The following is a 72,089-nucleotide window of genomic DNA, read 5'->3' as shown; positions in this document are numbered from 1 at the left end:
TTTTTACCGTTGGACTACTATCGATGAGATCTTCGATTCTCGTTTAGATTGTTTTGGCTAGAAATCACTCGATCTCATATTCGAACTTCGGGCTGCATAGTGCTAATGCTGAAACTTCGAAAAATCATAACTTCCTCATACGAAGTCAGATTTAGACGTTCTTTTTATGCACGCTCTCGGTTTAACGTATTCTACAACTTTCATTTAGATCGCTAAATCCAAATATCGCTCTATCGTAAATTCACTATTTACGTCGCGCTGTGTCGTGCCGGTTCTGTCGCGAAACTTCGACATGTCATAACTTCTTCGTTATAACTCGGATTTCGGCGTTCTTTATATTTTCGAAAACCTTGAGACATATACTACAACATCGTTAAGATTAATACTTCTAAATAATCTTCCATCAAAAAGTCATTTTTGATGTTTATCGTCTCTAAATTGACTAGCCCTGATCTACGGGCGTTACACTATCTGTTTCTCTTTATAGTATGTTTAAACTGACTCATGTATGAACTGACTCTTGTATGTTTCATTGTTCTAGTATAGTATTAGTGACTTCCTAAACTATACCTATTATAGTTTACTATCAATGTTGTCTGTATAAATGAACATGTTTGTATACCTTTGCTACCCAAAGGTATTGAACTGAACGAAGAACTTTTATATCTATACACATATACATAATATATAACTAAGATTCAAACGACCTTCGGACAAACAACCTATACCCTAAGTCCACAACCAAACAATGAACAGGAAATAAGGCGAGTTATCAGTCCTAAGCCCTTTCAATCCTACTTATATAACTATATCCATATAGACATGATTTGATAAAATATAAGTTTAAATGAGTTTAATAGCAAGAATTTAACATGTAAAAGAGTTTATAAAACGATTTGAAACAGTTTGTTTGATAATACAGTTTTAAATGTAAGAAAATCCACGGGTTTGATAGTTATTAATCACATGTGATTGATATAATAACTATAATAGTTCTACTTGTATTCCCCCCATAAAAGCATTTAAAACCATTTAAAAGATAAGTTAAAGGGGTATGATCTCACCTGTAGTGAGTGATACGAATGTAAGATCGATTGTAAGATGCTAAGTGTCAAGTGAAGACTCGAGCACAACGGATCCTAATAAGCATATAATGACACATATATGTATATAATTAGTGTTTATACAACTAATAATGTAGGGAAAACACCCTAGGACTTAGGAAAAACTTAGATTGAAGTGTTAGAATCACAAAGGATTGCATCTATGGGGTGTATGGCCACATAATGGTGTTTACGGCCAAGGTGTTCACGGCCCAATGAGTTTACAGCCAAAGGGTTTACGGCCCTATGAGTTTACGGCCGTAGACTCATGAAGTCTTGTGCCAAAGAGGTGATTTAAGGTCTTACAAGAATCAAGGAAGTGTTCTAGACCCAATCCAAGCCTTAATGAAGAGTTTATGTCCAACTAGGAACCTTAACAAGGGTTTACGGCCAAGGGAGATGCTCATGGCCGTAAACTCTCATTGTTCTTGGGATTTGGTTGATTTCAAGGATGAAAATAAAGAGCTTCTACTAGATAACAAGTATAGGGAAAGGATACTTACGATATGGAAGCAAGAAGAGTTGATTTCGGCCCAAAGTACTTGTGTGTGTTCTTGGTGTTCTTGGAGATCAAACCCAAAAGATGAAGTTAATGGATGAAATAAAAGGGTGATACTAGTTAATGAGATGTATAAACTAATCAAAGGATGAAACACTTACATTTTTGAAGATCAAAATGAAGATCCTTATGATACTTGAGAGAGAATTTGGGTTTCTTGACTTGAAATGGTGAATAATGAGGAAAAGTGAAGGAATCACATGTTTAAGGCCATGAGTTTACGGCCACCTTGAGTTTACGGCCGTAAAATCTTATGATGTGGTCGTAAATTCCTCATGAAGGAGTTTATGGCTTGCTTGGTGGTGTTGAACTTCAGCAGACACTTCCTAACACTCATTCCCTGGATGTACTAGGCTTAGGACGCTCAAACAGACCCTAAACAATGCTAAAAGATAGCAGAAATAAGTCTGACTTTGATTTAATTGAAATGTTGTACTAGATAGAAATTTCGGGTTGTCACATCATCCCCCCGTTAGAGAGAATTTCGTCCCGAAATTAGAGTTTAAGCAATTACAAATAATTAACCGAAAAGATGAGGATATTTCAGTTTCATTTGATCCTCGCGCTCCCAAGTGAATTCAGGTCCTCGCTTGGCATTCCAGCGAACCTTCACTATCGGGATAAGGCTTTGCTTCGTCTGCTTGACCTCTCGGTCCATGATCTCTACAGGTTCTTCCATGAAGTTGAGGCTCTCGTTGATCTCGATCTCGTCGAGTGGGATTACAAGAGTCTCGTTGGACAGACACTTTTTCAAGTTCGAGACGTGGAAAGCAGAATGTACGATACTGAGTTCGCGAGGCAGTATGAGTTTGTAAGCTACAGGTCCGATTCTAACAAGAATCTCGAAAGGCCCTACGTATCTTGGATTTAGCTTTCCACGCTTTCCGAAGCGTATCAAGCCCTTCCAGGGTGAGACCTTCAATAGAACACGGTCGCCCACCTGGAATTCCAACGGGTTCCTTCTCTTGTCTGCGTAGCTTTTCTGTCGGTCTCTAGAGGCTTTCAATCGTTCACAAATCTGAACGATCCTCTCTGTGGTTTCCCGAATGATTTCCGGACCTGTGAGAGTGCTGTCAGGAACTCGTCCTTTAGGTAACTGAGTGTCGCCCACCTCAGCCCAGCACAGAGGGGATCTGCACTTACAGCCGTAGAGGGATTCAAATGGAGCAGCCTTTATGCTCGTGTGATAACTATTGTTGTAGGAAAACTCGACAAGGGGTAAATGAGTATCCCATGCCTTCCCAAAGTCTATCACGCAGGCTCGCAGCATATCTTCTAAAGTTTGAATAGTCCTCTCACTTTGTTCGTCAGTTTGCGGATGGTAGGCTGTACTCATGTCGAGCCTAGTTCCTAGGGAGCTTTGTAGCGACTGCTAGAACCGTGAAGTGAATCTACTATCTCTATCAGAGATAATGGATATGGGAAAACCATGCAACCGTACGATTTCCCTAATGTATGTTCTTGTTAGTTTCTCCAACTTGTCAGTCTCTTTGATAGGCAGGAAATGTGTGGACTTTGTTAGCCTGTCTACGATCACCCAAATGGTATCGAGACCACCCGTTGTCTTGGGCAACTTGGTTATGAAGTCCATTGTGATCCGCTCCCACTTCCATTCAGGTATCTCTGGTTTTTGAAGTAAACCTGATGGTTTCTGGTATTCGACCTTAACCTTGGCGCAAGTAAGGCATTTACTCACGAAGGTAGCAATCTCTGCTTTAATTTTAGGCCACCAGTATAACTTTTTAAGATCCAGATACATCTTATCTGAACCTGGGTGGACGGAATATCGAGTGTTATGCGCTTCTGTCATGACCAAGTCTCTGAAACCACTGTGTTTCGGTGTCCAGATCCGATCCACGAGATATAAGGCTCCGCCACCCTTGACCACCAAGTTCTTATCCATCCCTCTCAGGAATTCACCCGCCACATTTTCAGGTTTCAAAGCTTCGAGTTAAGCCTCCTTAATTTGTGTGGACAAGTGTGAATGGATAGTCATAGTCAAAGATTTGACTCTACGACCAGAGTATTCTTTCCGACTCAGGGCTTCAGCTACTATGTTGGCTTTACCAGGATGATAACGAATTTCACATTCGTAATCACTTAGTAGCTCGACCCACCGTCGTTGTCTCATGTTGAGCTCCTTCTGGTCGAATATGTGTTGTAGGATTTTGTGGTCTGTAAAGATAGTGCTTTTCGTATCATACAGGTAGTGTCTCCAGATCTTCAGAGCAAACACTACTGCTCCTAACTCAAGATCATGTGTGGTGTAGTTGACCTCGTGCATCTTCAGATGTCTTGAGGCATAGGCGTTGACCTTACCTCGTTGCATCAGAGCACAACCGACCCCTTGATTGGATGCATCGCAATAGACCACAAAGTCTTCTATCCCTTCGGGGAGGGACAATATCGGTGCGGTGCGTAAGGCTCGCTTTAGAGTTTGGAACGCTTTCTCTTGTTTCTCTTCCCAGTCAAAGGCCACGCCCTTCTGGGTCAGTGTTGTAAGCGGTTTCACAAACCGAGAGAAGTTCTGAATGAACCTGCGATAGTAGCCAGCGAGGCCTAGAAATTGACGAATTTCTGTAGGCGTCTTCGGTGCTGACCAGTTCTCAATGGCTTTGATTTTGGAAGGGTCCACGTGTATTCCCTCTTCGCTAACCACGTGACCCAAGAATTCGACTCTTCGAATCCAAAATTCGCATTTCGATAACTTCGCATAAAGATTCTCTGATCGCAGTGTTTCCAAGACCTGACGCAGATGTTGACTATGCTCCTCCTTACTACGAGAGTAGATAAGTATGTCATCGATGAATACAAGGACGAACTGATCCAAGTAAGGATGACACACCCTATTTATTAAGTCCATGAATATTGCGGGTGCATTGGTCAATCCGAACGACATCACTACAAACTTGTAGTGCCCATAACGAGTTCGGAAGGCTGTCTTCAGAACATCCTCCCCTAACACTCGTAATTGGTGATACCCGGATCTCAGATCTATCTTTGAAAAGAAGTTCGCCCCTTGAAGTTGGTCGAACAAATCGTCTATGTGAGGCAGAGGGTAACGATTTTTGACGGTTAGTTTGTTAAGTTCCCTGTAGTCGATGCATATACGGAACGATCCGTCTTTCTTCTTGACGAACAAGACCGGTGCTCCCCAAGGTGAGAAGCTTGGCCTAATAAAGCCCTTGCTGAGCAGTTTTCGTTAAGTTGACTAGATAGTTCCTGCATCTCGGCTGGTGCTAAACGATAGGGCGATTTGGCTACTGGGGTAGCTCCTGGAATTAAGTCGATTCTGAACTCGACTTGACGTTGCGGAGGTAATCCTGGGAGTTCTTCTGGAAAGATGTCAGGAAAGTCGCGTACCACTGGAACATTCTTTATGTCTTTCGTCTCTTGGCTCACATCAACAACATGAGAAAGGAATACGCGACATTCCTTTCGTAAGTACTTATGGGCTTGAATGCTCGAGATGATACGAAGGTTCGTGTCGGTTTTGTCGCCGTAGATAACTAGAGTTTCGCTAGATGGCAAATTAAGGCGAACAGCTTTTTCGTAACACATAATGTCGGCACGATGAGAACTCAACCAATCCATGCCGATTATGACGTCGAAACTTTTAATTGAGACTGGCATGAGGTCAATTGGAAATGAATGGCTATCTAGTGTTAGTGTACATCCTATGTATATGCAGCTAGTGCTCTTTGTCTTTCCGTTAGCCATTTCTACGGTGAACGGTTCTTTAAGTGCATGAGATTTATGTTTAAGTAAGTGAGCAAATTTCTGTTCACGAAACTCCTCTCTGCTCCACTATCAAACAGAATGAATGCATAAGAGTTATCGAGGAGAAACGTACCAGTGACCACTGTGGGGTCGGCAACTGCTTCCTCGTGGCCTATAGCCAAAACTCTTCCCACTCCGTCGGCATTCCCTGCCTTCGGGCAGTTCCTTTTGTAGTGGCCCACTTCGCCACAACCGTAGCAAGCCTGACCCACACCAGCACCAGGGACCTGGGTGATTGGCCTTGCCGGAGCTTTGCAGAAACGGGCAGTGTGCCCCTTCCTGTTGTAGTTTGAGCACTGCATTTCCCGGTAGGGTCCATTGTGGTGGAAGTTGCATTTATTGCACTTCGGCAAACTCCCCGCGTACTGCTTCACCGGCGCAGCAGCGGCAGGTGCTATCGCAGCATGAACCGCTACGACCTGCTGCTTTTTGGCAGCTTTCTGCGCAGCGTTCTTCTTCTTGTCATCCCAGAATTTCCGCTTGTTATCAGCGGCTTTGGAGGGTTCTGAGATGGCTAGGGTTATTGTTGTTGACGGGGTACGGACCCCATGGTCAATGATCTGTTGTGCCCATCGATTGGCACTATCGAAGGTAGCGGGGTTTGAAGCTAGTACATTCCCCTGAAATGGAGGCACCAGCCCCCAGATATACCTTTCCACCTTCTTTGTTTCAGAAGGGACTATTCCCGGACATAGCGCTACCAGATCGCTGAATCTGGCAGTGTAGGAGACTATGTCGGAGCCCTTCATGGTTAGGCTCTAGAGTTCCTGCTCAAGCTTTTGAACTTCCCCCCTCGGGCAGTACTCTTCGATCACAAGCTCCTTAAGAGCTTCCCAGCCGATAGCATTTGCCACTATTAGAGATAGTGACTTGACATGGCTATTCCACCACGTCAGGGCTCGGTCAGCGAAGGTGCAGGCGGCAAATTTTACCTTGCTCCCTTCCGGACAGGAGCAGATCTCAAAGATCGACTCCGTTTTCTCGAACCATTGCGAGATGGCAATGATTCTGCCAGTTCCATTGAAGGCCCTGGGTTTGCAGCTGGTGAAGTCCTTATACGAGAACTCCCTAGAGCGCACTGGAGTTTCAAAAATAGTGGGAGGCACATTAGTACCACTTCCACTAGTACCGGTCGAGGTGAATTGTGCTAGAGCTGCCTTAACAGCCGCATTCACAGCAACTTGAATAGCTGCTGGGTTGTATTGAGGAGGAGGAGGTGGAGTTTGATTTGGAGTTATTGGAGTAGTGTGCCTCGTTGATCGACGTGGAGGCATCTCGTTTATATAAGATCACAACGATGAAGATATTGATAAGAATTTAATAGAGAGAATGATGAGAGTGACTCATGGACTAACTCTCCATAGCCCAACAACACAAATGAAAGTATGATTGAGTAGAAATCTAGTACTAGAAAGATGAAAGCATTTGGATAATAATCTCCATGAAATTTGATATCTGTCAATAATATTGGTATTACAGATGTAACAATTTCGGGAAAAATGACCTAGGAGTAGGTCTTACATCAAACCAAGATAAGAAAATTTTGACAGAATAAAGACCTATCTACCGAAAGTTCAAGGTCTTAAAATAACAGGAAATTACAGGGAGAAGTGTTACTTAGAGCATAGATAAGAAGGCTAATCCTTAGACAAAAGGAAATTTGAGTAGAGCATTCCCTACTGGCGACGGGAACCCCTTGGGCGAACTCTTAAATCAGCCAGCTGTCGCTCCATGTCAAGAAGGCGTCGCTCGTACACTCTCTGGCGCACACGATGTTCTATGACTTCAACCCTAGTCTCAGCTAGTGCTTGTAGTAGAGACTCATTGTCTCTTTCAGCTCTCTCACTAGCATCTTCCAGCCGACGAATGCGGACAATATTGACTCCTGAATTGGCGTCAACTTCCGCGATTCGGTTGAGGGTTGTCCTACCCTGAATCTCATTACGAGAAACTCTGCGGACCAGAATAGGCAGGATTCTGTCCGCTGAGTCTCCCTCGCTCAGGTTATAGAAGCTTCGATCTCCATTGTATGGAATGGGTTGACCTTGCTCCTGACTCCATGTCTCCAAACTTTCCACCCACAGAGGCGTCGGGCCTTGAAAGGCCGGACGAGGGTTAGGATTCAGGTTTGGAGCTACCAGAGGTAGGTCATTGACTTCTGGCTCGGAGTCAGAATCTTCTGGGAAGTTCTCTGCGAAGTCATCATCCAAAGGGATTGGATGATTCTCTTCTGGCTCATCATCGAGCCATCCTCCGTTATTTTGGTTGGGGAAATATGGGTCGCCGTGGGTATGGAATCCATCCATGTTATCTGTGCGAGAATGGGGGTAAAGAAATAATTAATAGACGTACTAATTAAGATAATAATAAGATGATCCTTACTAGTTACTCCAACATTTGCGTAGCGCATACCAGTCATATGTAACTAAAATAGGATAGACCCTCGAATATGTGACCCTAACTGTAAGCCCACAACCAAACAAGGAACAGGAAGTAAAGCAAAGATCACAAATTCTAAGTCTATAACACCCTAGTCACATATAACCTTAGTGTATCCACTCAGCAACTATTGACATACTAATAAAAACCTTTTTAGTTTGCACATAAGTAATTATAGTAACAAAAAATACTCCTATAGTATTTTAAGTCTATGTTATGTTCTAATATTTTCATTGTAGTAGTGTTGGTAAGTTTTTAGACTTGTTGCAACATCACAACCATTCCTAGGCACATGCTAATCACTTCTAGGAAAGATATAGTTGATCAGGCTATATTACTCCCAGATCTGATTATATGTCCCCAAGCCTACTCGTGCTGTCCAACAATCGTAATACTTTTGTTCTGTCCTAGTGAAACTGATTTTAGTATGAATGCAGGTATGTATACTTTGGTTAAATATTTTATTATTTAAAAGTATAAACTCTTGGTCAGAGTATTTTAATCCCGATGTGTTTATAGTTGTATATCTTTTATGGGTTGATATACTCAATTCACTATAAACAATGCTCTGATACCAATCTGTCACACCCCCAGACCAGAACGGCGGAAACGTTCGTGGGCGGAGGACGTCATGTGCAGTATCACAACAATGCATAATAGTAAAACAAGCAACAACATCATCCATTGCATTAATAATATAATTTTAATACAAGTGTGTTCTGTAGTTTATAAGACACCAAAAATGAATAATCAAAATAATGACGATTCTTGAAAGCTCCGTCTTCTCAAAACCTGGTCATCGGTACCTGTCTACTGGTGACCAGAGAATACAAGTTATTTTGAAAGTGTAGATCAGCATTAAAGCTGGCGAGTTCATAAGTATTTTAGTGTCATTGTTTGTATAAGTTTGAAGAAAGTGTTTGTAAATGTTTGATGTAAAAGTTTGTAAGTGTTTGATGTAAAAGTTGTAAACTTCCTAGAAAATCCTATATTTTCTACTAAAGTAGTCTTCTACCAATACCCAACTGTTCTTTATGTTTGTTCTTTTGTAAAAGTTAGTATTTTCCCAAAGTATGACTATCATTACCAAAATATAGTTTTCATTACCGTTTATGTGAGAAGATCACAATGTGAATGAAATGGGAAAAATAAAGATGTACTATAGTTTATCTAAGTGACACCCAATGTACTAACTACCTTAAACTTGTTTGTTTAATTAAGGTAAAATGTGATATGATTGTAACCATACTTGATCGACTAGTATAACACGACGTTCGAGACGTCGAAATGATATGACATTCGTCACCCGTAGACCTGCAGGTCCCACTGTAGCTAGCAGCAAGGTGTAAGAGGGTCAGTCCCGTATAGATCTATACACAAATTCACGCTCTCCATCCAGGAGACTCTGGGTACAAAACGTGACGCATCAGTATATTGCCGAGCCATGAAGTAGTATCTCACATTAATGTTATAGTATTCTTGTATTTTTATAGTATGTTCTAGGGTAGTGTATGTTCTCTCTGTCTAGTATGTAGTATGTTCCCTAGTATATAGTGTGTAGTATGTATTGTTTCTCGTTATAGTATCTTCTATCTGTTTCTCTTTATAGTACGTTTGAACTGACTCATGTATGAACTGACTCTTGTATGTTTCATTGTTCTAGTAATAGTATTAGTGACTTCCTAAACTATACCTATTATAGTTTACTAGCAATGTTGTCTGTATGAATGAACATGTTTGTATACCTTTGCTACCCAAAGGTATTGAACTGAATGAAGAACTTGTATATCTATATACATATACATAATATATAACTAAGATTCAAACGACCTTCGGACAAACAACCTATACCCTAAGTCCACAACCAAACAAGGAACATGAAATAAGGCGAGTTATCAGTCCTAAGCCCTTTCAATCCTACTTATATAACTATATCCATATAGACATGATTTGATAAAATATAAGTTTAAAAGAGTTTAATAGCAAGAATTTAACATGTAAAAGAGTTTATAAAACGATTTGAAACAGTTTGTTTGATAATACAGTGTTAAATGTAAGAAAATCCACGGGTTTGATAGTTATTAATCACATGTGATTGATATAATAACTATAATAGTTCTACTTGTATTCCCCCCCATAAAAGCATTTAAAACCATTTAAAAGATAAGTTAAGGGGTATGATCTCACCTGTAGTGAGTGATACGAATGTAAGATCGATTGTAAGATGCTAAGTGTCAAGTGAAGACTCGAGCACAACGGATCCTAATAAGCATAAAATGACACATATATGTATATAATTAGTGTTTATACAACTAATAATGTAGGGAAAACACCCTAGGACTTAGGAAAAACTTAGATTGAAGTGTTAGAATCACAAAGGATTGCATCTAAGGGGTGTATGGCCACACAATGGTGTTTACGGCCAAGGTGTTCACGGCCCTATGAGTTTACGACCAAAGGGTTTACGGCCCTATGAGTTTACGGCCGTAAACTCATGAAGTCTTGTGCCAAAGAGGTGATTTAAGGTCTTACAAGAATCAAGGAAGTGTTCTAGACCCAATCCAAGCCTTAATGAAGAGTTTATGTCCAACTAGGAACCTTAACAAGGGTTTACGGCCAAGGGAGATGCTCATGGCCGTAAAATCTCATTGTTCTTGGGATTTGGTTGATTTCAAGGATGAAAATAAAGAGCTTCTACTAGATAACAAGTATAGGGAAAGGATACTTACGATATGGAAGCAAAAAGAGTTGATTTCGGCCCAAAGTTCTTGTGTGTGTTCTTGGTGTTCTTGGAGATCAAACCCAAAAGATGAAGTTAATGGATGAAATAAAAGGGTGATACTAGTTAATGAGATGTATCAACTAATCAAAGGATGAAACACTTACATTTTTGAAGATCAAAATGAAGATCCTTATGATACTTGAGAGAGAATTTGGGTTTCTTGACTTGAAATGGTGAATAATGAGGAAAAGTGAAGGAATCACATGTTTAAGGCCATGAGTTTACGGCCACCTTGAGTTTACGGCCGTAAAATCTTATGATGTGGTCGTAAATTCCTCATGAAGGAGTTTATGGCTTGCTTGGTGGTGTTGAACTTCAGCAGACACTTCCTAACACTCATTCCCTGGATGTACTAGGCTTAGAACGCTCAAACAGACCCTAAACAATGCTAAAAGATAGCAGAAATAAGTCTGACTTTGATTTAATTGAAATGTTGTACTAGATAGAAATTTCGGGTTGTCACATCATCCCCCCGTTAGAGAGAATTTCGTCCCGAAATTAGAGTTTAAGCAATTACAAATAATTAACCGAAAAGATGAGGATATTTCAGTTTCATTTGATCCTCGCGCTCCCAAGTGAATTCAGGTCCTCGCTTGGCATTCCAGCGAACCTTCACTATCGGGATAAGGCTTTGCTTCGTTTGCTTGACCTCTCGGTCCATGATCTCTACAGGTTCTTCCACGAAGTTGAGGCTCTCGTTGATCTCGATCTCGTCGAGTGGGATTACAAGAGTCTCGTCGGACAGACACTTTTTCAAGTTCGAGACGTGGAAAGCAGAATGTACGATACTGAGTTCGCGAGGCAGTATGAGTTTGTAAGCTACAGGTCCGATTCTAACAAGAATCTCGAAAGGCCCTACGTATCTTGGATTTAGCTTTCCATGCTTTCCGAAGCGTATCAAGCCCTTCCAGGGTGAGACCTTCAATAGAACACGGTCGCCCACCTGGAATTCCAACGGGTTCCTTCTCTTGTCTGCGTAGCTTTTCTGTCGGTCTCTAGAGGCTTTCAATTGTTCAAGAATCTGAACGATCCTCTCTGTCGTTTCCCGAATGATTTCCGGACCTGTGAGAGTGCTGTTAGGAACTCGTCCTTTAGCTAACTGAGTGTCGCCCACCTCAGCCCAGCACAGAGGGGATCTGCACTTACGGCCGTAGAGGGCTTCAAATGGAGCAGCCTTTATGCTCGTGTGATAACTATTGTTGTAGGAAAACTCGACAAGGGGTAAATGAGTATCCCATGCCTTCCCAAAGTCTATCACGCAGGCTCGCAGCATATCTTCTAAAGTTTGAATAGTCCTCTCACTTTGTCCGTCAGTTTGCGGATGGTAGGCTGTACTCATGTCCAGCCTAGTCCCTAGGGAGCTTTGTAGCGACTGCTAGAACCGCGAAGTGAATCTACTATATCTATCAGAGATAATGGATATGGGAACACCATGTAGCCATACGCTTTCCCTAATGTATGTTCTTGTTAGTTTCTCCATCTTGTCAGTCTCTTTGATAGGCAGGAAGTGTGCGGACTTTGTTAGCCTGTCTACGATCACCCAAATGGTATCGAGACCACCCGTTGTCTTGGGAAACTTGGTTATGAAGTCTATTGTGATCCGCTCCCACTTCCATTCAGGTATCTCTGGTTGTTGAAGTAAACCTGATGGTTTCTGGTATTCGACCTTAACCTTGGCGCAAGTAAGGCATTTACTCACGAAGGTAGCAATCTCTGCTTTCATGTTAGGCCACCAATATAACTTTTTAAGATCCAGATACATCTTATCTGAACCTGGGTGGACGGAATATCGAGTGTTGTGCGCTTCTGTCATGACCAAGTCTCTTAAACCACTATGTTTCGGTGTCCAGATCCGATCCATGAGATATAAGGCTCCGCCACCCTTGACCACCAAGTTCTTATCCACCCCTCTCAGGAATTCACCCGCCACATTTTCAGGTTTCAAAGCTTCAAGTTGAGCCTCCTTAATTTGTGTGGACAAGTGTGAATGGATATTTATAGTCAAAGATTTGACTCTACGACTAGAGTATTCTTTCCGACTCAGGGCGTCAGCTACTACGTTGGCTTTACCGGGATGATAACGAATTTCACATTCGTAATCACTGAGTAGCTCGACCCACCGTCGTTGTCTCATGTTGAGCTCCTTCTGGTCGAATATTTGTTGTAGGCTTTTGTGGTCTGTAAAGATAGTGCTTTTCGTACCATACAGGTAGTGTCTCCAGATCTTCAGAGCAAACACTACTGCTCCTAACTCAAGATCATGTGTGGTCTAGTTGATCTCGTGCGTCTTCAGCTGTCTTGAGGCATAGGCGATGACCTTACCTCGTTGCATCAGAACACAGCCGAGCCCTTGATTGGATGCATCGCAATAGACCACGAAGTCTTCTATCCCTTTGGGGAGGGACAGTATCGGTGCGGTGCATAAGGCTCGCTTTAGCGTTTGGAACGCTTTCTCTTGTTTCTCTTCCCAGTCAAAGGCCACGCCCTTCTGGGTCAGTGTTGTAAGCGGTTTCACAATCCGAGAGAAGTTCTGAATGAACCTGCGATAGTAGCCAGCGAGGCCTAGAAATTGACGAATTTCTGTAGGCGTCTTCGGTGCTGACCAGTTCTCAATGGCTTTGATTTTGGAAGGGTCCACGTGTATTCCCTCTTCGCTAACCACCTTACCCAAGAATTCTACTCTTCGGATCCAAAATTCGCATTTCGAGACCTTCGCATAAAGCTTATCTAATCGCAGTGTTTCCAAGACCTGACACAAATGTTGACTATGCTCCTCCTTACTATGAGAGTAGATAAGTATGTCATCGATGAAGACAATGACAAACTGATCCAAGTAAGGATGGCACACCCTATTCATTAAGTCCATGAATACTGCAGGCGCATTGGTCAATCCGAACGGCATCACTACAAACTCGTAGTGCCCATAACGATACCTTATGAATACTGCGGGCACATTGGTCAATCCGAACGGCATCACTACAAACTCGTAGTGCCCAATACCTTATGAATACTGCGGGCACATTGGTCAATCCGAACGACATCACTACAAACTCGTAGTTTCCGCCGTTCCGGTTTGGGGTTGTGACAGATTGTTATTAGAGCATTGTTTATAGTGAACTAAGTATATCAACCGATAAAAGATATACAACTATAAATACAATGGGGCCAAAGTGCTCTAGATAATATTATATTTGAAGGATATAACAATACCTTATAAAAGTAAACATACGTGCTTATACATATATACATACTAGAACAAGTATCACAAGAAGAACAGAACATAAGTATCTAAAGGTTGAACACTGCGGTCAAACCTGGGCAGTTATGTAATCATATCTAGGATCAATATAGCCTGATAAACTATATTCATTCGAGATGTGACCGACATGTGTTTGGGAGTGATGTGGTGTTGCAACAGTCTTAAAACTTACCAAATTCTATACAAGGGATTTCGAGATCAGTACATAAAGTTAGAATACTATGGGAGTATTTTATGATACTATAACACGATAACAAGTTTAAAACATACCAGGTTCATTATATTAAAATACTATAGGAGTATTTTAGGCACTATAAATAACTTATGTGATAACTTAAAAGACCCTTACGGATAGATCTATAATTTTGGAGTGTATACTTCCAAGGTTTTATATAATTGAGATTTTATAGAATTATAATTTGTGATCTATGCTTCACTACCTGTTCCTTGTTTGGTTGTGGTTTTGGAGTAAGATCACTTATTCGAAGGTCTATTTAATCTTAAATTATATACAACTTGTATACATTGTGCAAGTATAGGAGGACTCTATAAGGATCACCCCATAATGTTTCACTTAAATCTTATAGATTCTTTAGACACTTCCATTCTCGTACGACAACCCAGATAGATGCAACCACTTCCTCATAGCAGTCAACAGAAGAGTCAAGGAGGAACAAGAGCACGTCCAGGAGAAGTTTTCAGAGAATTGATCAGCCAGAGAAACTAAAACGTCTTATGCGTCACACTAATAAATAATTACCTTATTTGACTTAGTGAGCTACTGATTTCACTGCCCACATTATGTGTTAGAATCATTTCTTTTCATGCAACTGGTAACAATTATTCAATTCACAGATAGTCATTCGAGGATAGCCATTTCTAATTCATAAAGTTTATTTGGTATAGAATTTTTTAAGAATTGTTTCCAAAACCCTGTGAAAGTCAGGACCCGATACACTCAGAACTAGGATAACCTTGTCTTTCAGCTTTTGGCTTATAAACCACTGTTATAGACTTATTCCATCTCATATTTGATTTCTTTTAGCAAAGATGCCTCCTCACAGATCAAACAGACGCACTACTCCGATAACTCCAACTCAACCGCCACCACCTCCTCCACAGTTCGATCCTGCTGCTCTCCAAGCAGCGATATCAGCCGCAGTGGCAACTGCTCTATCTCACTTTAGCGAGAGTAGTACCTTCGGATCTGGTAGCGGTACCCACTTAACCAACCCCGGAGTTACTCACTGACACCCAAGGGAGTGTTCGTATAAGGACTTCATGAACTGTAAACCTAAATCCTTTAATGGAAATGGTGGAGTCATCGCTCTGATGCGATGGTTCGAGAAAACAGATTCAGTCTTTGCAATCTGTTCGTGATCAGAAGAGAGAAAAGTTAAGTTTGCTACCTGCACTTTCTCCGACAGAGCCCTGACATGGTGGAACAGCCATGTTAAGTCACTGACCCTACCAGTGGCTAAATCAATAGGTTGGGAGAACCTAAAAGAGTTGATGTTAGAAGAATACTGCCCGTTGGGCGAAGTTCAAAAGCTGGAACAAGAACTATGGGATCACACTATGGTCGGCTCAGACATAGTGATCTACACTGACAGGTTTAGCGACCTGGCAGCACTATGCCCCGGGATGGTTACCCCGGAGAGCAAGAAGATAGAAAGATACATTTAGGGTTTATCTGCCCTGATTCAAGGAGATGTACTGTCTTCTAACCCAACCACATTCGATGGAGCCAAACGCCTGGTGTAACATTCCAAATTTCGAGTCCAAAAATTTCATTTTAATTAACTGATTATAAAAGCATTCATAAGAAAACCACATAAAATATATCATTCCGTAAATCAATATATCATGTCTAAAAACCCAAATCATAAAATAGCAACATGTCAGAGTACAATCCCAGAAGATCTCAAGTGCGGGAAATCAATGTGTATGTGTATGATGTGCTGCTACCACGCCAGCTCCTTCCCCTTCGCTGAAGAGGTACCTGAAACCAAAACTATAAACTATAAGCACGAAGCTTAGTGAGTTCCCCCATCGTACCACATACCATACAATCATATAGCATACATACTGACGGGTAATTCTAGGGTGCCCGACCTACCCGGTATGGCCATTCTGGGGTGCCGACCTACTCGGTACAGCCATTCTGGGGTGCCGACCTACCCGTGTCAAGCCATTATGGGGTGCTGACCTACCCATGTCAAGCCATTCTGGGGTGCTGACCTACCCATGTCAAGCCATTCTGGGGTGCTGACCTACCCGTCGGTCCTAACAACCGAACTTGGGGACTATTCCCCTCCTACTACCACTATCACATATAACATATCATGCCATCATATAAACATATCATCACATACTTGTTGGATAAGGTGTCTAAGTCCATAACTATTTCTGGTATGTACTTGACCCGACCCGGCATGGTCCATTTGGGTTGCATGGCACCATGCAATTGGATAAACTAAAATGAGAGAAATAACACTTATGGTTTATTAATATATTATAAGTTCTAATATATTAATAATATTATTTAATTAGTTTGATCAAGAATTAATTTAGAATTAATTAAGTGATCAAAAGATAACTAATTAAATATATGGGTAGATTATGTAAATCTTCCATATCTTATATAGTGGGCTAAGAGGCTCCATGGATTATCAAGTTGGGTTCCACCCATAGGATGCTCCATGGATGCTCCATGGATGCTCCATGGGAGTTACAAACCCATGGGTCATGGAAATGAAGAGTCATGACACATTAGGGTTTACATGGTGTAACCCTAGATGTGTCAACACTATATAAGAAACCCATTCTCCACCAAAATCGGACACACATAAGAAACAAGAGGGCTAGAGCTGATTTTGCAAGTGTAAGATTCTCTCAAAGTTTACTCCTTTGCATTTGGTGTTGTGTGAAGCATTTGAGGCATCACACTTGGGGTGCTAGTATCACAAGGTTTCAAGGATCATAATAAAAAACAAGGTAAGTTATTCTATCTTTCATTCAAGTTAAAAATGTTCCCAATGTATGCTAGATAGGAATATAACCTTGGAATTCAACTTTGCATGATTATTAGACAAACATAGATCCAAGGTTATTAGGGTTGCATGTACACTTAGGAAGTGTTACAATGCTCAAAACCCATCAGTGGTATCAGAGACTAGGTTTGTTTGTTGTTTTTTTTTGTGTGCAAACAGCTTGAAAAAAAAATCGTTTTTCTGTTTTCTGCTCGTATGAAAGTTTGCACATTTGTTGCTGGAAATGGACTAGAAACATTACCCTAAACTGTTTTGATGTTTTAAAGCTTGTTTTAGATGGTGTAATGTTTATGCTAATCCATTTACAATGGCAATTATTAAAATTACAAATTTTTTTAAGTGTAATTTTTTGATTCTTGAAAGTGTTCATATTCATGTTCTTGAACTTATGAAGATTAGATGATCATAGGAATTGTTTGTAACCTTCATGGTAGTTTAATTCATGATCATAATGTGTTTTAATGGAGTCCATAACTTGTCTTCAAGTTATGGAAAACCAAAAGTCTCACTTTTATTAAAGCCATTAAAAGAACACAAGAGTTATAAAAATGAAGAGACTTCATTTTTATTACTCAATTAATTCATAAGTTATAAGAAATGAAAAGTTTTGGAAGTTTACAAAACTTGCCCTCAAGTTTTGGAACATGTAAAGTCTTGATTAAAACTTTAGTTCCAACCCTTAGAATTTTAAAAGTTAAAATTCAACCCTTATACTTTATAATATTATAAGTTACTAATATATATATGTATAACGTCAAGTCGTCTTACCGCTAGTACGCCTCATTCACGAAGCCGGTCTATAAGGGGGGTATAAGGTTGTTGCCTATAAAATGGCAACTTAATGGGTATCCACTCTCACCCACCGCTTCCTTGATCGGTGGAGGGTCGTTAGCCGAACGGGTAAGACAAGGACTTATAAATTCTCATTAAAAGTATGATGAATATTATAAAGTAACTAAATGCTTTTATTAAATTCCCAATCTTAGTTACTTTAGGAAAATGTGAATAAGGTGCTAATCCATGAAATTACACTTTACACTTTGTTTAAGTCATTGGTGGAGCGTGTGTGGTTAACCGGCACACTAACTTGGACTTAACAAGGTAGGTAAAGGGTGACTTAAGGTTTACCATAGCATCGGTGGAGCGTGTGTGGTTTACCGGCACATCGATTGAGTGATAAACCTTGAGGGTACCAAGTGATTTGCATGGTTACTTCACACCTCGTTTTGTGATCCTCGGTATCCCAGTCACAAAACTTGGAGGGCACACTCGAGATTGAAACATGCCTTTGAAAAGTTCATTGAATCTCAAAAGAATCTAGGAATGTCTAAGAACCAATTAAAAACCTAATATTTATATTTCCTTTTTCATGGTGGAAATTGGCGAATCGTCATTCACCTACCTTTCAAATATGTTATAGCTTGGATTACGGCATACCTCTTCTAAGTTATAATATATTGTGATTGGATCCTAGCCTTAATATTACATTTGGGTGTTTTATTAAGGACTCTCTTAATATCTAAACTAATCTTGTCCTCTTCTTTCAGATGTCTTCAAACAATGCTGGTTCTGGCTCTAATCCTAATGGCTCCTTTACCCTTATGAACTTGTGTGGGAAAGTCACTTTTGATGGATCCAACTTCAATGAATGGATCAGAAACATCAGGATGATTACCCGCTACGAGGAAAAAGAATATGTCCTTGACAAGGAGCTTAAGGAGATTGATGAGACCACTGCAACTCCCCAGGAGATCGCTGACTTCCGGGCACATGAAAGGGATGCTACAAAAGTGGCATGCATCATGTTGGCCACCATGACAGCGGAACTCCAAAAGTCCTATGAGGACTTCTACCCTTTTGAAATGCACCAAGATCTGATGGAAAGATAACATCAAAGTGCACGACAAGAGAGGTATGAAATCAAATGGTCTATCATAACAACCATGATGAAGGACAGGGAATCCGTCACGAGCTACATGCAGAAAATGCAAAGGTATGTGGATCGGTTGCTGAAGCTTAATGTGAACTTCCCTGAGGAGCTTGCAATATATATCATTTTGCACTCCTTACCATCGTGCTATGATCAATTCCGCATGACATATCACATGAATAAGGAAGAGGTCACACTCAGCAAACTTCAGGGACTCCTCAAGACCGCAGAAACAGGTCTTAAGGGTAAGTCGGTTGTTAACACTCCTACTCCAAACTCCGCCCCGGTTTTGGCATTCGGGAAACGTAGAGGGAAGAAGAGGAAGAGCTCTTCGAAGGGTACCAAGACTAGGACCCTTGATGGCTCTTCTTCAAGTGGAACCAAGAAAGGTTTTGTCACTCCTTCTTCTGACCCTAAAGAGGCTGAATGCTTCTATTGCCATGAAAAGTCACATTGGAAGCGAAACTGCCCAAAGTACCAGCAAGATGTGAAGGATGGGAAAGTTAAACCCAACCATGCAGGTATTTACACTATCTTATCTAATAACTCACCCCATTCTAACTCTTGGGTCCTTGATACCGGTTGTGGTATTCATATATGTTCTGATTTGCAGGGACTAAGAAGAAGTGAGAATGTGGAGCATGGAAGAATAAACTTAATCATGGGGAATAGGAAAGCTTTACCTGTCACCAAGATTGGAGTTTATACTTTATCGCTAAGTAGTGGGTTTAGTTTAGATTTGAATAAATGTTGTTATTCGCTAGAAATGGCAAGAAATATTATTTCCTTTCATGCATTGTATAAACAAGGTTTCACCTTTTCATTTGATAATGAAGTTGGTTCGATTAATGCTTTCTTTAATAATGTTCTTTATTTTAAAGCATTACCTTGTGATGGTGTGTATGAAACTGTATCTGTGGTTGATAACTTAGGAAATAATGTATTGTGTATTGATTCTGTTAATGATAATAACTTAGATAAAGCATCATTATGGCATTGTCGTCTTGGACATATAAGCAAGAAACGCATAGGCCAACTCCAAAAGGATGGAGTATTGGAGTCATTTGACCTAAAGTCAGATGATAGTTGCGAATCATGCTTACTTGGAAAAATGACAAAGTCACCCTTCAAAGGTTCTTGTGAGAGGGGTGAAGGTTTGTTGGATCTTATACACACGGATGTGTGTGGGCCCTTCAAACATGCCACAAGGGATGCTAATCGTTATTATTTGGCTTTTACTGATGATTACAGTAGATATGGATATGTCTACTTAATCAAGCATAAGTCAGAGACTTTTGAGAGGTTTAAAGAGTTTAAACAGGAAGTCGAGAATCAATTGGGCAGGAACATTAAGATGCTTCGATCCGATCGAGGTGGTGAGTATCTTAGTTCAGAGTTCCTCGACTATCTTAGGGAATGTGGGATTGTCTCACAATTGACACGTCCCAGGACACCGCAGTTGAATGGTGTAGCTGAGAGGCGTAATCGAACCTTGTTGGATATGGTTCGTTCCATGATGAGTCGAGCTTCGCTATCAATCTCATTTTGGGGGTATGCCTTAGAGACTGCCGCCCATATCCTTAATCCAGTTCCCACAAAGAAAGTTGCCAAAACTCCCATGAGATGTGGACTGGTAAAGTACCCAAACTAGACCACATTAAGATTTGGGGTTGCGAGGCTTTCGTGAGACGCGAGACTCATGATAAGCTCGAACCTCGAAGTGAGAGGTGTATTTTCATCGGCTACCCACATAAATCCTTTGGTTACCTCTTCTACAGACCTAGTGAGAATGTGGTCTTTGTAGCTAGGAGGGCTTTCTTTCGAGAGAGAGAGTTCATAAGCCAAGGAGACAGTGGGAGGCAAGTTGACCTTGAAGAAATTCAAGAGTCAAGTGGTGAAGGAACTTCAAACCCTAGCACTCAACTTGAGGAGGAAACTCCTGTTGAGCCAATTGACAAGTCTGTACCTCTGAGGCGTTTTACAAGGGTTAGGAATGCACCTGAGCATTACTATGGATTCCATATTACTGCGGAAGGTGATACACTTATCAGTGATGAGACACTGATAGGTCTGGATGAACCTAACAGTTACGCGGAAGCCATGGCAGGCCCTGAGTCAGCCTAGTGGAAAGAGGCAATGGACAGCGAGATACAGTCCATGTATGACAATCAAGTTTGGAACTTGGTTGAGAATGTACCAGGTCGTAAGACTATAGGGTGCAAATGGATCTTCAAGAAGAAGACCGACATGGATGGTAATGTACACACTTATAAGGCACGACTGGTTGCAAAGGGTTTCTCACAAACTCCGGGAGTTGATTATGATGAGACCTTTTCTCCAGTGGCCAAGATTAAGTCCATTAGGGTTCTGTTAGCCATAGCTGCATTTCATGACTATGAAATATGGCAAATGGATGTCAAAACCGCTTTCCTTAATGGAAAGTTGGCTGAGGATGTTTACATGAGTCAGCCAGAGGGTTTTGTCAATACAGAGTACCCTAATAAAGTGTGTAAGCTTGAGAAATCCATTTATGGGTTAAAGCAAGCACCTCGCAGATGGAATCTTTGCTTTGATGAGAAAGTCAAAGAATTTGGCTTTTCTAGGAGTGAAGATGAATCTTGTGTATATGTCAAGGCTAGTGGGAGTATAGTTAGCTTTTTGGTATTGTATGTGGATGACATACTACTCATAGGAAATGACATCCCAACTCTGCAGGAAGTTAAGTCTTGGCTTGGGAAGTGTTTATCTATGAAGGACCTAGGAGAAGCTGCCTATATTCTAGGGATAAGGATCTTGAGAGACCGGAGTAAAAGACTAATTGGACTTAGTCAGAGTACCTACTTGGATAAGGTGCTGAAGAGATTCGGCATGCAGGACTCCAAGAAAGGAGAGTTACCCATCCAGAGTAACGCCAGATTGAGTAAGACACAAAGCCCTAGTACTGAGGCTGAGATAGCAGAAATGAGTCGAATACCTTATGCTTCGGCTGTAGGATCGATCATGTATGCTATGACGTGTACTCGACCTGATGTAGCCTTTTCTTTGAGCATGGTTAGCAGGTATCAGGGGAACCCTGGCAAGGCACACTGGACTGCGGTAAAGAATATCCTCAAGTACCTACAGAGGACTAAGGACTGGGTCCTTACCCTCGGTGGGAGTGAAGACTTGAGAGTTGTAGGGTATAGTGATGCTAGCTTTCAGACTGATAGGGATAATTTCCGCTCTCAGTCAGGCTGGGTCTTTACCTTAAATGGAGGAGCAATTTCTTGGAAGAGTTCCAAGCAAGAGACAGTGGCTGATTCAACTTGCCAATCAGAGTATATAGCAGCTAGCGAGGCAGCAAAGGAGGCGATATGGATGAAGAACTTCATTGGAGACCTTGGAGTTGTACCAGCTATTAAAGAGCCAATGGAAATTTTCTATGATAGTGAAAGTGCAGTTGCCTTAGCCAAGGAACCAAGGGATCACGGGAGATCCAGACACATCGACAGAAAATACCATTTCATCAGACATCGAATAGAAGAAGGACTCCTCGTGGCAAAGAGGGTATCATCGGATGAGAATCCAGCAGATCCCCTCACGAAGGGACTGACTCGGGTTAAGCATCTCCAGCATGCTCGGAGCATAGGGCTGAAGGATGATATTAGATTTAGTAGTTAGATAACCTTGAAATTTGTAAAGTGTAATTGACATTAGATGATGAATAAAAGGTGTTTTATTTATGAGTAAAGTGTTGCTATCTCTTGTCGATCGTTTACTATATTTCTTTTGCATGTTTTGACTTCCAGAATAATTATGTTTGGTATACCATATTATTCGAACCTCCACAGTCGGTCATATGTCGGAAGTAGGTATGAATCAAGACAGTCATGATTGGTTGCAGAGGTCTAAGTTGTTGGACATGGCTACAACACTCATGAGTGCTCATAAGTTCTGAGCATTGGACTCAACCCACGCTCACTGGAATCACTTCATGGAATTTATCTCGAGTGATCGTGAGACGGTAATATCATATAAGTCTTCAAACCTAGAGATATGATTTGTTACTTATGAGTTAGTTATGCATTGATTGTACGTTAACGCATTGGTAACTCGATGTTATAAAACGTGCTTTTGTGTATAATTCAATGAGTGGTAGAACAAACATATGAGTCGAAGTTTATCTGTTCCTTCTTGGGTTAGAAGCTGATATCTGGGCCCCTCGATGATTTTGTTTTGACCTATGTACCGGGCCCGGTCAGAACTAAGTTGATGTGTTCAATTAAGTTCGTTGTCAAACAAATCGGAAATCGGGAAACAAACTGCTGGACAATAAGTAAGACATTGTTCCATGTATTTGTCCGGCTGATATCTAGAACAGAGGATTATATGATCACTTATCTTAAATGGCGTATCATCATCTTCTCAGTTCCGAGAGACCTTGAAAGAGCTACGATTGCCGATCGGTTCCTGAAGTATTGCAATTATAGTTATTAGACTTATCCAAGTGGGAGACTGTTGGATAAGGTGTCTAAGTCCATGACTATTTCTGGTATGTACTTGACCCGACCCGGCATGGTCCATTTGGGTTGCATGGCACCATGCAATTGGATAAACTAAAATGAGAGAAATAACACTTATGGTTTATTAATATATTATAAGTTCTAATATATTAATAATATTATTTAATTAGTTTGATCAAGAATTAATTTAGAATTAATTAAGTGATCAAAAGATAACTAATTAAATATATGGGTAGATTATGTAAATATTCCATATCTTATATAGTGGGCTAAGAGGCTCCATGGATTATCAAGTTGGGTTCCACCCATAGGATGCTCCATGGGAGTTACAAACCCATGGGTCATGGAAATGAAGAGTCATGACACATTAGGGTTTACATGGTGTAACCCTAGATGTATCAACACTATATAAGAAACCCATTCTCCACCAAAATCGGACACACATAAGAAACAAGAGGGCTAGAGCCGATTTTGCAAGTGTAAGATTCTCTCAAAGTTTACTCCTTTGCATTTGGTGTTGTGTGAAGCATTTGAGGCATCACACTTGGGGTGCTAGGCTCACAAGGTTTCAAGGATCATAATCAACAACAAGGTAAGTTATTTTATCTTTCATTCAAGTTAAAAATGTTCCCCATGTATGCTAGATAGGAATATAACCTTGGAATTCAACTTTGCATGATTATTAGACAAACATAGATTCAAGGTTATTAGGGTTGCATGTACACTTAGGAAGTGTTAGAATGCTCAAAACCCATCAATACTGTCAGACATATCTGGGGTGTCTGACCTACCCTTCGATCCTAACAACCGAACTCTACTACTATCACATAGAACATATTATGCCAGCATATATCAAATCAGGTAGTAGCAAACCTAGATGATATCACAAAGACAATCATCTAACATACACTCCTACTGGTGGGCCGACATTGTGGCCGTAGACCCACCGCTACTGGAAGGTAACTCACCTCGTACGAGTAGCTGCTGATAACCTGCGCGGGAAATCTCTGTCTGCGGCGGCTCCGGAAATCCTCCGGCTATAGTCCCCACGAAACACTCAGTCAGAACTTGATGTCTACTCTTAGGGTAAAATGACTACTTTACCCCTGACCAAGTCCAAGTCAAAGTCAAGGTCAACTTCCAGTTGACCTGACTCGCCGAGTTGGGCTGCCAACTCGTCGAGTCCCTATCCTTTAAACTGTCCTCATCTACGACTCTACGCGTCGAGTTTAGGAATGAATCGACGAGTTCTCCTTCTATACGAACATCTAATGAACCTTCATCCGACTCGTCGAGTTGTATGAACAACTCGTCGAGTTCATCCTCATCCTATGAACCAGTCCGTTCCTCGACTCGCCGTGTTATATGAACAACTCGTCGAGTTTATCTTTAGAGTTGGGAGATTGCCTTGGACTCGCCGAGTTGGTTCATCCACTCGCCGAGTCCTATGAACTCCAGGACTATGGCTTATCCCAATACGTCTGGGTCACTCCCATGGACCCTCTAAAACCTTTCTGATACTCAACTGGGTCTCTTTGAATCATAACAGAAAAGGGGAGCCTAACCTCGGACTCGCCGAGTCCCAAGAACGACTCGCGGAGTCGATATTGTCCAAGTCTATTTCTTCGATTTCTAGTGTACAACTCTTGTCCAAATGATAGATCTAGGTCCCTAAACTCGATCTAGCACATAAAGTTACGAACTTTACGTGCATGCATGGGACTTTGAGCCTAAAAGGCTCTAAAAGAGACTCTTAAGTTGCATGGGGGCTTCCATGGGTGCAAAAGCAGCCCTTTTCTGCCTTTTAACTCCTTCATGGACCTAGATCCGAAGCTTCAACCCCCAACCATGCTTGCAATCATGGTTGGTTACCAATAATTGCTTATAAATGCCCTAATTCTCCCTAAAAAGCGATCTAGCAAAAGAACAAGCAAGGTATCGACTTTATATCTTCTGGGGTCTGCAAATGATGCACAAATTTGAACTCCCTTAGTCTTCTCTTCATCCCTCAAGCCTTTCTCTTCCTTCTTATGCTCCAAAACCACCCAAAACCACCACAAAGGCCTTAGATCTTTACACAAACGATTAGGGTTTGATATGGAGAGTTCTGAGGGTAATAGGGACGAAGGGTGGCTGGATGAGATGCTTAAATAGGGTGCAAACCCTTAGATTAGGGTTTTGTCCAGTCAGAGTCTACTCGTCGAGTCTGGAATCCGACTGGGCGAGTCCGTCATTTAAATCCCGAACCAAATCCGCTTCTACTCAACGAGTTGGGCCTTCAACTCGCCGAGTCCCAAGACAAAAATGCAAAATACTTAAATAAAATACATACCAGGAACCAGGTGCTACAAATCTCCCCACTTATTTTAGACTTCGTCCTCGAAGTCTGCTGCTCGTTCCTGGAAAAGTTATGGGTAATGCTCCATCATCTCATCCACCGGCTCCCAAGTCCATTCTGAGCCCTTCCGGTGTTGCCATTGCACCTTCACCAGCTCAACCCTCTTGTTCCTCAGATCCTTAGACTTCCGGTCAAGGATCGCCACAGGCCGCTCAATGTAATTCAGGCTGTCATCGACTTGAATATCCTCTAAGGGCACCACTGCTGAGTCGTCCGCCAGGAACTTCCGCAGCTGGGAGACGTGGAAAGTGTTGTGCATCTGACTGAGTTCGGCTGGCAGATCTAGCCTGTACGCCACCTTGCCCACCCGGGCTAGAACCCTGAATGGTACAATGTACATGGGGCCCAATTTGCCCCGTTTCCTGAAATGAATGACGCCCTTCCATGGCGACACCTTCAGGAGAACCATATCTCCGACCTGGAACTCCAGGTCTGATCGGCGCTTGTCGGCAAAACTTTTATGTCGACTCTGAGCAGTCTGAAGCCTGCTCCGGACCTGTTGAATCTTCTCTGTCGTCTGGAGCACCACTTCGGTGCTCCCCATGACCCTCTGGCCAACCTCACCCCAACATATCGGGGTCCTGTACCTTCTCCCGTATAACATCTCAAAGGGAGGATGATCGATGCTCGCGTGGTAGCTGTTTTTGTAGGAGAATTCAGCTAATGGAAGGTAGGTGTCCCAACTACCACCGAAGTCCAACACGCATGCCCACAGCATATCCTCAAGTGTCTGGATGGTCCGCTCGGTCTGCCCATCCGTCTGCGGGTGAAAAGCGGTGCTAAACTGTAGACGAGTACCCAACTCGTCGTGGAATTTCTTACAAAATCTGGAAGTAAACCGCACATCCCTGTCAGAAATCACGGAGACTGGCACTCCATGCCAAGCCACCACCTCCCGAATGTAGATGTTGGCCACCTTCTCGGCCGATATACTCTCCTGGATCGGTATGAAATGAGCACTCTTGGTCAATCGATCCACGATGACCCATATAGAATCTACTCCCCGCACGGTCCTGGGAAGTTTGGTGATGAAATCCATGGTAATATCTTCCCACTTCCACATGGGAATATCTAACGGCTGCATCTTGCCGTGTGGTCTCTGATGCTCGGCCTTGACCTTCCTGCAGGTCAAGCACCACTCCATGTACCATGCCACATCCCGCTTCATGCAGGGCCACCAATAGTCGAGACGAAGATCCCTATACATCTTCGTCGCCCCGGGATGGATAGAAAACCTGGACTTATGCGCCTCCTCCATCAACGTCTGACGCACGCCTCCATGATAGGGGACCCACACCCTATGGTGAAGGGTCAACAATCCTCGGCTATCATAGTCGAAGGAGGAAACCTAACCCACAATACGCTCACTGTTCCGATGTTCCTCCTTCATAGCCTCCTGCTGGGCCTCTCGGATCTGCTCCAGCAGCGGAGTCACCACGGTCATCCACATGCAGATATCCCTGATCGGCGCTGCCTTGCGGCTAAGCGCGTATGCCACCACATTGGCCTTCCCCGGGTGGTAAAGGATCTCGCAATCATAATCCTTCACCACGTCCAACCACCGACGCTGCCTCATGTTCAGTTTCGGCTGATCCATGAGGTACCTCAAACTCTTGTGGTCCGTGTAAATGGTAAAACGGACCCCATATAGGTAATGACGCCAAATCTTGAGGGCGAACATAACAGCCCCCAACTCCAAATCATGTGTCGGATAGTTCACCTCGTGAGGCTTCAGCTGCCTCGAAGCGTAGGTGATGAAATGCCCTCTATGCATCAATACCGCGCCCAAACCCGAAATAGATGCATCGCAGTACACAACAAAATCCACTACGCCCTCTGGCAGGGCTAAGATCGGCGCCTCGCACAATCTCTGTCTCAGTGTCTCAAACGCTGCCTGCTGCTCAGGCCCCCAACGAAAGACTAGGGCCTTCTTCGTCAGCCGCGTCAAGGGTACGACTATCTTGGAGAAATCATGGATGAATCTTCGATAGTAGCCGGCTAATCCCAGGAAACTCCGAATCTCAGATGGAGACTTCAGAACCTCCCATCTCATCACGGCCTGCACCTTGGCCGGGTCAACCAGGATGTCGTTCTGGTTGATAAGGTGCCCAAGAAACTGCACCTCGCGCAACCAGAACTTACACTTGGAGAACTTGGCGTACAAGATCTCCCTCCTCAGGGTATCCAAAACCTCTCGCAGATTCTCCTCATGCTGCTCCTGCATTTTGGAATAAACCAAGATGTCATCGATGAAAACTATCACAGATCGATCCAACATCGGTCTGCATACGCGGTTCATGAGATCCATGAACACAGCAGGAGCATTGGTGAGCCCGAAAGGCATCACCACGAACTCATAGTGGCCATAGCGTGTCCGGAACGCAGTCTTCTGTACATCCTCCTCTCTGACCCTCATCTGATGAAATCTTGAATGCAGATCAATCTTGGAGAACGAAGATGCTCCCTGTAGCTGGTCAAAGAGGTCATCAATCCTCGGAAGTGGGTAACGGTTCTTCACCGTTACCTTGTTCAGCTCCCGGTAGTCTATGCACATGCGATGTGACCCGTCCTTCTTCTTGACAAACATCGGGGCTCCCCAAGGCGAGCTACTCGGCCTGATGAATCCCTTGTCTAGCAGCTCCTGCAGCTGTGTAGACAACTCCTGCATCTCGGGAGGAGCCAACCGATATTGTGCCTTGGCTATCGGAGCCGCACCAGGGACTAGGTCGATCCTGAACTCCACCTGTCTCTCCAGAGGTATCCCAGGCAACTCCTCAGGGAATACGTCCGCAAACTCTCATACTACGGGCACATCGCCCACCATCGCCTTACCCATTTCCCGGGTATCCATAACATACGCGACGTACCCAGCGCAGCCCTGCTGTAGGTAGCGCCTAGCCCTTGCTGCTGAACATAAAGCCGGTCCTTGTTGTGGCCTCTCACCCTGAATCACCAGCTCTCCCCCACTTGGGGTCCTGATCCGTACCAACTGCTGCGCGCAGTCAATCACTGCCCCATTAGGGCTCAACCAGTCCATGCCTATAATCACCTTGTTCCCACGCAATGGAATGGGAACCAAGTCTACCAGGTAACGCTCCTCAAATAACCTCAGCACACAATCTCGGAAAACTGCTGATGCTCGCACCGATCGATCATCAGCAATCTCTACCTCTAAAGGGTAATCCAACACGCCCGAAGACTCAGAAAACCTCTTGCTGAGCGCAAGAGAAACAAAAGATCGAGTGGCACCTGAATCAAACAACACCTGTACCGGAATACCGTTCACATGGAACGATCCTAACATGTATATATAGAGCATATATTAATATCATAAACATCATATAAATAGATCAAAGGGGAAGAATCATACCCGTCACCACATCGGGTGCGGCGCGTGCCTCCTCGGTAGTCAACTGGAAGGGCCGGGTCCTCACCACTGGAGCCTCTGGCTTGCCCTGTCGGCCATCCGTAATCCGCAGGGTCGCTGGAGCTGGCGCCTTCACTGGCGCTGCTGCTGTCAACTGGGGGCAATTGGCCTTCTTATGGCCCCTTCTGGTTGCAGTGGAAACACAACAACTCAGATGTCTGAATAGTGGGTGCAGGGACGGTACAATCCCTGCTGAAGTGCCCCGTCTTGCCGCACTTCTAGCAGCCCGACGATCCCAACCTACACGCCCCCTCGTGCGGCCTGCCGCATTTCCAGCAACGGCCCTGTCCTGACTGGCCTTTCGGCCTACCATCTGATCCCTTGGGCTTTTTCCCCGAAGCCCCAGTCGTCTGCCCCTCCTCTACCTTCCTCTTCCGGATATGCTCCAGATCAATCTCCATCTCCATTGCCCTTGCAATCATGGAATCCAGGGTAGGGCAAGCTGAAAAACTAATATGCTCCCGAATGTCAGCTCGTAGCATGTCATGGTAGCGGGTCCTCCTCATGTCCTCATCTCCCGCATACTGGGGCGCTAGTAACGCCCTCTCCCGGAACTTGGCGGTGATCTCCGCAACAGTCTCCGTAGTTTGTCTCATATCCAAAAACTCCCTGGCCAACTGCTGAAGCTCCACAGCTGGCGCGAACTTACTCCTGAATCGGGTCACAAAGTCAGGCCATGTCATAGCCTCAACAGCCGAGGCTCCCAGAGAGTCACCAACCGACTCCCACCAATCCCTGGCCCTGTCTCTCAAGCACCCGCCTGCATATCTCACCTTCGACCCCTCGGGGCAGAAGCTGGTCAACTGTGCAGACTCAATGTCTGCAATCCACCGTCTGGCTACGATGGGGTCCTTCGCCCCATGGAAATCCGGCGCACCACTACCCCTGAAGTCCTTAAAGGACAGTGTGCGTGATCCCGACTGGCTGGTCGCCATGTCGCTCCTGAACGCCCGGAGGCGATCCTCCATCAGCTCGACAATCCCTTCCTTCATCGACCCAAAGATGACCGGGGTCGCATCAAGGATGCCTCTGGTGATCTCGGACGCAATGAACTCGCGTAGCCTCTCATCCACTTTTTCGGAACCTGAGCCCGAACCCGATCCCTCTCCTGAGCTGCCAACTGCTGGCCTTGGACGTAGTACCACCATTCTGCAATACATAATGAAAACCGTCAGTGATATGACTAAAGTGGTTAACGGCTGTCAAGGACAATCTAAGGTTCACTAAGGATTGGTCGCTTATGGGCAGTTGGAAGTTTAGTAATAAATAGACCATGTTGACATGATTCTGAATAGATAGGATTCTGTTAAGAATAAGTTGTCACATGGCAAATATGGAAAAATGTTTCCATAATGGGAGTTGGATATTAAGAATCTATGTGTAAGTTAGAAACTTTCATGCAAGAAGGATGTTCAAAGGAATGTACTTTGAATGAGAGACTTCTTATTTGTGGAATTGTCTTGTAACAATCTCTAGTAGAGTACTTTGTGATATAATTGTCCAAGTCTCTGTGACTTTGGTGCATTTAAATAACAAAAGGATAATTGCATGATAGTTTAGAATCTAACACATTCTAATAGTGGCAAGAATTTCGTATTCTTACACTTACAATTTGGAATTGTCAAATGAGCGACATTGGAAATGTTTTCAATTAATCTATTTTACAAAGAAAGGACCATAAGTAAACATAGTGTGCATGCTTGGAGCATGGGATAACTATTGTTTTAATTCAAGTATTAAGTTGATTAGTCGAAACATTATACAATGAATAATGTGTAATCAATATGGTGATTAAATAATAAGTGTTTTATTTACATTCAAAAGTTTTGAGACCATATTGGATTCGATTATTCTTGTGTTTCACTTCGCATGTTTTACTTCCCGAATAACTAGGTTATTCAAACATCCACAGTCAATCATACTTTGGAAGTAAGTAATGAAGTAAGACTGTCATGAATCCGTCTGTAGATTGTCTAAGCGTTTAGACATAGCACAAGTTTGCTACAATGTTCATGAGTACTCCTGTAATAAGATTTGAGTATTGGATTAAACCCACACTCACATGAATCACTTCATGGATTTTATCACGAGTGATTGTGAGACGATAATATCTTATATTCTTCAAACGGAGATATATAGTTGTAGTGTACAAGTCGGTTGCACATTGATGATACGTAAACGCACAAGTAACTTGATGTTATAAAACGTGTTGTGTATGATTTGATGAGTAAATATAGCAAGCATATGCGTCAAAGTTTATTCGTTCCTTTCACCCTGATAGGGATAAAAGCGATATATGTGGGCCCCTCGATGATTTAGTGATTACGACCTAAGCGCTTGGCCAACCTGGACTGATTTGATTTGTTAAATTAGTCTTTCATCATAAATCGGAAATCGGGAAACAACACATGAACAGAGAGAATGATTATAATCCATGTCTCAGTTCATATAATATCTTGTAGAATAGAGGAATATATGATCCCTTATCTAATGGACGCATCAGAGTTCGACATCGCTTTTAAGAGCTACGATTGCTAATCGGATATTGAAGTCATGCTTACAATTATAGTTATTAGACTTATCCAAGTGGGAGACTGTTGGATTAGGTGTCTAAGCCCATAACTATAATTGGTATGTACTTGACCCGATAGTAGCATGGTCTATTTCGGGTTGCCTTCACCAAAACAATTTGATAGGATGGATATTTGAGAAAGAGGTTATTTGTGATTTATTAATATATTATAAGAATAATATATTAATTGAGAAATCATATTATTTAATTGGTAGTGATCAAGAGTTAGTTTGGAATTAATTTAGTGATCAAAAGAGACTGATTAAATTAATAGGGGTTGATTATGTAAATCATTGAAACATATGATTTAGGCTAATGATCCATGATTAACTAGTAATGGACTAAGTTCATACAACAGTCCATGAAGTGTTGTTGGATTAAGAGCCTAAGTATAAGAATTAGGGTTAAGAAATGACTCTTGGAATTTTACACTATAAATGTGTTCCCTTAGCTCCAAAATAGGCACTCATGTATTCCTAGAAGTGGCTAGCCGATTTTGGTGTCTCCTAAACCTCTCTCATATCCCTCTAATTGTTCTTGGTGTTTGTGACTTGTTTGAGGCATCACACTTGGGGTGCTAAGCTCTTGAAATGCCAAACCTCTACAAGCTACAACAAAGAGGTAACGACTTAACTTGTTTTTATGTTGCAATATTAAATTTGTATGCTAGTTATAGGTTTCATGCTTTGGATGATTTTGTTGCATGTATAACTAGAGAAAACTTAGATTCAAAGCACCATAGGAGTGTTATAGTACAAAAAACCCAACAGAAACGTCCCTCCACATCTGATAGCCACCTCATGGCTAAAATCGGGTCCTGAGTCCCATCAAAATTCGGGGGCTTCGTGTTATCGAAGTCCCAGTACTGAAAATCCCGACTGGCTCCTCCCCCTACCACCGTTGCAGCTGCTGAAGCTACTATGGAAGCCGTCTCAGTGAGGGTTGCATAGCGCTCATCAAAGTACTCCACCATGGCGGTATTGATAGACCCAAACATCTTCGGCAACTGAGCCCGGAACATCGCAGCAACCTCATCATGCAGGATCTCCCGAATCCTGGCGTCCATCTCGTCTGGCCCCATATGGCTGATAGTCTCGGGCACTGCTGGTGCCTCCTGTCTGCCATCTCCTGATCCTGATCCGGATCTAGTCACAAATCGTCTAATAACCCACCATGCTGAAAATATACCAGGAAGATATCAGATACTTCATATAATAACCCGGGAACCAACTCCCAACGAATTCCTAGGGGTTGTGACTTCCTTGCTATACGTATGGGTCGTGTTATTTCAGTAGTATGGGCCCATACTACCTTCCACACCTACCCATACTTGTCTCAAGTATCATCACAACGCCCTAGCAATATACGTAAGCATGGCATGCGCTCAATCCTCACTCCTAGAGGAAGGCTAAATGTCTCATAACTGGCGGACTGATCCCACACAACTCATCCATGAAACTTCCACCAACTCTGCAGCACTAGTGTATGCTAACCATACATAACACTAGACTCTATAGACTTTCGAATACCTGATCCTACCCTAGGCCCTTCATCAAACAAGAATAGGAAATAAGGCCAAACCAAACATTCTCAAGCTATAAGATCTTAATTATGTACAACCGTGATGCATACACTAAGCAACTACATTAATGATGTCAATTTCATATAAGGAAAAACCCTAGGCTATCAAGCATCATATAATCAGCCAATTCTATCATGCAATTCCTGAAGATCCCTAGCCTAGTACTAGCATGCTGTTCTAACATATCACAAAATCAAATAATCCGTAAGGTATTTTGGGGTCTACTTACTAGCTCCGGCTGATCGTACACTTGCATCCTCCTTTAGTATTTTGAAAACCATTTGAAAATCATTTTAAAAATCTTGTCCTCAGTTTGAGATTGGATACACACGAGTGTTTCCTCGAATTCACTCAAACCAAGGCTCTGATACCAACTTGTAACACCCTCGAAAATCATGCCAATATAAAACTTTTTAAAACATTTAAAACCAATAATTATTACAAATTTGTTTTCAAAATAGTTTAAACATCAGAGTATCCCAAAAATCAAATCATAAAAATATAAGGAGGTGCATGATCAGTCCTTCGCCTTCCCGCCATCATCAGAAGTACCTGAAACATAATCAACAATTGTAAATCCGAAGCTTAGTGAGTTCCCCCAAAATACCAACGACATGCAACTATAACCATATCATATAAACAACATGCATAATGAGCCATCAGCCTGACTAGACCGCCTACCAGGCCATCAGTCTATCTGGACCGCTCTCCGAGCCATCGGCACATCTGGACCGCCTCTCAAGGCTTTCAGCCTATCCGAACCGCTCGTCGGGCCTTCGGCCTAACTAGTAAGCCCTAACCGGGTCTACAGTCTATCCGGTCCGCCCTGGGTATGTTGGCACAAGAACAAAGCATGACCGCCTCAACCCAACCCCCAGTCAAACAAGCATGTGCACATAAATACCATATGCTAGCTAGCATGTACAGATAGTCATATAGATCTAACAGATCGCTAACATAGCTACCATCCTATAACCATGATACTGATCTAACAAATCTCTAACATAGCAACCATCCTATAACCAGGATACAGATCTAACAGATCACTAACATAGAAACCATCTTATAACCAGGATACAATCATAAAGGGTCGGCCTTGGTGCCTTAGACCATGTTTATATAGCGAGAAGAACTCAACTCACAATATCGAACTGTAGTGATAAGATCAAACTCCCGAATCACAGCCACGAACTCAACCACCATATGACCAAGTCCATCAAAACCCTAAATTACAAAAATACCCTCAGAAGCCCAACTGGTCAACCCTTGGTCAAAGTCAGAGTCAACGGTTAAGGTCAACAGTCCATGTTGACCCAACTCGTCGAGTGTAGCCCACTGTCTCGTCGAGTTCTTCCAGAACTCGAGAAATCGTGAAAACCCTAGTTGACTCGCCGAGATTCCAGACAACTCGTCGAGTCCATGCGATGTCCAAATGTCGGGAAAAACCCTAACTAACTCATCGAGTCATCTGACTCATTGATTTGGACATGCAAATCGTCGAGTCCTTTCAGTCCATATTCAATTAAGACGTTTTTAAGCTACCCCAAAGCTCCAAATTGCATATCTAACCTCCTAGGGCATGGTTTCCACGTAAAGTTGCAAACTTTACATACATGCAAGGTCCTAAATGCCAAAACCAAGCTAAGGGAGAAGTTTTAGGTAAGAAGAAGGCCATAACTTGCCAAAGACTAGAACTTTATGACTATAAGGGGCTAGAGGAGTCCAGATCTGAAGTTACAACTTCATATCACACCCAAAACCAGAAATAACTTCTCAACAACTAGAAATAGTCCTAAACCTTTTCATGAAGAGATCTAGCTAGAGAGAAGACAAGGTAACGACGTGTTACCTTCAAGATGATGCTAAGATGAAGTAGAAATCAGATCCATAAGCTTCTCCTTGCTCCAAGCTCCTTAGACTTCAAGCTCTCTTCACAAAATCCACCTTCTAAGCTTCGTAACACACAAAAATGGAGAGTAGGCGCGATTAGGGTTTTCTACGCTCAATGGAAACAGTAAGGGAGACAGAGGGAGGCTAATGATCCTTTAAATAGGGTGTAAAACCCTAGAAATTAGGGTTTCATTTTCCAGCTCCCACTCGTCGAGTTGGGGTCCTCCAACTCGTCGAGTAGACCTCATAAATCACGCGGCCTGATCCGCTTCTACACGACGTGTTGGGGAATTCAACTCGTCGAGTAGGTCCAAGAATGAGAATATAAGCTGTAAAATTTATACCTGGGAGTCGGGGTGTTACAAGTTGACTTTGACTTTGACCAAGTTTGACCTTAAGGGTATTTTGGGATTTTTATGGAGATTGGTCATTTGGTTGGAATTTTACTTGGTTAGGGAGTTGAGATTCGGAGTCGGGACCTCATCAGCTTTGTCCAGTTTGCGAGGTGAGTTTTCCTCACTGTACATACGGGTCGAAAGAACCAAGGTCAGAGAATTGTAACATCCCGATGATATGGTCCTTCTAATTTCGACCCTATAATTTAATTATGTTTCATTTTGGTCCCGAAGTTTAAGAAAGTGTGCAAAAGGAGCTCTTGTGGCATTTTTGTAATTTTGTCCTTTGGGAGTACGCCATGCGTACGTGGTGTACGCGGGACGTACATCAGTGTATGCGAGGTGTACTTGCCATATATGGAAACCCTAATTTTTAGGGGTGTAACTCGTATTTAAGCACTCTTATGGCCTTATTTCATCCACCTTATCTGCCTCCATCCCTCTCATACATCCTTGCAACCCCAGTTTCACCTTGAGGAGCCTTTTGAAGTTAGAGTGTGTATTTTGGTGCCTTAGAAGAAGAAGGAAGGAAGCCAAGCTCATCTTGAAGGAGTGGAACACTTGAATCTAGGATTTCTAAATCATTTCCAACCTTTCTAAGGTATAAATCTTGCGACTTTATCCCTTTAGCATATAGATCTAGATTTGGATGTCTTTATGGAGCTTTTTAGTCACAAAAGGTTAGATATTGAACATGGCATGTTCTTGAACTTTAAGCAGTCCTTTCATACCCTAGGAGGGGTCTTAAGTCATAAAAATAGGTTCCAAATGGCTAGTTTTGCTTCATGCATCATTTAGAAGGTCGTAATGGAATAAGACCTTGATTTAAGCACTTATTTGTCATGCTAAGTCATAAAGTTGGAGACTTTATGACTCCTAAGAATATTTTAGCCATGGATCTGAATTATGGACGTAAGAGCTTAAGCCATTAAGCTCTTAATAAATTTTGGACTTCCGAGGAGTACGCCCTGCATACTCGGAATACGCCCTACGTACGAGGTCAACCACCCTGATGGTTGTCAATGTGTAAGGCTGCGTGTACACCCAACGTACCTCTAGAGTACGCCCCACATACGCACCCTGAGTTGACTCAGTTGGGTTGACTCGGCTGGGTTGACTCAGTTGACTTAGTTGGTTTGACCAGTTGACTTTGACTTTGACCAAGTTTGAACTTAAGGGTATTTTTTGTATTTTGGAATTTTGATAGAGATTGGTCATTTGGTTGGAATAGGTGTTGGTTAGAGAGCTGAGATTCGGAGTCGGGACCTCATCAGCTTTGTCCAGTTTGCGAGGTGAGTTTTCCTCACTATACTTACAGATCGAGGGGCCTGGGGTATTCCATCCCGAGGATGACAGGACCCATTGTAGATTGGCATTCCAAACCGATGGTTGAGGGGCCTGGGATATTCCAACTCGATGGTGACTGGAGCCATATTGTATTGGAATTCCAACCCGATGGTTGATGGGTCTAGGGTATTCCAAACGAATGGTTGATTGGACCCAACATGTTGTTATTGTATATGTTATTTGTTTGTGTGTTAGTACGTTGGGGGATCTCACTAAACGTTGACTTACAGTTTTGGGTTATGTTTCAGGTACTTCAGATGACCGCGGGAAGGCGAAGGCATGACCATACACATCCTCATGTTTTGACTTATGATTTTGGGAGACTCTGATGTTGGAAATGTTTTGAAAACTATGATTGTAACCAATTTGTGACTTTTGGTTGGTTTTAAAAAGATTAAATTTCTTGTGATTTTTATGGGTGTTACAAGTTGGTATCAGAGCCTTGATTTGAGTAAATTGGAGGAACACTTGTGTGAATCCAGTCTTTTTTAAAAAAATAATTTTCAAATTGTTTTCAAAATAATCAAAGAGGATGCAATGTGTACAATCAACTGGAGGCAGTAAGTAGACCCCAAATTACCATACTGTTATTTGATTTTGTGATATGTTAGAACAGCATGCTAGTTGTAGGATAGGGATCTTCAGGAATTGAATGATATAATTTTCTGATACATGATGCCTTATTCCCTATAGAGTTTCTTGTTGATTGTTGTATGACTCTTTTTGGTGTGGATTAACTACTAATTAAATATGTTCAGTCACATGCAACATCGGTTAAATAATTTTAGGGTGAAGGATTTGGTCCTACTGCGCAGCTCTTCTCTGAGTCCAACCGTTGTAGGGTTGATGTTGGATATAGTGTCTAAGTCCATAACTTTATTTGGTATGTACTTGACCCCACCCGGCATGGTCCATTTGGGTTGCATGGCATTGCAATACTTAGATAGACTAGATGAGAGAATAAGGCACTTATGATTATTAATATATTATAAGTTCTAATATATTAATAATATTATTATTTAATTAGTATTCATCAAGTATTAATCTAGTATTAATTTGGTGATCAAAGTGAGACTAATTAAATATATAGGGTTGATTATGACAATCATCAACTCTTTTATGGTGGATTAATGATCCATGGTTTATGGGTTTGGTTATAACTATATGGAGCTCCAGGGATAGTCCATGGGAGTTACAAACCCATGGGTCATGAGAAATCAAGAGTCATGAAAATTAAGGGCATTCATATGTAAACCCTAATTGTGACAACACTATAAAAGGAACCCTATGGCTAGCAAAATCGTGACCTAGTTTTTCTAGTGAGGGCATAACTGATTTTCAAGTGTAAGAAGTATTCTCTCAAGTTATTCCAAGTCTTGTGGTGTTGTGTGAAGCATTTGAGGCACAACAATTGGGGTGCTAGGCTCACAAAGTCTTGAAGGAATCCAAGCAACAACAAGGTATGTATTTCTACTAGTTTTATGTTCTATGTAATCCTCATGCCATGCTAGTTAGGAAATAACCTTGAAAAGAAATTTGCATGTATATAGAGAAAACATAGATTCAGGGTTATTAGGGTTGCATGTACACTTAGGAAGTGTTAGAATGCTCCAAACCCATCAGTGGTATCAGAGCCTAGGATTGTTTTCTGTATACTTGATGCAAAACTGCTTAAAAATCGAAACTTCTGCACTCTGACGACTGGACTCGCCGAGTCCATGGGGAGGACTCGCCGAGTCCATGAACAAATGCATCCTACTCGACGAGTAGAATAATGCACTCGACGAGTAGGAGCGTGTTGGGCAGTTTTTTCGAGTTTTGTTGCTGAAAATGGATTAAGATCATTATCCCAATCTGTTTTGGACTTGTAAAATCTGTTTTTCAAAATGATAATGATTATGTTAACCCATTTTACATGACTTTTATCAATTTTGAAGTATTGTATATGTTTATATGATTTTCTTGAAATTGCTTGACATGAATTTGTGTTCATATGAGTTTAGAAGATCATAGGAATTATGTGTAACCTCCATGTGTGTTTAATTCATGATCTTAATGGCTATGATGGTGTCCATAACTTGTCCTCAAGTTATGGATAACCAAAAGTCACTTCTTTTAATTATGATTAAAGAACTAAAGAGGTTTCATAAAATGAAGAGTCTTCATTTTTATGAACCATTAAAACTCATAAGTTACAAATTGAAGAGATTGAAGAGACTTGGAATTGTTTCAAATCTTGCCCTCAAGTTTTGGAATTTGAAAAGTCTTACACTTTAATACTTTAATTCCAAATTAAACCTTAGATTTTTAAAAAGTTTAAAAATCAACACTTATACTATTATTATAATTTTATTATATAGATATGTATAAGAATATGTCATTCTTACCGTTAGTAGGCCTCATTCACGAAGCCGGTCTATAAGGGGGGTATAAGCTTGTTGCCTATAAAATGGTGACTTAATGGGTGTCCACTCTCACCCACCGCTTCCTTGATCGGTGGAGGGTCGTTAGCCGAACGGGTAGGATACGACTTTAAATACTCGTTAAAAGTATAATGAATTATAAAGTAACTATACATTATAAATTCCCAATCTTAGTTACTTTAGGAAAATGTGAAATTGGTGCTAGCCCATAAAATTACACTTTGTACCTTACCAAGTCGTTAGTGGAGCGTGTGTGGTTAACCGGCACACTAACATGGACTAGTAAGAGTGGCAAAGGGTAACTTGACCTTATTATAGATCGGCGGAGCGTGTGTGGTTAACCGGCACATCGATTAGGTAATATTGTTGAGGGTACCAAGTCAATTTGTATGGTTATTCACACCTTGTTTGTGATCCTCGGCATCCCAGTCACAAACTTGAGAGGGCACAATCGAGATTCAAACATGCCATTGAAAAGTTCAATGCATCTCAAAAGATCTAGGAGTTTCAAACCCAATAAAACCTAATAATAAAATATTTCGTTCTTATCGTGGAAATTGGTAAATCGTCATTTACCTACCTTCAAATATTTTATAGTATGGATTACGTCATCCTTCTTCCAACTATAAATAGTTTGTTGGATCCTAGCCTTAATATTTCATTTGGGTGAATTATTAAGGATTCCTAATCTAATGAAACTTGTCTTTCTTCCCTTTCAGATGTCTTCCAACAATGTTTCTGGCTCAAACCCAACATGCTCCTTTTCCCTTATGAACTTGTGTGGTAAGGTCATCTTTGATGGATCCAATTTCAATGAGTGGATCAGAAACATCAGAATGATTACCCGCTATGAGGACAAAGAATATGTCCTCGATAGGGAGCTTAAGGTTGTGAATGAAGCCACTGCTACTCCTGAAGAGTTTGCGGAGTTTGTTGCACATGAAAAGGATGCTACTAAAGTAGCATGCATCATGATGGCCACCATGACTCCTGAACTTCAAAAATCCTATGAAGATTTCTACCCCTATGAGATGCACCTGGATCTGATGGAAAGGTACCATCAGAGCGCGCGTCAGGAGAGGTATGAAATCATCTCCTCCATGATAACCGTAAGGATGAAGGATGGTGAACCCATCACCAGTCACTTGCAGAAGATGCAAAGGTTCGTTGACCGGTTGCTGAAGCTAAATGTTGACTTTCCTGAGGAAATGGAGATTGACATCATTCTCCATTCCTTACCTCCAAGTTATGATCAGTTTTGTATGACTTATAATATGAACAAGGAGGAAGTCACACTTAGCAAACTTCAAGGAGTCTTAAGGACAGCTGAAAATGGCCTTAAGGGTAAAGCGGTTGCTACTTCTACTCCTTCAACAGCCCCTGTTCTGGCTATTGGGCAGGGAAAGGGTAAGAAGAGGAAAAGACCTTCGAAGGGTACCAAGGGTAAGACTCTTGATGGTTCCTCTTCAAGTGGGACAAAGAAAGGTCCCATTACTCCTTCTTCAAACCCAAAGGAAGCACAGTGCTTCTATTGCCAGGATAAGGGACACTTCAAGCGAAGCTGCCCTAAATATCTGCAAGATGTAAAGGATGGGAAGGTTAAACCCACCCATGCAGGTATTTACACAATATTGTCTAATAACTCATCTAATGCTAATTCTTGGGTGCTTGATACAGGTTGTGGTATTCACATTTGTACTGATTTGCAGGCACTAAGAAGAAGTGAGCAAGTGGAGCATGGGAAGATAAACTTAGTCATGGGCAACAGGAAAGCATCACCTGTTACCAAGATAGGAGTTTATTCTTTATTGCTTAATAATGGGTTAATGTTAGATTTGAATAAGTGTTGTTACTCGCCCGAAATGGCGAGAAATATTATTTCTTTTCATGGCTTGTACAAACAAGGTTTTTCATTTTCATTTGATAATAAAAATGGTGCTATTAATGTTTATTACAATGATGTATTTTACTTTAAAGCATTACCTTGTGATAGTGTATATGAAGCCGTGAATGTTGTAGACAATCTAGGAAATAATGTGTTGTATATTGATTCTTCAGATAGCTTGGATAAATCATCCTTGTGGCATTGTCGTCTTGGACATGTTAACAAGAAGCGCATAGGCCAACTCCAAAAGGCTGGAGTCTTGGAATCATTTGACCTCAAGTCAGATGATAGTTGCGACTCTTGTTTACTTGGAAAAATGACAAAGTCACCCTTCACAGGTACTTGTGATAGGGGTGAAGGTTTGTTGGACCTTGTACACACGGATGTGTGTGGGCCCTTCAGAGTTGCTACAAGGGATGCTAATCGCTATTATGTGACTTTTACTGATGATTACAGTAGATATGGATATATTTACTTAATCAAGCATAAGTCAGAAACCTTTGAAAAGTTCAAAGAGTTTAAGCAGGAAGTGGAGAATCAATTGGGCAGGAACATCAAGATGCTCCGATCCGATCGGGGAGGAGAGTATCTTAGCATTGAGTTCCTTGACTATCTTAAGGAATGTGGGATTGTCTCACAATTGACACCTCCCAGAACACCACAGTTGAATGGTGTAGCTGAGAGGCGCAATCAAACCTTGTTGGATATGGTTCGTTCCATGATGAGTCGAGCTTCGTTACCAATCTCTTTCTGGGGGTATGCCTTAGAGACTGCCACCCATATCCTTAATCTAGTCCCTACTAAAAAGGTTGCCAAAACACCTCACGAGATGTGGACTGGGAAAGTTCCCAATTTGGACCACATCAAGATTTGGGGTTGTGAAGCTTTCGTGAGGCGTGAGACTCATGATAAGCTTGAACCTCGAAGTGAGAGGTGTATTTTCATCGGCTACCCACAGAGATCATTTGGTTACCTCTTCTACAGACCCAGTGATAATGTGGTTTTTGTAGCAAGAAGAGGAGTCTTTCGTGAGAGAGAATTCATAAGCCAAGGGGACAGTGGGAGGCAAATTGACCTTGAAGAGCTTCAAGAGTCAAGTGGTGAAGGAACCTCAAATGCTATCGACCAACCTGAGGAGGAAACTCCTGTTGATCCGATAGATGAGTATGTACCTCCAAGACGTTCCACTAGGGTGAGGAACACACCTGATTTTTATTATGGTTATCACATCACCACTGAAGGTGATACATTTATTAGTGATAGTACACTAATAGATTTGGAAGAACCTAATAATTACAGGGAAGCCATGGCAGGCCCTGAGTCTGCTAAATGGAAGGAGGCTATGGACAGCGAGATTCAGTCCATGTATGACAATCAAGTTTGGAACTTGGTTGACAATGTACCAGGTCGTAAGACAGTTGGGTGCAAATGGATCTTCAAGAAGAAGACCGACATGGATGGGAAGGTACATACTTACAAAGCACGACTGGTTGCGAAGGGCTTTACTCAAACTCCGGGAGTTGACTATGATGAGACCTTCTCACCAGTAGCTAAGATTAAGTCTATTAGAGTATTGTTAGCCATAGCTGCATTTCATGATTATGAAATATGGCAAATGGATGTCAAAACCGCTTTCCTTAATGGAAAGTTGGCTGAGGATGTTTACATGGCTCAACCAGAGGGTTTTGTCGATACAAGATACCCTAATAGAGTGTGTAAGCTTGATAAATCCATTTATGGATTGAAACAAGCATCTCGCAGATGGAATCTTTGCTTTGATGAGAAAGTCAAAGAGTTTGGCTTTTCTAGGAGTGAGGATGAGTCTTGTGTATATGTCAGGGCTAGTGGGGGCATAGTTAGCTTCTTGGTGTTGTATGTGGATGACATACTTCTCATAGGAAACGACGTCCCAACCTTGCAGGAGGTTAAGTCCTGGCTTGGGAGGTGTTTCGCTATGAAGGACCTTGGGGAAGCTGCCTATATCCTAGGGATAAGGATATTGAGAGATAGGAGTAAGAGACTAATTGGACTTAGTCAAAGTACTTACTTGGATAAGGTGCTGAAGAGGTTCAGCATGCAACAATCCAAGAAAGGGGAATTACCCATCCAGGGTAATGCCAAGCTGAGTAAGACTCAGAGTCCGAGTACAGAGGCTGAGATAGCTGAGATGAGTCATATACCATATGCTTCCGCTGTGGGCTCGATCATGTATGCTATGACTTGTACTCGCCTTGATGTGGCCTTTGCTTTGAGCATGGTCAGTAGATATCAAGGGAACCCTGGCAAGGCACACTGGACAGCGGTAAAGAATATTCTCAAGTATCTGCGGAGGACTAAGGATTGGGTCCTTACCCTCGGAGGCAATGATGACTTGAGAGTGGAAGGATATAGCGATGCTAGCTTCCAGACTGATAGGGGTAATTTCCACTCTTAGTCAGGCTGGGTCTTTATCCTAAATGGAGGGGCAATTACTTCGAAAAGTTCCAAGCAGGAGACAGTAGCTGATTCTACTTGTGAATCAGAGTACATAGCAGCAAGTGAAGCAGCTAAGGAGGCGATATGGCTAAAGAACTTCATCGAAGACCTTGGAGTTGTACCGGCTATAAAGGAGCCAATGGAAATTTTCTGTGACAGCGAAAGTGCGGTTGCTTTGGCTAAGGATCCGAGAGATCACGGGAGATCTAGGCACATTGACAGAAAATACCATTTCATCAGACATCGAATAGAAGAAGGACTCCTCGTGGCTAAGAGGGTATCATCAGATGAGAACCCGGCAGATCCCCTCACGAAGGGACTGAGCAGGGTTAAGCATTTACAGCATGCGAGGCGCATTGGGCTGAAGGATGATATTAGTTTCAATTATTAGATTCCTGAAACTTGTAAAATGTAATTGACATTTGATGATAAATAAAAGTTGTTATTTATTTATGAGTAAGGTGTTACTATCTTGTGTTGATTGTTTACTATGTTTCAATTTTGCATGTTTTTACTTCCAGAATAATTATGTTATTAGTCAAACCATCCACAGTCAGTCAAACTTTGGAAGTAAGTATTGATTTAAGACTGTCATGAATTTGGCTTGTATGATTTGTCTAAAAGTGCTTTGGACAATGCAATGGTTGCTACAACATTCATGAGTACTCATAAGGGCTGAGTATTGGATCCAACCCACACTCACTTGCATCACTTCATGGAATTTATCTCGAGTGATCGTGAGACGGTAATATCATATAAATCTTCAAACCTAGAGATATGAGTTGTTGACTATGAGTTGGTTATTCATTGATTGCACGAAAACGCATTGGTAACTCGATGTCATAAGACATGCCTTTGTGAATAATTCAACAAGTAGTTAGTACAAGCATATCAGTCGAAGTTTATCTGTTCCTTCTAGAAATAGAAGCGATATCTGGGCCCCTCGATGATCTGGTTTTGACCTATGTACCGGGCCCGGTTTAGAACCTAATTGATGTGTTCAATTTAGTTCTATGTCGAAACAAATCAGAGATCGAGAAACAAATGCTGGACAATAAGTAAGACCATGTTCCATGTGTTTGTCCGGCTGATGTCATGAGAACAGAGGATTATATGATCACTTATCTTAAATGGCGTATCATCATCATCTCAGTTCCGAGAGACTTTGAAAGAGCTACGATTGCTAGTCGGATTTTGAAGTCATATTTGCAAATATAGTTATTAGACTTATCCAAGTGGGAGACTGTTGGATATAGTGTCTAAGTCCATAACTTTATTTGGTATGTACTTGACCCGACCCGACATGGTCCATTTGGGTTGCATGGCATTGCAATACTTGGATAGACTAGATGAGAGAATAAGGCACTTATGATTATTAATATATTATAAGTTCTAATATATTAATAATAGTATTATTTAATTAGAATTGATCAAGTATTAATCTAGTATTAATTTGGTGATCAAAGTGAGACTAATTAAATATATAGGGTTGATTATGACAATCATCAATTCTTTTATGGTGGATTAATGATCCATGGTTTATGGGTTTGGTTATAACCATATGGAGCTCCATGGATAGTCCATGGGAGTTACAAACCCACGGGTCATGAGAAATCAAGAGTCATGACAATTAAGGGCATTCATATGTAAACCCTAATTGTGACAACACTATAAAAGGAACCCTATGGCTAGCAAAATCGTGACCTAGTTTTTCTAGTGAGGGCATAACCGATTTTCAAGTGTAAGAAGTATTCTCTCAAGTTATTCCAAGTCTTGTGGTGTTGTGTGAAGCATTTGAGGCACAACATTTGGGGTGCTAGGCTCACAAAGTCTTGAAGGAATCCAAGCAACAACAAGGTATGTATTTCTACTAGTTTTATGTTCTATGTAATCCCCATGCCATGCTAGTTAGGAAATAACCTTGAAAAGAAATTTGCATGTATATAGAGAAAACATAGATTCAAGGTTATTAGGGTTGCATGTACACTTAGGAAGTGTTAGAATGCTCCAAACCCATCAGTTGAATCTTCTAATCTATGATTATTTAAGTTATGTTGCATGTGATTGTATTCATGCAGTAGTTAACTGGCACCAATGGGGGTCGTTTAGGAGTTGACGGTGGGGTGAGATGTGGATCCTAGGATAGCCTAGGAGTACGTAGTGCGCATGGCATACGCTGGTTAGAAGTTTCATGGAGGGGTTATATGTAAGCAGCCGGACAGTCAAGGAATGTCTAGCCTTTCTATAGGAAGTGAGAATAGGATATATGTGTATCCTAGTTGTTGTATTTGCTTGTGGTGGTTGTGATAATCGTTGAGATAAATACGGGTGGGTGTGGAAGGTAGTATGGGCCCGTACTACCGAAAGCATAGGACCCGTACGCGTCTCAAGGGAGTCACAACCCCAAGGGTTCGTACGTCTGGAATGATTGTGATTATATGGATATTGTGGCATTTCTAATGCATTTTGGTTCATTTCCAGTATGGAGTTCACAAGAGGATCTAGAGCTGATGGTAAGGATAGGCCGGTGTTGATAGTTGATCAGAAATGGGAGATGATTACCGTGGAGGTTTTTCAGATTTTTCAAGAAGAATTGTCTGGTATCATGGATTGGATCTCTGGCAAGCTAATTGCCAAGCTCGAGGAGCAAACTGCAGCTTTGCAGACTATGAGAGGTGCTGTTGAGATGACTACTGGGGGAGGTCTTAATGTGGGGACACAACTCGAAAAGAGAATGAGGGCTCCTCCAGCAATAGATGAAGAGTTTGAGGCTTCTAACGTGGATACAGGAAGTCTAGGGAGCTATGATATATGTGGGAAGTATGGGGGAACCCACAGATTTGCTTGTCACAAGTTCGAATGTTATAAGTGTGGAGAAAGAGGGCATGTCTTCCACGACTGCAAGAAGGATTGCATGTGTTTCCACTGTCACCAATCGAGTCATCTCAAACTCGACTGTCCTTCATGGATAGCGGAGGTAGTACAAGCCCATGTGTCCTCCATCCTGCGGGAGGTCAACGTCGAAGCGCAAGACATTGCATGTATGAAATTTTGATCCTTGGTTTGATTATGAATTGATAGTCATTCATGTGGTAGCTTGTTAAGAACTATTATGCTAGCATCTTTAGACCGTATTGGGTCAGGGTTGTTTCTCGGAGATCTTCGAGGAGCCTTATCTGATTGATCGGATCCCTATCCCCATGGGGGATGTATGCGTGATGATGGGTATGGATGTTCTGAGCAGGTTTGGTGCCACAATTGACTGTGAGGTCCAGTGAGTGGTAGTTTGAACCCCAAGTGGGGGAGAACTGGTTATCTATGGGGAGAGAACTAGGGATGGTTCAGGGTTAGTTCGGCATCCAGGGCTCGTCAGCGTATTCAACACGGGTGTGCAGGTTATTTGGCCTATGTGGTTGATACTTGAGTTTGGGATCAGATTTCAGTTTTAGAGGTTTCAGTTGTCAAAGAGTTTGCTGATGTGTTCCCAAAGGAGTTACCTGGTGTACCTCTGAGAGGCAAATTGAGTTCAGGATTGATCTCGTGCCAGGTACGGCCCCGATTTCGAAGGCGTTGTACTGCTTGGAACCGCCTAAGATGCAGGATTTGTCATCTCAGCTTCAGGAGCTGTCAGGCAAACAGATCATCAGATCGAGCAGTTCTCCGTGGGGAGCGTCGATACTGTTCATCAAGAAGAAGGAGGACTCACACCGGATGTGCATTGTTTACCGGGAGTTGAACAAGTTAACGGTGAAGAACCGTTATCCCCTTCGATGGATTAAGGACCTCTTTGATCAGTTGTGTGGGTGCATCTTGGTTCTTCAAGATAGATCTGAGGTCTGGGTATTATCAGGTGAGAGTGAGAGAGTAGGACGTGGAGAAGACCGTGTTTCAGACTTGTTATGGGCATTACGAGTTCGTGGTGATGCCATTTGGGCTCACCAATGCGCCTGTTGTGTTTATGGATTTGATGAATCGGGTATATAGGCTGATGCTCAACCGATCCGTCATTGTGTTCATTGATGATATTTTGGTGTATTCCAAGACCAGAGAGCAACATGAGGAGCATCTTCAGGAGCTTTTGGGGGTTTCTGAGGCGGGAACGACTTTATGCCAAGTTCTCAAAGTGTGAGTTTTGGTTACGAGAGGTCCAGTTTATTGGGCACCTCGTAAATCAGGATGGGAGTTTGGTCAATCTAGCCAAGATCGAGGCTGTGATGCAGTGGGAGGTTCCGAAATATCCCTCGGAGATCAGAAGTTTCTTGGTATTGGCAGGGTACTATCGGAGATTTATTCAGGACTTCTCCAAGATTGCGGTACACCTCACTCGTCTGACGAGGAAAGGGGTGGATTTCTGATGGAGCGCTGAGCAGCAGTCGACATTTGAGACTCTTCGGCAGAGGTTATGTGAGGCCCCGGTATTGACCCTCCCGGAGGAGGTCGAGGATTTTGTGGTATTCTGTGATGGGAAATCCATCACCGTTTTGGGGGCGGTTCTCATACAGAGAGGACGAGTGTGATGGGTTTTGAGCATTCTTACACTCCTATGGTGTACATGCAACCCTAGAAACCTTGGATCTATGTTTTACTATGATACATGCAAATTTATTTTTCCAAGGTTCTTAACCTAACTAGCATGGCATGGGGAACTTTGAAACTTAATAAGCTAGTAGAGATACATACCTTTTAGTAGTGGTTGATTGCTTGGAGTTTGAGAGCCTAGCACCAATAATGTGGATGCCTCAAATGGAAGTCACAAATCACCACAAACCTTGGAAGCTTGAGAGAATAGTAGAACACTTTCTAGAAATCGGCCCTCTTAGTTCTCACACAAAAACTAGTGCATTTCAAGTGCCAAGGACTCCTTTATATAGTGTGGTGGATTAGGGTTGATGGGTTTTCTGCATTCTAACACTCCTATGGTGTACATGCAACCTTAGAAACCTTGGATCTATGTTTAACTAAGATACATGCAAATAATTATTTTTCCAAGGTTCTTATCCTAACTAGCATGGCATGGAGTACTTGAATCAAATAAAACTAGTAGAATTACTACCTTGTACTAGTAGTTGATTGCTTGGAGTTTGAGAGCCTAGCACCAATAATGTGGATGCCTCAAATGGAAGTCACAAATCACCACAAACTTGGAAACTTGAGAGAATAGTCACAAACTTTTTGAAATCGGCCCTCTTAGTTTACACACATCAACTAGTGCCATTTCAAGAACCAAAGCCTCCTTTATATAGTGTGGTGGATTAGGGTTACATCCATGTAAACCCTAATACCCATGTCTTTTCATTTCCATGAGATCCATGGGTTAAAGCTCCATGGAGTATCCATGGACTTTCCATGCAAGCCTAGCCCATTCCAAATAAGCATTAGCCCACACTATATAAATACAAGAGCCCATATTTAATTAGTCATACTTTTGATCTCTAAATTAATTCTAAATTAATTATAGATCAATACTAATTAAATAATATGCTTTTATATTAGGACTTATAATATATTAATAAATCATAACTTATGCTATTCTCAAACGATTATCCATAAATTGTTCGGGTGAACTGCAACCCAAATGGACCATGCCGGGTCGGGTCAAGTACATACCAAATATAGTTATGGACTTAGACACTATATCCAACAAGGGTTACATCCATGTAAACCCTAATACCCATGACTTTTCATTTCCATGAGATCCATGGGTTAAGGCTACATGGACTATCCATGGACTTACCATGCAAGCCTAGCCCATTCTAAATAAGCATTAGCCCACACTATATAAATACAAGAGTCCATATTTAATTAGTCATACTTTTGATCACCAAATTAATTCTAAATTAATTTTTAAATCAATACTAATTAAATAATATGATTTCATATTAATATATTAGAACTTATAATATATTAATAAATCATAACTTATACTATTCTCAAAAGATTATCCATATAAATTGTTAAGGTGAAGTGCAACCCAAATGGACCATGCCGGGTCGGGTCAAGTACATCTCAAATATAGTTATGGACTTAGACACCTTATCCAACAGTCTCCCACTTGGATAAGTCTAATAACTATAGTTGCAATTATGACTTCAGGAACTGACCGGCAATCGTAGCCCTTAAAACTATATTGAACTATGAAGCGCCATTTTAGATAAGGGATCATATAATCCTCTGTTCTAGATATCAGCCGGACAAATACATGGAACAATGTCGTATTTATTGTCCAGCAGTTTGTTTCCCGATTTCCGATTTGTTTGACATAGAACTTAATTGAACACATCAATTTAGTTCTGACCGGGCCCGGTACATAGGTCACAACAAAATCATCGAGGGGCCTAGATATCTCTTCTAATCCAAGAAGGAACGGATAAACTTCGACTCATATGCTTGTTCTACTACTTGTTGAATTATACACAAAGGCACGTTTTGTGACATCCCCATTTTCACGGCCAGAAAAGACCGATTTTGTTTATGCTTGTTTGAAAATCAGAGTAACATTTTAAATAAAAGTGTTGCGGAATTTGTCCCAAAACAAAATATGATAAAGATTTATCAAAAGCATTTCCAAAGAAATGTATTTCATTAAAAGACTCGGGATGTCATGTTCGATACAGATCAAAAGCATAAACAGTACAATATAAGCCTTACTACATTATTTCATATCTACAGGCCTATATCCGTAATCCCTCATCCAAAACATCACATCTATGCTCGAGCGCCACTACCTGTAATACATGAAACTGAGTGGGTCAGGCTTGGGAGCCTGGTGAGCACATAGGGTTTTCAACCCACAATAAATAAGTTTATTAATTTCATCAATCAACAATAACCCGATTACCCGTTCCCGTTATCCTCACTTTACGTCCCTAAACACCTATCATAAGGGACCTAGCCTAAGGATCATCATCGGGATGGACACTACTGCTAAGGGGGTTCCTCAGCAATAAATGTCCTAAAGGCAACCATGAGGGGGATGGAGTACACCAGTGAACACATCGTTCACAAACACCTACAGGTTGCGAGCCTGCTAGCGTTCCACTGGACTGTCTAGAAGAGTCCGTGGTTGTCATCCATACTCTGCTAGATGACAGAATCAACAACAACAACATCGAGGCCTCTCATCATTTTATCACACATCGTCTATTACATCTACCCATGTTTTACCCCAACATTTTTGTAGATATAAAATACATATCCAGTTTAAATCATTTGAAACATGTATAAAAATCTTTCTTCAACATAGACAGCAAGTATTCAGACAATATGCACACATAGCACGTAATTTATATTAAATACTTCATATCTATGTGTAAGATGAAAGTGACTATGCACTCACCTGAAAGGTGGTGACTATGCACTTGAACAGCGCTTCGTTATCTCAAAATAATTTTCCCTCGACAAAACCTAGTATCAATACCACTAGGGTTTAGTCTAACGTTAACCACGACTAATTAATAGTCTAGCTATTATTATTATTATATAAGCGTTAAACAACACTATATATAACTCATAATAATAGCCCAAATAATTATTTTAAGGACCTAATAACATTACTATAATTATTTAAAAGCTATATTAAAAATTTCATAGGCGTAGCTCACTTACAGCGGATTTTAAAGAAAACCGGGCTTCGCTTGGAGCAGCGTTTCCGAATCGAAATACCCTTTTTCTCGGGACTCCGGGAGCCTCGGGGCTTCCTTCGGGTGTTAGGAGGTTCACCTAGGCTTTAGGGGGCTTAAGATAGGCTAGAGAGAGAAAGAAACTAGAGAGAGAAGTGATTTTGGTGCAAGAAAGTCGGTTGCCTTCGCAAGGTATTTATAGCTGCAAGCCTTCGGTGGTACGCTGGGCGTACAACACTACGCGGGCGTAGTTCGGATAGAATCACCAGCTGGCTTCGCACGTGGCAGAGTCTCGGTGGCGCTACGTGGCCATCCTTCGGACCACACAACACTAAGTACGTCGGGCGTACCCAACTTCGGACGCGGGGCGTAATGCGAGGTGACGTGTCCTTCATCCGAAGCGAGACCGTGTTCAGCAAGCGACGGCTGAGATTTGGCCACGTCATCGTATCTTGCATCAGATTTCGCAAATTGCACATTCGACTTTAAAAATTCGTAACTTTCACATACGACCTCCGTTTTTGACGTTCTTTATATCCACGCGTAGGCGGGAACGTACACTACGACTTTCATTTGGACTCTGTCGGCTAATTTTGATTCTATTTTAAAAGTTTTATTTTTAACAGGCCGGGACACGATTGGTCCGTTAAAAATTCATAACTCCTTCATCCGACTTCCGTTTTCGTCTGTCTTTTTATCGTTACGCTACTATTAACAAGATCTTCGATTCTCGTTTAAGTTGTGTCGGCTAAAAACCACTCGATCTAATATTCGAACTTCGGGCTGTACACTGTTAAGCCGAAATTTCGAAAAATCATAACTTCCTCATACGAAGTCAGATTTGGGCGTTCTTTTTATGGACGCTCTCGGTTTTACGTATTCTACGACTTTCGTTTAGATAGGTAAGGCTAAAACTCGCTCTATCGTAAATTCATTATTTACGCTTCCCGGTATCGTGCCGGTTCCATCGCGAAACTTCGACGGGTCATAACTTCTTCGTTATAACTCGGATTTCGGCGTTCTTTATATCTCCGGAATCCTTGTTTCGACCACTACAATTTTATGTAAAGATATCGGGTTTATCTCACACTTTAATTTTGACGCTTATTTTTATTCTTTATTAATTATACCTTTATAACTAAGTATAAAGCACATAAATTCACATAATACTCAAATAATTCATTTTTATTACTTCAAAAAGAGTTACAATAGTTGACCTAGACTATTACATCATCTAAAATGATTAGCCCTGAAACACGGGCGTTACACGTTTTATAACATCGAGTTACCAATGCGTTTTCGTACAATCAATGCATAACCAACTCATAGGCAACAACTCATATCTCTAGGTTTGAAGATTTATATGATATTACCGTCTCACGATCACTCGAGATAAATTCCATGAGTGTTGTAGCAACTCTTTGCTATGTCCAACATCTTAGACGTCTACAACCAACTTCATGACAGTCTTGATGCATATCTACTTCCAACATATGACCGACTGTGGAGATTTGAATAATATGAAATACCATAACATAATTATTCTGGAAGTCAGAACATGCAAAATGAAATGATAGTAAACAATTGAAAAAAGATAGCAACACTTTACTCATAAATAAACAACAACTTTTATTCATCATCAAATGTCAATTACACTTTACAAATTTCAAAGTTATCTAACTACTAAAACTAATATCATCCTTCAGCCCTATGCGCCTCGCATGCTGGAGATGCTTAACCCTACTCAGTCCCTTCGTGAGGGGATCTGCTGCGTTCTCATCCAATGATACCCTCTTTGCCACGAGGAGTCCTTCTTCTATTCGATGTCTGATGAAGTGATATTTTCTGTTAATGTGTCTGGATCTGCCATGATCTCTCGGTTCCTTGGCTAAGGCAACCGCACTATTGCTGTCACAGAAAATATCCATTGGCTCTTTTATAGATGGTACAACTCCAAGGTCTCCAATGAAGTTCTTTAGCCATATAGCCTCCTTTGCTGCCTCGCTTGCCGCTATATACTCTGATTCGCAAGTTGAATCAGCCATTGTCTCCTGCTTGGAACTTTTCCAAGAAATTGCTCCTTCGTTTAAGGTAAAGACCTAGCCTAACTGGGAGCGGAAATTATCCCTATCAGTCTGGAAGCTAGCATCACTATACCCTACTACTCTCAAGTCATCACTCCCACCGAGTGTAAGGACCCAGTCCTTAGTCCTCCGCAGGTACTTGAGAATGTTCTTTACCGTAGTCCAGTGATCCTTGCCAGGATTCCCCTGATATCTGTTGACCATGCTCAATGCAAAGGTCACATCAGGACGAGTACAAGTCATAGCATACATGATTGAGCCTACAGCGGAAGCATACGGTACTCGACTCATCTCAGCTATCTCAGCCTCTATACTCGGGCTCTGAGTCTTACTCAGTCTGGCGTTACTCTGGATCGGTAACTCACCTTTCTTGGAGTTCTGCATGTTGAACCTTTTCAACACTTTATCCACATAGGTGCTTTGACTAAGTCCAATTATTCTTTTACTCCTGTCTCTTAAAATCCTTATCCCTAGGATATAGGCAGCTTCTCCAAGGTCCTTCATAGCGAAACACTTCCCAAGACAGGACTTTACTTCCTGCAGAGTTGGGATGTCATTTCCTATGAGTAGTATGTCATCCACATACAATACCAAAAACCTAACTATACTCCCACTAGCCTTGACATATACACATGACTCATATTTGCTCCTCGAAAAGCCAAACTCTTTGGATTTCTCATCGAAACAAAGATTCCATCTGCGAGGTGCTTGTTTCAATCCATAGATGGATTTCTCAAGCTTACACACTCAATTAGGGTACTTTGCACTGACAAAACCCTCTGGTTGACTCATGTAAACATCCTCAGCCAACTTTCCATTAAGGAAAGTGGTTTTGACATCCATTTTCCATATTTCATAATCATGAAATGCAGCAATGGCTAACATAACCATAATAGACTTAATCTTTGCTACAGGTGAAAAGGTCTCGTCATAATTGTTGGATTAATGTCTAAGTCCATAACTATAATTGGTAAGACTTGACCCGACCCGGCATGGTCCATTTGGGTTGCATGGCATCATGCATTTGGATAGACTATAATGAGAGAAATAACACTTAAGGTTGGTTAATATATTATAAGTTTTAATATATTAATAAGGTTATTTAATTAGTATTGATCAAGAATTAATTTGGAATTAATTAAGTGATCAAAAGGAGACTAATTAAATATATGGGTTGATTGTGTAAATCATTCATTCTTATATATGTGGGCTTGTGATCCAAGATTCCTTATGTTGGACTAAGTCCATGGGGTGACCCATGGATACTCCATGGAGGTTAAAATCCATGGAGCATAAGGAATGGGTAAAGTTATGAGTTACATGGTGCAACCCTAATAGCCACCATATAAAAGAATCCCATGGCTCAAGAAATCGTGCACTAATGTGTGAGTGTGAGGGCTAGACGATTGCAAGGAGTGTTCAAGTTTCTCTCAAGTTATTCTAAGTGTATTTGGTGTTGTGTGAACCATTTGAGGTGTCACACTTGGGGCACTAGGCACTCAAGCTTCATGAAGACATTCTACATCAAAGAGGTATGTATTCTATCTTGTTATATTTATTATTTTGTATGCTAGATTAGGATAATACCTTGGATGTTCATAATTGTATGTATAATAGAGAAAACATAGATCCAAGGTATTTAGGGTTGCATGTACACTTAGGAGTGTTAGAATGCTCATAACCCAATAGTGGTATCAGAGACTAGGCTTGTTTTCTTGTTATACTTGCAAAAGTAGCTGAAAAATCGAGTTGGATGCATATATTCGATTGTTTTGGCTGGAATTGGACTAGGAACATTACCCTAAGATCTTTTTGGACTTATAAACTTGTTTTTGATGTGGTAATGTTCATGTTAATCCAATTTCTAAGATAATTGTCATAATTTCAAGATTTGTATTAGTTTGTATGTTCATGCTAATTTCTTGAAGATTGATGATTTGAATTATCTTGTTCTTATGAGGTTCTTAGATTAATAGAAATAGTTGTTTTCAATCCATTTTAATCTAAGGGTTGATTCCAAAGTGTGTTTTTGTAACTTGTCCTCAAGTTATATGAAAAGTCACATTTAAGAATCATAAAACTCATAAAAGTTGGCAAAGGTTACAAAATGAAGAGTCTAGTTCTAATTAAATGGTTTTATGACTCCATAATTTGTCCTCAAGTTATGGAGGTTCAAGAGTCTCTTCATTAAATTAAAAAAAAAAGTGTAACCTTAACTAGTTCCATAAGTTACAATAAAAAAAAAGTTATTTTTTTTATTAATTATTTTAAAGTCTTCCATAACTTGTCCTAAAGTTATGGAACTTGAAGAATTTTTTTTTTTTTTTTTTTTTTTTTTTTTTTTTTAAATTAAAACTACTTTAAACTCATAAGTTATGGAATTAATTAGTTTTGAATAGTTTCAAAACTTGCCCTCAAGTTTTGGAATTTGAAAAGTTTTCACTTATGAATACTTTAATTCCAAGTTAGCCCTTAGAATTTTAAAAGTTAAAATTCAACCCTTATACTTTATAATATTATAAGTTAATAATATTTATATATATGTATAAGAGTAAAGTCAGTCTTACCGTTAGTAGGCTTCATTCACGAAGCCGGTCTATAAGGGGGGTATAAGGTTACTGCCTATAAAATGGCAGTTTAATGGGTGTCCACTCTCACCCACCGCTTCCTTGACTGGTGGAGGGTCGTTAGCCGAACGGGTAGGACAACGACTATAATTCTCCTTTCATTAAAAGTATTAATGATAAATACTAAGTAACTAAACTCTTATTAATACCCAATCTTAGTTACTTAGGAGAATGTGAATTTGGTGCTAACCCATGAAATTACACTTTGCACTTTGCTTAAGTCGTTAGTGGAGCGTGTGTGGTTAACTGGCACACTAACCTGGACTTAACAAGGTAGGCAAAGGGTAACTTAATATTTATCATAGTATCGGTGGAGCGTGTGTGGTTAACCGGCACACTGATTAAGGGGTAAATATTAAGGGTACCAAGTATATTTGCATGGTTATTCACACCTTGTTTTGTGATCCTCGGCATCCCAGTCACAAAACCTGAAGGGCACACTCGAGATTGAAACATGCCTTTGAACAGTTCAATGAATCTCAAAGATCTAGGACTTTCAAATCCAATTAAAACCTAATAAATTATTTCGTTTTGCATGGTGGAAATTGGTGAATCGTCATTCACCTACCTTCAAGTATTTTATAGCTTGGATTACGGCATCCCTCTTCTAAGTTATAAAATAGTTTGTTGGGTCCTAGCCTTAATATTTCATATTGGGTGTCATATTAAGGACTTTAAATCAACTATCTTGAATATCTCCCAAAAAAGATGTATGGTCTAGACATTTATGATCTTCCCAAATCTCTTGAAACAAGCTTTCCTAAATGAAGATGATGTCCCATGGATATCATACTTCTTTCACCTCCTCCAATTATTCTCCCTAACCCACAAGTTCCTAAAAAGTTTAAGGTCACTCAAGCCCTATTGGCAAGGCAAGGTCTAGGTGTGATCACATCTTGGAGATGTAGTCACATATTGACAAGCCGGGAGAGTTGGGTGTCAAAGTCTTGAGAAAGTTGGTGGCTCAACTACTTTCTAAGTCACATAGTGAGTTCTTTTGGGAATCCTATGAAACAGACTAAGACAAGACCCTTAATGATCTTATCTATTTGCTAAGATCAACTTCCTAAAACGCTATGGACATTGACAATGATGACATTGGATATCCAGTAAAGCTCTCTCTTCCCAATGGAAAGGGATCGGCCATAGTCAACTCGGTTGACCCAATCGTAAAGAGAGAGGCGAAGTCTGAGATAGTCCCATTATCAAGGGTCCATAGGTAACTATTGCCAAAGGAAGGGGCATTGGTTACGAAGCTGCCAAATTTACCTAAGGATGTTAAAGTCAATAAGTTTGGCTCTACTTCAGGTAAAGTCCATTGTCTAACTCTATTAAGTACATGCTGATTCTGATCGCGAAGATGGAATTCAATCGCATGGTTCGGTGATCAGAATTTTGGGCTATTACTTAAGAGTTATGATATTTATATTGCTTAGGAATAGATAACAACAAGGTTTTCATATGGATTGTAAGGATAAGTTTTTCCGCAAAGTTTTAAAATAAAAGAAAAAGGTTTTGATTTTATTTATTTTAAGTATCCTTACAATGGCATTTGTGAAAAGTTGTTGCTTATAAGATTCCATTGATAGCAATATTGGAAAAATGGATTTGATTCTTTCGGTTGTGGTAGTGTCTAATATTACCAAATAAGGAAAGATTCTCATCACCCAAGGTTCAATTGGACCGAAACTTGGAATCATGCAAGTTGTATAGTATGATGAATGAGAACTTTCAGCTTGGAAAATTAAGACTAATTCCTTATGTGAATAAGGAAAGGACTAAGGGATCGAGTACACATTCTTGTGCACTGGTCAAGTCCACCACAAAAGATCAAGAAGACTATTCGTCATGATTTACTTAAGTTCAGTAAATATGGTTATACTTATAAGTTTAAGTATAAGTCTGTAGCATTGGAGAAGTTTCAATGTGAGACAGAACGAATAAGAAGAATCAAAGTATGGCAGAAAGATAAAAGTTTCTCAAATCTGAAAAGATGGGAGAGTACTTAGTATCATGTTTATGATCATCTTAATGATTAAGATACCATATCACAATTGGTCCTCTAAATTCATCTTAGTGCATTCTTATGACTAAGAAGAGGAGTCATGAATTGTTGAAATGGTTAAATCAAAAAGATAAGTCATACTTCGTTCCAAAACAATTCTTAGAGTCAAACTCCAAGATTGTAACTTGAGTGACATATCTTAAAGAGAGTTTGTTAACACTAGTCAAATGGAAGAGTAAAAGGTTATCTACTCTTGTACATTTGAAATTGGTAAGTTGTGATGTTTTGGATAAAACAGAGACCAACTTAGGCTAATTGTGTAAAGTGTTAGTCTTGATAAAGAATCCGCACTATCTCTTGAATATTTGACAAGGGAGTCTTATATGTCAAGAGGACAGTGGGAGTCTTAAAGCTCTTGAAAGTTTCAAGACCTAATCAAGAATAAAACCTAAAGTCCTTCACTAGCACACGACTTGAGGTTTATAACCTATCGTGTTGAAATTTTTGTGCCTATTCAAGTTGGCTTTGCATAGGAGTTCTGAGAGTTCTCAATTGGTTGCACAACTACTTGGAAGCAATGGCAGGCACCTGAGCTGCCAAATGGCAAGAAATCTGGTATCAGAAATCTGAACTTTGGTAAGAAAGTCAGCTGATTTCTGAGTACATGTCAAAGCTAGTGGGAGCATAAGTGTTATGCTAATAATCATCATGTTAGTGGGAGCATGATAATTATGACAAAGGTTGCAAGTTAGCAATGTTAATTATAGAAAACAAAAGTTTCAATTCGTGAGGTTGCAGGGGTTGAAAAAGTTGTTTTGCTATAATTAAGGGAGAGGAAATTATACTTCATTTCAATTCTAAAAGCTTAGATTGAGATTTTAATCGTATTTAATCAAGGATATATATATGAATTTCATGTTGGAATGGCTCAACATAAGGAAATTCTATATATGGGTCCATTATTTGCGTTCTAAAATTCGATTATGATTACGACATCCCTTTTCATAATCTGAATTTTGAGAACTTGGCAAATTGAAATGGAAATATTATAGCAAAATACTGGTTTAGTCTTTATGTGAGACATCATGAATCGTGTCCCATATGCTTCGGATATAGGATCGATTACATGTGCTATATTCATCCTTTCTAAAATTTTCCAAATGCCTGGGGCATTATGAAGGGAAAAGGTCTAGAATTGGATATGACTAAAATGATTAAGCAATTGTCGAGGACAATCTAAGGTTTACCAAAGATTGGTTGCTCAAGGACAGTTGGAAGTATAATGTTAATTCTGGAAGGACCATATTGACATAATCTGTAAGGAGGCAACTCTTGTTCAGAAGTGATAGTCAAAATGGAATATGGAAATGTTTCAAAGTTAGAAATCATTCAATCTGTGTAAGATTAGGAAACTTAATGAAAGAAGGATGTTTCCAAGGAACTGATCTCCTTTGGAATGCTCTGTAATGATTGTTGTCAAGTCTTTCTGACTTCGTGCATAATCATTAAGAGGATCAATGCATATAAGTTTAGAATCTAACAGATTTCAGTAAATGGCATGAATTTGGAATTCTTGCATTTGCAGTAAGGATTTGGGACTGTGAAAAGAGGATCATTGGAGTGATGTTCAATTGATCTATTTTACAAAGTAAATATCATAGACAAACATAGTATGCATACTTGGTGTATGACATGACTAGTGTTTAGAAAACATAGTGTACATGCTTGGAGCATGGGACAACTATTGTTTTAAATTCAAGTATAAAGTTGATAAAACCGAAACAATGAATAATGAGTAATCAGTATGGTGATAAATAAAAGTGTTTATTTATATTCATAGGGTTTGATACCATATTTGATTCATTTATTCTTGTGTTTCACTTTGCATGTTTTGACTTCCAGAATAACTAAGTCGCTCTTCCTGAATGATTAAGTTATTCAAACCATTCACAGTCGGTCATATGTTGGAAGTAGATATGAATCAAGACTGTCATGGGTTGGTTTGTAGAGGTCCAAGTTGGTGGACAAAGTGGTGCTACAACACTCATGAGTGCTCATAAGTTCTGAGTATTGGATTCAACCCGCGCTCATTTGAATCACTTCATGGATTTTATCACGAGTGATCATGAGACGATAATATCTTATATTCTTCAAACCTAGAGATATGAGTTGTTACTATGAGTTGGTTATACATTGATTGCACGAAAACGCATTGGTAACTCGATGTTATAAAACGTGCCTTTGTGTATGATTCAACAAGTAGTAGAACAAGCCATATGAGTCAAAGTTTATCCATTCCTTTTACCTTCGGGATAAAAGCGATATCTGTGGGCCCCTCGATGATTTAAAGATGATACATGTGAGTGCTTGGCCAAGCCAGGACTGGTTTGATTTGTTCAATCAGTCAGTCATCATGAATCGGAAATCGGGAAACAACAAATGGACAGAGAGAATGATTGATAATCCATGTCTCAGTCCATATGATATCTAGAATGGAGGAATATATGATCCCTTATCTAATGGACAAGTCATTGACAAAGGTCAGAGTTCATCGACAAGGTCAGAGTTCGACAGAAGCTTTTGAGAGCTACGATTGCTGATCGGTTCCTGAAGTCATACGCAATAATAGTTTTAGACTTATCCAAGTGGGAGACTGTTGGATTAATGTCTAAGTCCATAACTATAATTGGTAAGACTTGACCCGACTCGACATGGTCCATTTGGGTTGCATGGCATCATGCATTTGGATAGACTATAATGAGAGAAATAACACTTAAGGTTGGTTAATATATTATAAGTTCTAATATATTAATAAGGTTATTTAATTAGTATTAATTTGGAATTAATTAAGTGATCAAAAGGAGACTAATTAAATATATGGGTTGATTGTGTAAATCATTCATTCTTATATATGTGGGCTTGTGATCCAAGATTCCTTATGTTGGACTAAGTCCATGGGGTGACCCATGGATACTCCATGGAGGTTAAAATTCATGGAGCATATGGAATGGGTAAAGTTATGAGTTACATGGTGTAACCCTAATAGCCACCATATAAAAGAATCCCATGGCTCAAGAAATTGTGCACTAATGTGTGAGTGTGAGGGCTAGACGATTTCAAGGAGTGTTCAAGTTTCTCTCAAGTTATTCTAAGTGTATTTGGTGTTGTGTGAACCATTTGAGGTGTCACACTTGGGGCACTAGGCACTCAAGCTTCATGAAGACATTCTACATCAAAGAGGTATGTATTCTATCTTGTTATATTTATTATTTTGTATGCTAGATTAGGATAATACCTTGGATGTTCATAATTGTATGTATAATAGAGAAAACATAGATCCAAGGTATTTAGGGTTGCATGTACACTTAGGAGTGTTAGAATGCTCATAACCCAACAATAATCAACTCCCGGAGTTTGAGAAAAGCCCTTTGCAACCAGTCGCGCCTTATAAGTGTGCACATTACCATCCATGTCGGTCTTCTTCTTGAAGATCCATTTGCACCCGACTGTCTTACAACCTGGTACATTGTCAACCAAGTTCCAAACTTGATTGTCATACATGGACTGTATCTCGTTGTCCATAGCTTCTTTCCATTTAGCAGCCTCTCTCATCTGCCGGATCAACAGGAATTTCCTCCTCAGGTTGATTGCTAGGGTTTGAGGTTCCTTCACCACTTGACTCTTGAATTTCTTCAAGGTCAATTTGCCTCCCACTGTTTCCTTGGCTTATGAACTCTCTCTCTCTCTCTCTCTCTCTCTCTCCCTCTCTCTCTCTCTCTCTCTCTCTCTCTCGAAAAACTCCTCTCCTTGCTACAAAGACCACATTATCACTGGGTCTGTAGAAGAGGTAACCAAAGGATCTCTGTGGGTAGCCGATGAAAATACACCTCTCACTTCGAGGTTCGAGCTTATCGTGAGTCTCGCGCCTCACGAAGGCCTCGCAACCCCAAATCTTGATGTATTCCAGATTGGGAACTTTTCCAGTCCACATCTCGTGAGGTGTTTTGGCAACCTTAAGCCACCCTTTGCCTACCTTGTTAAGTCGAGTTTAGTGTGTCGGTTAACCACACACGCTCCACTAACGACTTAATCAAAGTGCAAAGTGTAATTTCATGGGTTAGCACCTTATTCACATTTTCCTAAAGTAACTAAGATTGGGAATTTATAAATAAAAAAACATTTAGTTACTATATAATCATCATACTTTTAATGAGGATTAAAGTCATTGTCCTACCCGTTCAGCTAACGACCCTCCACCAGTCAAGGAAGCGGTGGGTGAGAGTGGACACCCATTGAGCTGTCATTTTATAGGCAACAACCTTATACCCCCTTATAGACCGGCTTCGTGAATGAGGCCTACTAACGGTAAAACGACTTGTTCTTATACATATATAATTATTATTAAACTTATAATATTATAAAGTATAAGGGTTGAATTTTAACTTTTAAAATTCTAGGGGTTGGAACTAAAGTTTTTAAAGTGACTTTACATGTTCCAAAACATGAGGGCAAGTTTTGTAACTTTCAAAACTTTTCATCTTTCATAACTTATGAGTTAATGGTTTATTAAAATGAGAGACTTTTCATTTTATGTAACCTATGTGTTTCTTTAATGGACTTTTAAAAGAGTGACTTTTGGCAATCCATAACTTGAGGACAAATTATGGATTCCATTAAAACACATAATGATCAAGAATTAAACTAACAAGCAAGTTGCAAATAATTCCTATGATCTTCTAAAGTCATAAGTGTATGAATGTTCATATCAACAATTTCAAGAATCATAAATAAACCATACAAGACTTGAAATTTTGATAATAGCCATTAAAAATGGATTAGCATGACCGTTACACCATCTAAAACAAGTTTTATAAGACCAAAATAGTTTAAGGTAATGTTTCTTGTCCATTTCAGCAGCAAAACTCGAAAATCTGCATCCAGTGCCTCCTACTCGTCGAGTGCAAGAACCTACTCGACGAGTAGGATGAATTATCACATGGACTCGTCGAGTCCCCCCATGGACTCAGCGAGTTCATGTCGCAGAATGCAGAAAACTTGAGTTTTTTCAACAATTTGCATCAAGTATCAAGAAAACAAGCCTAGGCTCTGATACCACTGATGGGTTTTGAGCATTCTAACACTCCTATGGTGTACATCCAAACCTAGAAACCTTGGATCAATGTTTTACTATGATACATGCAAATTTGTTTTTCCAAGGTTCTTAACCTAACTAGCATGGCATGGGGAACTTTGAAACTTAATAAGCTAGTAGAGTTACATACCTTTTAATAGTGGTTGATTGCTTGGAGTTTGAGAGCCTAGCACCAATAATGTGGATGCCTCAAATGGAAGTCACAAATCACCACAAACCTTGGAAGCTTGAGAGAATAGTAGAACACTTTCTAGAAATCGGCCCTCTTAGTTCTCACACAAAAACTAGTGCATTTCAAGTGCCAAAGACTCGTTTATATAGTGTGGTGGGTTAGGGTTACATCCATGTAAACCCTAATACCCATGACTTTTCATTTCCATGAGATCCATGGGTTAAAGCTCCATTGACTATCCATGGACTTACCATGCAATCCTAGCCCATTTTAAATAAGCATTAGCCCACACTATATAAATACAAGAGTCCATATTTAATTAGTCATACTTTTGACCACCAAATTAATTCTAAAATAATTTTTAGATCAATACTAATTAAATAATATGATTTCATATTAATATATTAGAACTTATAATATATTAATAAATCATAACTTATACTATTCTCAAAAGATTATCCATATAAATTGTTAGGGTGAAGTGCAACCCAAATGGACCATGTCGAGTCGGGTCAAGTACATCTCAAATATAGTTATGGACTTAGACACCTTATCCAACAGAGTGATTACTTATGCTTCGCGGCAGCTAAAGCCGCACGAGATGCGATATCCCACACATAAACTAGAGTTAGGGGAGGTGGTTTTTTCCTTCAAGATTTGGAGACATTATCATTATGGGGTCCATTGTACGGTTTACACGAATCACAAAAGTTTAAGACATTTTATGGATTAGCCGAACTGGAACATGAGGCAGCGCAGGTGGCTGGACGTGGTCAAGGATTATGACGGCGAAATCCTTTACCATCCGGGTAAAGAGAATGTGGTAGCGGATGCCTTAAGCCGCAAGTCGGCAGGATCTTCAGTCGGGGAGATGTGTATGAGGATATCTGTTGATTCTCCGCTTTTGGGTTTGATTAGAGAGGCTTAGGTTGAGGGAGTTTGGAAATAGAACTAGAAACAGGAAAGGATCAGGGGTGAGATCGACCGGTTTGTCATGGATAGTGTAGGGTTGTTGACCCGGTGTGGTCGGGTTTGGGTTCCAGTTTTGGGTAGGATCAGGCAGATTGTGTTAGAGGAGACTCATAAGTCTCGTTTTTCTATTCACCCGGGGGGCACCAAGATGTATCGGGATTTGAGATTGAGTTACTGGTGGTCGTGTATGAAGAGGTAGATCGGCTGGTATGTCGAGAGGTGCTTCACCTGCAGGTTGGTCAAGGCCGAGCATCAGAAGCCGCATGGCAAGCTGCAGCCTCTGGAGGTTCCCATGTGGAAATGGGAGCAGATCACTATGGATTTTATCACCAAGTTCCCGAAGACGGAAAAGGGTTTTGATGCCATATGGGTCATCGTGGATCGATTGACCAAGAGTGTTCACTTTTTGGCTATTCGAGAGAGTTCTTCGGTCGAAAAGTTGGTCGATGTTTATGCCCGGGAGATTGTCGCTCGCCATGGGGTTCCAGTTTCCATTGTTTCTGATCGAGATTTTCGGTTCACCTCTTGTTTCTAGCAGAAGTTGCACGAGGAACTGGGCACAAGGTTGCATTTCAGCACTCCATATCAACCGCGGACCGACGGCCACAGTGAGCGGATGATACAGACCCTTGAGGATATGTTGCGGGCCCATGTTATTGATTTTGGTGGGAGTTGGGACTCGTGCCTACCTCTTGCGGAGTTCTCCTACAACAATAGTTCTCACTCCAGCATTGGTGCTCCGCCATTCGAGCTCTTTTATGGGCAGAGGTGTCGTACCTCGGTTTGTTGAGGTGAGGTTGGTTACAGTGCCATGGGAAGGACTAAAGTAGTCCTTCAGACCACGGAGCTTATTCAGCAGATCAGGCAGAGACTACAGACAGCTCGGAGTCGGAAGAAGAGCTATGCCGACAGGCGCCGATCTGAGTTGGAATTTCAGGTCGGTGATATGGTATTACTGAAGGTATCACCTTGGAAAGGTGTGATACGCTTCAGGAAGAGGGGGAAGTTGGGCCCCCGGTTTATTGGACCTTTTCGGGTGATTGTCAGGGTTGGGAAAGTAGCTTACAGGTTGGATCTTCCGAGCGAGCTTAGTCAGATCCACAACACTTTCCATGTCTCTCAGTTGCGAAAGTGGTTGATGGACAGCGAGGTAGTGGTTCCGTTGGACGATATTCAGATAGATGAGCGCCTAAACTATGTTGAGAAGTCGGTAGCTATTTTGGAGATAAAGATGAAGGTCTTGCGCAACAAGGAGATACCTTTGGTAAAGGTACAGTGGTAGCATTGGAGAGGCTCCGAGTACACCTGGGAGCCAGAGGTTGAGATGCGGGATCATTATCTTGAGTTATTCTTCGCAGCAGACTTCGAGGACAAAGTCTAAACAAGTGGGGGAGAATGGTAACATGCCGATGATAAGGTCCTTCTAATTTCAACCCTATAATTTTATTATGTTGCATTTTGGTCCCTAAGTTCAAGAAAGTGTGCAAAAGGAGCCCTAGTGGCATTTTTGTAATTTTGGCCATTAGGAGTACGCCATACGTACGTGGTGTACACTGAGCGTACTAGGGCGCGTACATCAGTGTTCATGGGGTGTACTTGCCAGATATGGAAACCCTAATTTTTAGGTCGTGACTCGTATTTAAGCACTCTTATGGCCTCATTTCATCCACCTTATCTGCCTCCATCCCTCTCATATGTCCTTGCTACCCTAGTTTCACCTTGAGGAGCCTTTTCAAGCTTAGAATGTGTATTTTGGTGCCTTAGAAGAATAAGGAAGGAAGCCAAGCTCATCTTAAAGGAGTGGGGCACTTGGATCTGGGATTTCTACATCATTTGAAACCTTCCTAAGGTATAAAGCTTGCAACTTTATCCCTCTAGCATGTAGATCTAGATTTGGATGTCTTTATGGAGCTTTTTGGTCCCAAAAGGTTATATCTTGAACATGGCATGTTCTTGACCTTTAAGCTGTCCTTTTAGACCCTAGGATGGGTCTTAAGTAACAAAAATGGGTTCCAAATGGCTATTTTTGCTTCATGCATCATTTAGAAGGTATTAATGGAATAATACCTTGAGTTAAGCACTTATTGGTCATGCTAGATCATAAAGTTGGACACTTTATGACTCCTAAGAGTATTTTAGCCATGGATCTGAATTATGGACGTAAGAGCTTAAGCCATTTAGCTCTTAATGGATTTTGGACTTCCGAGGAGTACACCCCGCGTACTCGGACTACGCCCTGCGTACGAGGTCAACCACCCCGATGGTGGTCAACGTGCGACGATGTGTTTACGCCCAGCGTACCTCCGGAGTACCGCCCGCATACGCACCCTAGCTTGACTTGGTCGAGTTGACTCGGTTGGGTTGACTCAGCTGGGTTGACTCAGTTGACTTAGTTGGTTTAACCAGTTGACTTTGACTTTGACCAAGTTTGACCGTAAGGGTATTTTGGGTATATTGGGATTTTGATGGAGATTGGTCATTTGGTTGGAATAGGTGTTGGTTAGAGAGATGAGATTCGTAGTCGGGACCTCATCAACTTTGTCCAGTTTGCGAGGTGAGTTTTCCTCACTGTACTTACGGGTCGAAGGCACCAAGGTCGACCCTTTGAATTTGATATCATGTTATGTGATATTTTGTTATCGAGCTATAGTGATCTGTTAGATCGGTATCCTGGTATATAGGATGTCGTTATGCTTCGTGATCTGTAGATCTGTCTGTTCGTCTGTTGGCTATTTATATGCTTATCTGTTATGTATATGTGCACATATTTGGCTGGTGGTTGAGGCTTTACTGCTTTGTGCATGAGCCCACAGGCCGGGGGCATTCCATCCCAATGGTTGAATGGGCCCGAGGGTATTCCATCCTGAGGATGACAGGGCCCGTCGTAGATTGGCATTCCAACCCGATGGTTGACTGGACCCATAGTGTATTGGCATTCCAACCTGGTGGTTGATGGGCCTGGGGGTATTCCAATCCGATGATTGATTGGACCCGACATGTTGTTATTGTATATGTTATTTGTTTGTGTGTTGGTACTTTAGGGGATCTCACTAAGCATTGGCTTACAGTTTTGGGTTATGTTTCAAGTACTTCAGATGATTGCGGGAAGGCGAAGGCGTGATGGTACACATCCTCATGTTTTGACTTATGATTTTGGGAGACTCTGGTGTTGGAAATGTTTTGACAATTATAATTATAAACAATTTGTGAATTTGGGTTGGTTTTAAAAAGTTTAAATTTCTTTTGATTTTTGTGGGTGTTACCAATTTTTTGTACCAAATACCCAATCTAAACTCACTCTTATTCTTGAACAAAGCTGGAAACAAATTATATTTTCAAGTTCATTCCTAGAAATCAGCTCACGGTTTAACTAGATTTTCGTTTTGATTAGCAAGATCTGGCATAAATGATGAAGGTAATCTCACAATTCATCTCCCAAATTACTGAGATTCATCTCCCAATCTTGAAGATCATTATGCTCTTCCACAAATCGATATATTCCGCTTCCGAAAGGACTTTTAACTTTTTTATATATTCTTCACGTACTGAATGTGTTAATCGGTAGGTTTTTGGGGTTCGACATCTTTTCTCAATCGGGGCCAAGGTATTGCTTGTAGGGTTCAGATCAAGAAGATGGAGTATATATCTATCAGATCAAGATGTACAACCAGGGCCAATGTGATATGAACCTAAGTGTAGAACTCAGTCCTAAAATCCAGTTTGAAGGAGGAGGAGACACTTAGACATGTAAACCTAGCATCTCCTTTTTCTTGTGAGTGATGTGGGACAAGGAGTACCAATACACCCTCACATAAGGAATGTATCACATTGTATTGATTCACGGGTTTCATATATCCTTTTATTTCTTTTTTTTTGTAACGATCTTTATCTTCGTTACTTTTTTTTTCTTTGGATTACTTCTAGTTCATGAAGGTACTTAGCATTTCACATCTAAAAATTAGGGTTTTGAAAGTTCTTAGCAAGCGGACCGGTTATTCAAATTCTGATTAAACTTAAATTTGAAGTTAACTACTCAGTTTTCTGAATGATTCTTTGCATGCTATCTTTCCTTGCCAATGCTCAATCAAAGTACATTTTGATCACTACAAAGTGAAAGCTATGAAATTCCCTATGAGGTTTGAAAAAGCACAATCTATATGTTGATATTTTGAAAATTACAAGCAACAAGGGATTTGAAATGCACACTATATTTACAGATATTATAAAAATCGACAAGAAAAATGTGATTATTGATTCTTTTGGAAAATTGGAATTAATGGTCAGAAATTATTTGATGCTCATTCAATTTGATGTCTTTCATCATTCCCCTGATGGGAAAACACATCAGTTATATAGACAATGCAACATTCTATACATAAAAAATCTAACTTTTACCAACATTAATTGGATGATCCAACCTTTAAAAAGATCCACCTATATTTTGTTATTTTCACGGTTTTTGGTACGATTGGTTTATGATTTTTATGGTATTTGTAATTTCCCCCATCTTAGAGGCATTTTTTGCAACCTTTAACCATTAATTTGTAATTCGTTGTTCGAAATAAAAATTATTCTTATCCATTTTGGACTTCATTGTCTAGCTTATTTGACTCTTAAAAGTAAAAGTTGAGCTTTTGTACCTCAAATTTTTAACTAATAATTCTTAGAATGATCATTCAGATTGTTAGCAAACATCAAACCTTGGTAATCAGACATTATTATCATAAAATGAATTTTTCAGTTGTAATTTTTTTCACTTTGTATTACAGTGGTGTACCAAAAATAGTGAAAATAGGTTGCTATATTAAACAAATATATTGAAGTATGCTACTAATTCTTGCAGTTAGCCCTTGGAATAAATCGTTATTTTTCTTATGCTCTATATTCTTCCTTGTGCCTTTTGGAGGCTTTTTACCACTCTTCATGGGATTTTGGATTTGTTGTAGGTTTATAAATAATGACACATCATATGAATACATCTACATCATATATATTTGACTTTATACCAAATTTTTTGTATTTTTGGTAGTGTTACACACTTGCTACTATTCAATCTATGTATATCTTTGTTATACCAATATGCTTATTAATTGGAATATTCCAAAATTCTCTCGAGGCTATAAGGGGGATGATTTTAAGGTATCCCTGGATAGGGATAATGCTAGTTGAATTAGATAAGGATAAACCCTGGAGTTTGATTCCTTTTAGGATTCTAATCTGCAACCTATAAATAGACTACTATGGGTAAACCCTAGAGCGGCTAATCTTCAACCTATAAATAGACTACTACGGGTAAACCCTAGAGCGGCCAAACTACGATATCTTTGTGGAGCTCCACTGTAACACCTTAAATTTTCAAACAAATTTTTCATTTTAAAAATCACATAATTCTCATAACACATTTCACAAAAAACCCCCCATTTATTTAATTTACAAACACAACTCCATAATTGTTTGATTAATAATACAGGATCCTCAAAACATAACTCTTTCTCTGGTGTGTACAATCAAGTCGGCGCCTTCCCGCGATCCTGAGTAGAACCTGAAACACATATCACATAACACGGTAAGCACGAAGCTTACTGAGTTCCCCAAAATACCACACATATATCATTAGCCTTTCATGCCTAAACACAGATAAGACCCTCCGGTCAATGTGTCTCAGTGGCACCCTCCGGTCCCAAAACTCGGGTGGACCCTCCGGTCCTAACTCAGTAAGCTCATAGTAATACACAGCATAAATCACAAAGACATAATGCAGGATATCACAATACTCAATATAAGCACATAAGACCCTCTGGTCACACAAAGGTTACCACACTAGGTAAGTATAGTGAGAAGACTGACCTCGGATGATGAACAGCTCCCAGAGATGCTGCTGTTGCACACCGGCCTCTAACACTGGACCAAGATTCACAATTACCCAATTAAGATCTAATTCCAAACCCTCATTCTTTAGGTTTAAAGGTAGTCCACTAACTAGCCCATCATTAACCTAAAACTCATTGGACTCACCAAAGCCCAATAATGAATGGGCTCTCCTCAAGCCTAACTCTCAAGTCCAATTGACTAACCCAACTCACGGGCCCAAGGCATATATACATATATATACATATATATATATATATATATATATATATATATATATATATATATATATATATATATATATATATATATATATATATATATATAATCCTCTGGTCTGAAACTCTAGTTCAACAAGCCCAAACTCCAGGCCCAACACTCAAGGCCCAAAATGAGACTTAGCCCAAAAGTCCACAGTGAGGTTACGCGGGGCGTACCTCCCTTGGTACGCTCAGCGTACTCCCCAGGTTCATTCTTTCTACTCATTTGGTTTTAATCATTTAAGACCTTGGCTCATATCACAGATCTAGACTCCCTAATAGCTCTTACTCCATAAAGTCAGTGACTTTAAGCCTTTGCATGGCTGATAAAGTCCCAAACCCAAATACACTCACTCTTTACTCCCAAAAATGCTCATATCTCATGCATGGAGCGATCTTGACGACCAAGATCTCATTTTTATGACTCCAAACGACTAAAAGCATCTATAAGGACAGATAGTATGCTCTGGAGTTCATCAAACTCATAAAGTTCCAAGCTTGGGACATAAAACCCTAAAAATGGACTCAAAACAAGAACTAGCACAACAATGAGCAAGATTCGAACTTGATACCTCTGGAAGATGCACCAACAAGTGTATAACTCAGATCCAAAAGCTAGATGCTCAAGTTATTCTCTTTCAAGGCTCCTTCTTCTTCCAAGGACAAACATAACAAGTCATCACCCCACTAGATCCACATAAGAAAGCCACCAAGATTCAAACTTTATGCTTCGTGGAGCTAGATCAATATGATTAGGGCTTGGATCCACAAGCTCCAAGCCAAGCAATGCTTCCTCAATGAACTCCTTCTTCCACAATAAGCACCAAAAGCTTCACTAAATCACCAAAAAGCTCAAGAATCACTCCAATGGAGGCTTAGGGTCGATTTCTAGGTTTTAGAGGGATGGAGGCTGAAGATATTAGGGTTAGGTTATGAGATAAGGAGCTTAAATAGGGTCCAAGACCCCAAAATAGGGTTCAGGTCTGATTGGGGTACGCCCAACGTACATATGGTACGCCCAGCGTACTCCGAAGAACATTCGCGACCATCCTGGTCAGTACGCCCAGCGTACTGCCTTCCTCACTAATAAGCCCCCGCGTACGCTTTGTGTACGCCCAGCGTACTCGGCTAACCCTGAAACCACGAAACTTCCGAAGGCCATAACTTCTTCGTTATAAATCCGTTTCCAACGATCCTTATATCCACGAAAAGGTAAAGAGAAGCCCCACACTTCTATCAGCTTTATTCCTCCTGAAGCCCAGTCAAACGCAGATCCAAATTCATGAAAAACCCGCATCAGCGCCTATAACAATACATTTGGGCTCTAAAGCACAAACCAAACTCTTTTATCACACAACCTACCTTACCCACAGTCCCAAAAAGGGCCTAAACCTTTCTCCTTCAAAGACTCAAAACCTTCTCATAATCGGATTAAGGCCCATGGGCCTTAAATCACAAAACAATCTGCAACAGGATGTTACAATTCTCCCCGACTTAAATTAGATTTCGCCCTCGAAATCGTTCTTTAT

The sequence above is a fragment of the Lactuca virosa genome, chromosome 4 (genome assembly GCF_052849685.1).
Source record: "Lactuca virosa cultivar CGN04683 chromosome 4, Lactuca_virosa_CGN04683_v6, whole genome shotgun sequence".
Taxonomy (NCBI): domain Eukaryota; kingdom Viridiplantae; phylum Streptophyta; class Magnoliopsida; order Asterales; family Asteraceae; genus Lactuca; species Lactuca virosa.
The sequence above is the reverse complement of the archived record's forward strand: the minus strand, read 5'-3'. Positions refer to the sequence as shown.